The sequence below is a fragment of the Crinia signifera genome, chromosome 5 (assembly GCF_055691185.1).
Source record: "Crinia signifera chromosome 5, ASM5569118v1, whole genome shotgun sequence".
NCBI lineage: Eukaryota > Metazoa > Chordata > Amphibia > Anura > Myobatrachidae > Crinia > Crinia signifera.
In genome coordinates this window covers 124662280-124734368 of record NC_139221.1, presented here as the reverse complement: position 1 = coordinate 124734368, position 72089 = coordinate 124662280, and positions in this window count along the sequence as shown.

Genomic DNA, 72089 nt, shown 5'->3' with positions numbered 1-72089 from the left:
AATTAACCTTTGTGTAAGATGAGAATTAATTGCACAATTTTTTCTTTTCCCAGTCTCTTTTATTGTTTTGACATGAAATACAGCTGCAAGTATATAATGACATAGGTATTTGGATTATTATATATATCTATTTTTAAAGGACATATTATAAGGTGTAAAATTGGGTTTATTATGTAATTAAGTTTATTTGAAAATTAAATTTTCAGAAAAATTATGTAATTAATTACTATGTCACTGGCAAATGTTTGTTTTTTAAGCAATATGCCATATATTGCAGTGTTAACATGTGCCATGCATTACCAGATATATGGCGGTATTCAATAATTTTTCACCAGCATTTCACTTGGTGGGTGGTACAGATGGAGCCGCTCTCTTTGTTGCTGTTGCGGGTGTTCCGATCGCTATTGCCCGCCGGCATCTCTGGTGCATGCATGGTTCAGACGCTCACGCACCCTATTGCTGGCAATGGACGTGTGAGTGTGTGAGAAGCTAGCAAATCAACATTCACCAGCACGGCAGCCGCCAGATACTGATATATGGTGATGCTTGCGGCAACAAGGTGCTGCTCTATCTGTATGGGCAAAACATTTGAATATCATCCCACAATATGACATCACTTTATATGAGAGTTTGGGCACCATATAAAAATGGAATACCACCCACAGAATCTTAGTATTTCCCAAGGAGAAACTGGTAAAGACTGCAACTTGTGCTGAGTAGTGATGTGTGATAATAAGATAAAACCTTTATCTGCTGTTTATCTACAGAACAAAACCAAACGCATAAAATAGCATGTAAAGGTCTTGTATCTGTAAACAACAATGCAATGTGAACCGAAGATGAAAAGCGCTTTAGCTGTCTTCTTCTAAATTTAACCTCATGGTTTTTTCTTTATTTCCCAGAGAGAATATTACCTTACTTACTCTGTATTATTGTTTTTGTAAGTTTTTTGTTATATCCTTTTCTTTAAATGAGGTAGAAAAGCCCAACAGACCAGAACAATGAAGCATAATGAAACAACAGTGTTACTGGAATTATCAAGTCAGAAAAATATGAAGACAGCAAAATAAGAGGGGGAAATGAAAGTTACTGCAATGCCAGGGTTACATGGATTTAGCAATTGGAAGATTAGGCTGAGGGTGTGATGAAAGACAGCAGCCTATGGTAATGAAATATTTATGAATGGGGAATGATACTACATTCTGCAGTGCAGCACAGCAAAGTGAAGTTTCAACCTACTGTAATAGCAAAACCGTCCATTAATTATTGGAAGCAAGCTGTAATGCCAGTTTCCATGGAAACATTGTCCCATAAGTATTATATGTTTTTTTTTTGTTTTTGCTCCAGTTTACAGTGCTTTTGTATTTGCTATTAGGTTTTTGTTTCTTAATCATCTTCAGACTTAATAGCAGTGTTGCTGAAAGCCAGGAGCAGTTTTGTTTAAATTATAGTTGCAAACCCAATTAACTGTTTACCTTATCTGAATATGCACTAATTGTATTTAAGATAGCACATAACCTTTTTAAAATGTAGAATGCTAAGTTTCCTTTGCGGCATGCTTTTATTCACAGCACGGTTTTCCATGACTAAAGGTTTGAGATGCATTTTTAGCTTCTAGTCCAAGTGTCCTAGAAACTGAACACAGCGGATGCACCTGCGCTTTGCACAACTCTAGTAAATCAAGACATGATAAATAAGATCATCTGTCTGGGTTTCTTAAAATGAGCTAAAATAGACATTCATGGAGCCAGAATACATTTATTTCTCTATTTAGATTAAGCCCAACTAAAAACATTGGGGGGGATGCTCTAAAATCCGCGCCCCCTTACCGCCGCCCATCGCCGGCTACTGCAAACATAATTATCGCATACGCTGTAACATATGCGATAATTATGGCAAAGGACAGCTCTTGTGTTAAGAGCTGTCCTTTGCGGTGGGAGACAGCGGGTCCCATCGGGACCCAGCAGCTCCCCCCTCCCTCCCTTACCCGGCGCTGCTGCTGCTGCTGCGCCGGGCTCTCCTCCTCCCTGCACCCGGAAGAGGATCATAGTGCAGGGAGGAGGAGGTCACAGGTCCGGGCAGCACAGCACTGTGCTGCCCGGACACAGATGAGGGGGGGTCGGTGCGGGGCGGCGGTGGGTCAGTGTGGGCCGGTGGGGGGGTCGCGTTAGAGGCCCATAGGCTTCTATGGGGCAATAACCCGGCGGGGGATGCTCAGAGCATCCCAAAATGCGGTAAAAACCTCCATAACGGGGTTTTTACCGCATTTTTAGTTTAGAGAATCTCCCCCATTAACATTTACCCAGGTGCACATCAGTCATAACGTTTTGTCAGAAGAATTGTTGTGGCTTGAGATTGTTATTAGTAATGGAATGGATTATTAGCCAGTAAATTAATGTAATAAAGTGTCATGTACAAAACAAAGAACATTGTTTTTATACATATATAAATGTAATAAATGAAATTCAAACCTCAACCTTAAATCTGAAATGGCCTAACTTAACCTTTCTATAGTAGTACATAGAGCAGTGGTAGCCAACTCCAGTCCTTGAGAGCTACCAACAGTTAACGTTTTCCATGTCTCCTCACAGAATCGCAAGTGAAGTAATTAGCTCCACCTGTGGATCTTTTAAAATGTGTCAGTCAGTAATGAGTGCACCTGTGAGGTGAGCTGGAAAACGTGAACTGTTGGTAGTTCTCAAGGACTGGAGTTGGCTACCCCTGACATAGAGAAATGTCAATGAAGAAATGACATCTCTTAAGGTGCGTACACACGGGGCAATATGATCACTGGCAATATATTGCTAGCAATATATTGCTCAGCAATCATATTGCCCCGTGTCCCGTTTTCATCTGCGACCAGAGATGGTCGCAGATGAAAATTTAAACACTGCTGGGTGAAGAGGCAGGGGATGTCGCTGGTCGGAGGAGCATGCTCCTCCGACCAGCGACCATTCAGGGGCTGAAAACGGGAGCGCGCACCCGGCGATTTATCGCTGGTGCACACTCCAATCACTGGCAATATGGTCACTCAGCGACCATATTCCCAGCGATTTCAGCCCCTATCGCCCCCGTGTGTACACAGCATTACATTTGTCATCTGTGTGTTTTGCCTGTTTGCCGGTATGCATTCGGGGTTGTTTATTAATAGATCTACAGGGTGAAATTTAATAGGATGAGAGATTTAGAAAGTGAGAGATTTGGTAAGAAATCTCCAGATTTTTTAAAGCGGCAATCAATTACACAGTAAAACTAGTTTGATTTTGCAATGTAAATGATTGCTGCTTTTAAAAAAACCTGGAGATTTCTTACCAAATCTCTCACTTTCTGAATCTCTCATCCTATTAAATTTCACCCACAGTGTCTAGATAGACAGTTAGTAGGTCAACAGTAAAAAGTCTACATGCAGACATTTCTATTCCTAACATGTATCTTTTTTGATACTTTAAGGTTCGCCATGCCCTCACTAAGCAATTTGTGGGGCCGCACTAACCTTAAAGGGCTCTCTTACCAAGAACCTGCTCCTTAGGTTTGGACTGACACACTTTGTTTCCATAATATATACAGTCCTACTTGCAGCTTTTCACAATATGGTCTTGCTGGGTCTACGTACATTGTGGGTAACAAACCTGGGCAACATTTCGGAGGAGGATTGTCAGGAGGCACTGGGGAACATTCGTTATTTCAGCAACTCAGTAAGATTTCAGCAAATTCTACTTTTTCTACTACATAGAATACATTAGATTTAGAGAAAGGGATGACTCGAATTGTCCTAAGTGTGCCTTGGAGGGGGGGGGGGGGGGGGGGCAGAGCTGGCCCTAGGCATAGGCAAGCTAGGCAAATGCCTAGGGCGTTTGGAATGTCTAGGGGCACCAGCAGCTTCTGCTGATTAAAGTGATATGCAGCATGCCTATATTCTGTGTGTGTGTGAGGCTGTATCTGCATATGAAATAGTGTATTCATGGAAATCACTGTAACATAGCATATGCAGGTACAGCCACAGTCGCACACAGAATATATCATCATCATCAGAAGCTCCTTGTGTGTCCTGGTCACATAACAATTCAAATACGACAAATTTTCAGCAAAAAAGGCACCCAACGTTAGCAGAACTGGCCAAAAGCTGCATGGCCTATTGAGAAAAGATGTATGAGGAAACATCTGTATCCAAGCAGAGGCAGAGGTCACAGTGTTAGCGGCTGTGCGAGTGCTGTCTGCGGGTGGGTTGGTTGTGCAATAGTGTCCGGCATATGTGTAAGGGGCATTATGTGTGTCATGTATAAATACATTAATAATGATTGAAATATGTGTAACAGGCATTATGTGTTGTGGTGTCATGTGTTTAAAGGCATTAATAATGTGCAACATATGTTTAATGGGCATTATGTGTGTCATGTATAAGGGCATTAATAATGTGCAACATATGTGTAAGGGGCATTATGTGTGTGTGTTTAAATATTTTTATTTTGCAATTGACAAATTATACAAAGTTAAGAAGTACAGGAACATTAAGAAGAATAATTGCATTGTACAATGTACCATCAACAAAATATTTTTTAATACAAAACAAGTAAACATAAAAGGGAAAGAATGGGGAAGGGAGTGTTAGGTAGGGGTGAAGACAAGACATCCTTTGTATTTAGGGTCTAAGTATAATTATTAAATATTTATTATTTAAAATACATTCTAATTGAAATCTTAGGTTCTTGACAGTTGACGAATCGAAAACCATGCAGTAGACTCAAAAAGTTTATATATATATCTTTATGTTTCTTCATTTAGACTATCAATGTATTTTCCCCATTTTTTTGCAAATTTCTGAATCCCCTGTTCCACATCTGGTAATGTAGCTCTACGTTCAAAATACAAAATCTTAAGTACCATATTTTTAACTGCAGATAGTGAAGGCGCACTCTTTTTTATCCAATGTAAGAGGATACGTTTTTTGGCTATAACTAATATAATAATTATTACTGAACTGAACTTCTTAGACTCTGGACCAAGATTCCAATTTTGGAAGTCAAGAAATAAACATGCATTCGGTTGCTTGTTTATTTTTATATTAAAAGTTTTATTAATATAATCAATCACCTTATACCAAAATTTAGAAATTTTATTACAGGTCCAAAAATTGTGAAATAGGTCGGCTTTTTTAATGTTACATTTAATACAGCAACCCGAGTCATCTGCCACCATATGAGCTCTCTGATTAGGAGCTATGTATACCCTATGAAGAAATTTGAAATGAGTTTCTTGTAAGGATGCACAATGAAGGAATCTAAAACAATTAGATATGTTATTAAGGAAGTTATCACATGGACCTAAAGAGGGTATATCTTTTTACCAAGTGGCTGTTACCTTTGTCCATTGTTTATCTCTTTCACAAGTTCTAAATGTTGAGATATAATGTCCAGGGGCGGATTGGCCCACCGGGAAACCGGGTGATTTCCCGGTGGGCCGGCTCATTTAACCTAGTGTGCGGCTGCTCACCCACCCTGGCTGGGCCGCTAACCGCACGAACCGCCATCTACGCGGTTAGCGGCCGCGGCCGCAGCACTATGCCCATATTAAAGATGGCCGCGACCAGCCCCGGCTCAATCAAACTTAAAATGGCTGCGGGAGGGCTGCTGCGCATGCGCGGCCACAAGCAGCTCCGTCCTCCCGCGGTACTTTACTTGGTATGGCAGCAGCGCTGCGCAGTTTAACTAGCCTCAAGGCTGAAAGAAGAGTCCCCTCTGCACTGCTTTTAACTTCCAGCTGCAGCGTCTGCAAAGTGTCCATGACATTGTGGGAGCTGGAAGAGGACGGAGGAGCACTGTGCAGAACGCAGCAGCAGTGCTTCCTCCAAGACTGAGAGCCCCCCCCCCAAAGGAGTGAGATGACTTGCCTGGCTGCTACTGTGCATGGACGTCGTCTACCTGCGGAATGTGCTGCCTGTCAGCTGAGTCTGCCATCTGCCCTGCTGAGACCACGGTGATGTCAGGTTTTAGTGCAGAGGAGGGGTTTTGTGTATGTGGGTTGTAGGCTGTGCGTGGGGTGATATAATTGATGTTACATGTGAGAGATTTAAGGGGGAAATGGGGGGGCTGTAAAGATGTTATTAGTGTCAGGGGGAGGGTAGGAGGATGCATAAGGTGTCTGTCTGAAGGAGGTCTCAGAGGGATATTTAGGGTCTTTGTTTTGCAGGGCACTATGCAAACTTTTAACTTGAAAATCTGCCCTGCTTGTTAAATTGATTACTGTGTGATTTTGGAGTTCTATCTATGGATCCACTATCATAGATGTCAGTGACCAAAGACTCTTCCTGGATAACTGTATGGTTACGACTGTTCATGAACTATATTATCTGAACAGTAGCGGTCCTGTGCCCACAAGAATTGGTCCCTTAATGGCTATACAGGAGTTGAGGATGCTAGTGTTTTGACGTAACGCTCTCTGTTATCTATGAATTAGTTACCTCAAATATCAGTCCTTTCTGGGTACTCTCATTGTATAAGGGGTACTCGGTAGTATCTTTATTATTTTATATATTGCTCTGTGATGTTCCTTGTGGAGATAATGGCAGGTATTCAATGCCGTGGGCGAGCGACAACAGCGAGCAGAGCTTCCTGCTCGCTGTCACCACTCACCCTGTCAGTATTCAACGCAGCCCCCTCATACGCCAATTCCCCCTCGCTCCATTTTTTGAGCGAGCGGGAATCGGCGTATGTGGCTCCAGAAGCAGCGAATACCCCCCAATGTATCATTGAATTAACTCTTTACTGAACTTCTGTGCATGGTTTTGTGTACAATTAACAAAGCAATAGCCCTCAGTCCGTTATTGCTGACGGCAGCTGTTGGGAGTAGTAGTACTTAGTTGTCAGATTGTCTACAAAGTCATCCCCTCGGTAGCTATATGCGCTTCTGAGGGCGTTGCATCTCTCCCCAATATATATTATATGATCAGTAGTGATCCCAGTGAACTGTTAATGATGACTGCTCCCCTTGCTCCTCTATTGGTGTGGTATACAGGAGCTGGATTCACCACCTCCTCCCTCTATCCAATCTCACTCTCCGGGGCAGACAAGTAATGACGCTGCCTTCCCTGATGACGCCTGCTGTCACTCACCGGATCCAAACAAGGACAGAAGACTACAGAGCCTGCTGTTACTGCAGTAACCTCTGGGAAACCGCTGTCAACCGTATCTCAGCTTCTCCGGTAAGCGCCTCTCTCCCCCAGCTCCGCTGTTTTGCTGCGTCACTCTCGTCCGTTATTCTCTCGTGAGGGGAACTGTCCTCTCGAGCTCTAAGTCTCCCCTTTATATATACTCCCATTGAGCGGGCTAATCCAACATCTCTGTCCCTCGCGCACCCCAACTTTATTTATAGTCCAAGAGTTTATTTGATTGGGTTTACTGACAAGTCTCTTCCCCAATTTCCATAATAATGGAACTATGCTGGGCACAGGGGTATGCGTGAGACTATATGAGCGATTCCATTTCTATTGCTTGAAGGGGTGTTTTATTATATCAGCATTTTATCATGTCTCCACAGTATTAGAGTCTTTTCAGTGAAGCGTTAACCTTATTGCAAAACATATTCCCTCTGTGAGGACTATACACCAAAGTTTATCTAAATTAGTCACTATAAATGCATATACCCAGTGCTAATAAAATTTGTACAAGTCTATTTTACATATACCAACCATGAAGGGGTATTACATACAGTCCTTGTACAGGATGTCCTTGTTTCTGACCCTACTGCTGCCAGCACTAATGACAGGCTGCCAATGGTGCTAATGATGTGACCCGCTGCTGCAAAGCTGATGACAGGATCCACTGCTACCGGCATTAATGTCAGGACCCACTGCTGTTGACACTTGTGACAGCCAGGTACCTGCCGGTGCGTATTACAGGTACCCTACTGGCTTCTGCTGCGTTGATGATGGGACCCACTGCCGCCATTGCTAATTACAGGTACCCCTGCTGCCAAAGGCACTAATACAAAGTGTGCACCTACTATATTGTGAGGGCAGGTAGAGAGATTTGGTGCAGCACATGAATTCCTCTCCTGGGGGTGGAGAGAGTTACACAGTTATGTCTGTTACAGCCCTTTCCTTTCTCGCTCTCTTTCTCCTCCTCCATCTCTCTCCCTTCCTCCACTCTCCTCCTTATTTCCACTCTACTTCTCTTTCTCTCCTTCCGCTCTCCCTGGTTGAGATGTACTAAGCCTGAAAAGTGATAAAATGGAGAGTGATAACCCACCAACCAATCAGCTCCTACCTACACAGCCTGTGACATGACAGTTACGAGCTGATTGGCTAGTGACTTATCACTCTCCTTTTAATCACTTTTACAACTTAGTACATCTGGCCCCATTTCTCTTTCTCTGGGGCCCATTTATTATTGGATCGCATATGAAATGCGATCTGGGCGGCATTTGCAATGCAATCCTTTCGGATGAATATATCATCCTGCAGACGCAGGGACAGGGGCTCCGAAAGGATTGTGCTAACCCCCAGCTGACCACATTGCCCCACCGGCAGTGTGGTCTGTAGTCCATGGGTTACCGCCATCTCAGAATGGTGGTGGTGGCCCAGGGACCCACTGCGATGCTGCCGATGTTGATACAGTGTGTGGTATATTATGTAATGGGCACTACGGTATGTGGCATAATGTAGTGGCGGGTATAGAGGGGTCACTAATGCAGTGGCGGGTATAGAGGGGTCAGTAATGCAGTGGCGGGTATAGAGGGGTCAGTAATGTAGTGGCGGGTATAGAGGGGTCAGTGATGTAGTGTAGGGTATAGAGGGGTCAGTAATATAGTGTATGGTATAGAGGGGTCAGTAATGTAGTTGCGGGGATAGAGATGTGAGTGTTGTAGTGTAGGGTATAGAGGGGTCAGTAGTGTAGTGTAGGGTATAGAGGGGTCAGAGATGTAGTGGTGAGTATAGAGGGGTCAGTAATGTAGTGTAGTGTAGGGTATAGAGGGGTCAGTGATGTAGTGGTGGGTATAGAGGGGTCAGTAATGTAGTTGCAGGGATAGAGATGTGAGTGTTTTAGTGTAGGGTATAGAGGGGTCAGTAGTGTAGTGTAGGGTATAGAGGGGTCAGAGATGTAGTGGCGTGTATAGAGGGGTCAGTAATGTAGTGTAGTGTAGGGTATAGAGGGGTCAGTGATGTAGTGGTGGGTATAGAGGGGTCAGTAATGTAGTGTAGGGTATAGCGGGGTCAGTAATGTAGTGGCGGGTATAGAGGGGTTAGTGATGTAGTGTAGGGTATAGAGGGGTCAGTAATGTAGTGGCGGGTATAGAGATGTGAGTAGTGTAGGGTATAGAGGGGGTGTGTGGTATGGGGCTCTGACAGCCGGGATCCCGACTGCCCATACTCAGACAGCATGGCGAGCGCAAACAAGCCATGCTGCGGGCACGGTGGCTCGCTATGTGAGCCACCTATTCTATTCTCCCTCTATGGCTGGGCACCCGGCTGTCTGCGTTTTGACAGTTGGGATCCCAACGTCGGGTAAATGACTAGAGGAGATAATCTGCACAGTCTATTGGTACTGTATGCAATGGTATATTATCAGCTATTCCCTATATATATAGTGTATTGCCTCTTATGGGCTAGATATACGTGGGAAGGTGCTGCCCAGGAATTGGTATAATCAATGACAGAAAAAAGAATTCCTACAAGGGGCACTCAAAGCACTCATACATAACACAGTAATGATATGGTACATCTAATTGGTGCCAATCAAGAAATCTTATATAACTGCATGGACTCGTAATCCATAGCGGTGACTGCCTGATTACAGTATTACAATTGCCAATGACATGGGACCCTACAGAGGTTAAATAATTGTTCCCATGCAGAGCATATTTGTATAACAACCCTACCGAGTGTATCAATCTCCACCAGCACCAATTTATATCAACTGTTAGTGTGATCACGCATGTAACAGTTTTTGGCATTAATGTGTAGCTCACTCAAGCAACACAGTTGCAGGTCAATTTGATACAGATTAACCACAGAGCTACCACACACTGGGAATTTTCTCAGTCAGATACTGCCATTCATTAGCTTGGTGGAGATAGCCAAATAGCACACATGGGGCCTTATTCTGGTTGGAGCGGCCGGGCCGTACGCGTACGTCCCGGGGTTTTTCACGATCTGCGCATGTGCAAATACGCTAATGCGCCGGCGCGAGCACTCCACAACGCTTACGGCCGGTGTCTCAACGTGCGAAAAAACCTGTACGCGAGCGTACGGGTAATGGGGCGGCATAGGGGCGTGTTGATGGGAGCGGCCGAAATAATGAGGGAAAATGGGCGTAAATATGGGCGTACACGGGGGTGTGCACCCAAAATGAGCGGTGCTACTACCGCACGATCGACTAAGGCACCGTTCGTTTCGGACACCAAACAGGCGGCCGCCAACCGCCAGCTAAAACCACCCCTACAGATACCGCTTGCCAGCGTGCGCCTGAGTTGGCTAATTAACGCTGATTAGTACTCAAACACATACACCTGAATGTAATAAGCAATGCTGCAGTCTATTAACTCCAAACCATGATTTCACTGCCTGCAAGCCACACATGCAGCACGCAAACACATTGGAAGCTTATGTTTCTATACTTCTCCACATTTAAAGGTTTGTTTAATTTAAGGTAAGAATCTTTTTATACGCTAAGGTAGGTATTTGATAAACAGACACATTCACTACCTGCTTTCATAGACTTTACGCAGTAGCACACTCAATCTACACAAGTCGACATGTGTCAACGTGTTCACTCTAATACTAACATAGGTTTTGTATTTAGGATACAATAACATAAACCACATCTAACACCTACAAAGGATGTTTCTGCAATGTTTGAAGCCCATGACCACTATTTTCCACACAATCTTTGTATAGTACCCAAAATTATGACCTGTACCACTATCTCATCTGCTATGATTTGGATTTCACTACACTCTGGATGTAAGATGCCACCAATCACATTATTGCACTCTCATCTCTCTAACAAAGGATTCCTACATCTGCTTATGACACTGTCAAATCATATATATTTTAAAAGTTATGCATGTTTGTTCACAAGCTAATTTATCATGTTTGGCCCATTCACACATCTTTTTTTAGGGAGGACACATATGCATTCCTACACAAATGTACCTTTTCACCCTTGTTTGTCTGCCTCACCCACTCCATGAGGAAAACATTGTTCTGGACCTGCTTTTACCTACTACTGTAGGAGCTACCTCACCTGCACACAAACTGCTTTCTCACCTATTAAGTTGCTCTGCACATGTGCTGACACAAACTAATTAGCAGGGAAAAGTTGGATAGGAACATGGGAATGGCCATGGAGAGGGTTACACATGGGAAACTTCCACCACACTTCCACAAATGTTCAAAAATACCCTGGTCAGTAAGTACACATAAATCTAGTATTTGTTTCACACAAGAAATTACACATACCACAATTTTGTTTTAATTTGTAAAATAAATTTATTTGCTGTTCAGCATCACAGCTTGACACTTTAATGTGACAAATCAAATAAACAAATAAAATAGACACACAAATAATAAAACAGCCAGAACAAGAGGTTGCATATCTCCAAACATGTGTTACCCTGCAAATGCAATGGTGAAAGAAATGGGGACACCAGAATACGTACTGCAACAACCAGGGTGAATACTAAGCAAGATACACACCACCAAAAAAAAAAATCCTGCATTTGTAGAGGTCAAAATACGAACTTTCATGCCCATGGCACGCAAATGGATCGATGGGCAACTCAGGAAGCGGATGTCCAGTGCAATTTAAACCTTTGGCCTCCAATCACAGAGGAAGTGAACCAGGTCTCATTTGGGCCCTTTTTTGCCCCTTTTAGATGGGGCCTTGGGGACAGGGGCCTTTGGCTCAGCTGGCTTTCGGCGTCTTCCCCTAGTCGACACAGGAGGGTCAGCCGAGGTGGAAGGTTGGGGAGCAGCTTGGGGTGGGGCAGCAGATGGGGGATTGTCCCTTAGGGACCTGGCGGTGGACAGCTGCTCCGCAATAAGTTCATTCTGGCGGCTGAGGTGTTGGGCAATGCTTAGCATGCCAGCCGCCAGAGTGTCATTAATGCGGTTCAACGCATCAACCTGCAGCTGGTTTGTGGCCTTCCACTCTGCCAGAAAATCCTCCACCTGCTGCTGACGGATCGCAGCATCCACCCCTTGCTGCTCGATCCTGTCCAGCGTCACCAACAGGCTCTCACTCCATGTCTCCTGTGGCTGGGGCTGGGGGCGACGTCTTGGTGGAGGCTGGACCACCTGCTCCACCTGTGGCTCTGCAGAGGAAGATGCTGCCGGTACATCCTGACTTTCTGCTTCTGCTAGGATAAGAATTGAAAACAATGTCACCATCACATACGCAATAAAAAATATCTTTCTAAATACAATGCATTACTGTGACTTACCATCAAAAGCAGCAGCAAAGACCTCCGCCGGGAGCTCACTGTCCATATTGGAGATCCCCCTGATCTCCCCCACATCGATGACATCACAGGAGTCCAGCTCCAGGGGGGTAAACTCCAAATGGTCAGGCATAGGACCGCTCCCGGTGGACATGCTGTGGTTGTACCGGTCAGTCATCTTCCTCTTCAGGGCACTTTTGAAGTCAGTCCACCTACAAGTTTAAAAATACAAATATCACCATGAGATATGTGCACCACTGTGCTACGTGTAGGGTTACCACCTAGTCCCTTTAATTCCGGACACATGTTACTTACACAGGTTCTGTGGCAGTTTAAAATTAGGTGAAGTGGAGTCTTGAAGTCAGCCAGCCACAGAACCTGTGTAATTAATATGTGTCCGGAATTAAAGGGACTAGGTGGTACCCCTAGCTACGTGACATTTCCTAGTGTGGGTGATCTTATGTTTTTTTGCCATGTGTGGCCAAATAATTCTTTGATGGACAAAACCATGTGCACTGCAGGTGAGGCAGGTGTAAAACCCCACCCAAATCGGATTATCTCTGCACAAGTAACACCTGCCTCACCTGCAGTGCACATGGTTTTGTCCATCTAAGAAATATTTGGCCAGAAAGAGTGAACTAGAATAAGGGCCTCAGTTCCTGCTGGAGACTGCTGAAAAATTGCCCTGACAAACACACTAACCTTTTCTTCACCGCGTCCCAAGTTCTGACCACTGGTGACACCTGGTTCACTTCCTCTGTGATCTTGTCCCAAAGGTTTCTCCTTGCACTGGCACCTGGCTTCCTGGTTGCCAATTCAATCCATTCGCGTGCCCTGGGCACGAGAATTCGCATTTCGGCCTCTACAAATGCAGGGTTTCTCCTTCTGGTGGTGGTATCCTGCTCAGTCATCACCCTAGATGTTGCAGCACGTTTTCTGGTGGCCCCAGCTCTCTCACCATGCACCTGCTGGGTCACACCTGTTTGGAGAGATGCAACCTCTTGTTCTGGCTGGTTGCTTGGCCCTTGTGGAGCTGGTGGAGGTTCACCAGGGCCTGTTACTGAGGGGCCCGCTTGATCTTGCAGGCGACTCCTCTCTTGGGCCCTCCTTCTCCGCTCCTCTTCCCTCTTCTGTAATGCTTGAAGCAGGGATTCGGCTTGTGCTCTCTGCAGAGCGTCCTCTGCTGCTGAATCGTCAGAGTCAGACATGTTTGCAGCAATTGTGGGCTGCATCTGACTGAATATTTATATGTTAATCTCCCGCCACGAACAAGGGGGCGTATATTTTTCCCCGCAAGGTAGATGCAAATTTACGCCGATATTTCCTGCCGATAATTGCCGCTTAAATTACGCAGGTCTCAATGCACCTGATCAATCACCCGTATATGTATATACACAGGTTGTGGAGCATTGTGGGCTACATCGTGAAATGTGTGCACCTGTCATTCCAATGATGAGTGTTGTCAGCTGGTATCTGTTGGAGTTCGTGTATGCTTTGTGAGTCACATTTCAAAACATCACGTTATAATGCTTTCCTTACATATGTAATGTGTATGAAATTGTCATACAGCAACATGTTGCATTGTGGCCCTTTAGGCAGCGTAGTTATAAGTAGAGGGTTGCGTGTATTATTTTCCGCCTACTGTATATACAGTACTCCTCCCCATGCATATCGGTGTATCGTGCCCCCTTTAAGCAGCGTAGTTATAAGTAGACGGTTGCGTGTATTAATTTCCGCATACTATATATACAGTACTTCTCTTCATGGCAATCGGTGTATTGAGCCCCCTTTAAGCAGCGTAGTTAGGAGTAGACGGGGTGCGTGTATTATTTTCCGCACACTGTAAATACAGTACTTCTCTCTTCATTGAATGCATGCTGTTGGTTGTGGTGTGTGTATATCGGAACGGTCCGCGTAAGTTTCTATTCGCATCCAGTTTGTTAATGTAAGAAGGATTAATAAAGTTAATACCAAACAAACAATTTTTTACACCAATCAGCAAGCACCAAAAGTGATATATGTACCTGCAATTAATAACTGCGCCATTGCCACCATGACTTCAACCAGGGCTAGGGCGTTTTCTACCCAGGAGCTATTGGCCTTGGTTGAGGTCATGGACCGCCGCCTGGGGCCCAGGGGCCCTTATGTATCCAATCGGGAAAAGCGGCGGGCATACAATGCTGCCCGCCGGCTAATTTTCGCCAGGACCGGCGTGGATAGGAGCCTGGCTCAACTGGAGCGGCGCTGGTCGGACCTGCGCCGGCGGCAGCCAGTGTTGCTCAGCACACTTCGCCGCCATATTGCCCGATGTAAGTTTTTATTTACTAGTATGCCTGCGTTATTTTGCAAATGTTTTCTGTACTTTTTATAAATGTGTCCCTGAGTATGTGGGTGTATATGGGGGTGTATATGGGTGTATAGGGGGTGTATATGGGTGTATATGGGGGTGTATATGGGTGTATAGGGGGTGTATATGGGTGTATATGGGGGTGTATAGGGGTGTATAGGGGGTGTATATGGGTGTATATGGGGGTGTATATGGGTGTATAGGGGGTGTATATGGGTGTATATGGGGGTGTATAGGGGTGTATAGGGGGTGTATATGGGTGTATATGGGGGTGTATATGGGTGTATAGGGGGTGTATATGGGTGTATATGGGGGTGTATAGGGGGTGTATATGGGTGTATATGGGGGTGTATATGGGTGTATAGGGGGTGTATATGGGTGTATATGGGGGTGTATATGGGGGTGTATATGGGTGTATATGGGTGTATATGGGGGTGTATATGGGTGTATAGGGGGTGTATATGGGTGTATAGGGGGTGTATATGGGGGTGTATAGGGGTGTATAGGGGGTGTATATGGGTGTATATGGGGGTGTATATGGGTGTATAGGGGGTGTATATGGGTGTATATGGGGGTGTATATGGGGGTGTATAGGGGGTGTATATGGGTGTATATGGGTGTATATGGGGGTGTATAGGGGGTGTATATGGGTGTATAGGGGGTGTATATGGGGGTGTATAGGGGGTGTATAGGGGGTGTATATGGGGGTGTATATGGGTGTATATGGGGGTGTATATGGGGGTGTATAGGGGGTGTATATGGGTGTATATGGGGGTGTATATGGGTGTATAGGGGGTGTATATGGGTGTATAGGGGGTGTATATGGGGGTGTATAGGGGGGGGTTTAAGTAGTTGATCAGTTTTTGGGTGTAGGATATCAAATAGTTTGCATGATAAATGTCTGAAATTTCACAGCAATGATAATTTTGAAGGTTATGAGCATGACTAATGTGAATTTTTCTTTCCCCCTTTTTTATGAAACCCAATCTTCGATTTCTATGCCATCAACATGAACATTTCAGCACGGGCAAGGGCACGCATTGAAGCCCGGGAGCAGGCAGCCCGGGACCAGGCAGCCGAGGAGGAGGAGGAAGAGGAGGAGGAGGAAGAGGAGGAGGAGGAAGAGGAGGAGGAAGAAGAGGAGGAGGAAGAAGAGGAGACCCAGGGTGCAGTTTTCACCCACACAATTTCCCCATCCCCCACCCCCTCCACAACCCCCACCCCCTCCACAACCCCCCCCCTCCACAACCCCCACCCCCTCCACAACCCCCACCCCCTCCACAACCCCCACCCCCCCCCTCCCCACCCCATTTCCAACCCCCCTACACCTCTCCACCACCCACCCCCAAACCTCTCCACTCCCCAGTAACACCCACTACCTCGGTCCAAACACCAGGACCATCCTCCTTGCTCCTGCCTCCCCCAACCACTCCACAGCCAACCAGCGGCGCCCAGGATGGCTCAAGTAGCCATAAGTAAATAATGTGTCTAATGTTGACCTACACATTTCTACACATAAACAATCACAACAACCACATATGTGTATCCAACATCAACATTAGTTGCAACATATCACAGCAGGGCGACCATGAGGTGTGTCCTGTCCTTCTCCAGGAACAAGGGTCCCCTTGGTGGTTTTTTTGAGTGTGGCCATGCCTCACCCCTTGAATAATTGACATAACAGTACATCCAATGAGATATCCGACATTAGTTTTGTGGTAGTTATGTGGCTCCAGGTGTTGGGTAACTCCAGTTCCCAGCATGATGTGCAACACAGGGCCAGATTATAATGGAGGCGCAAGGGGTCAGGCCCCTGGGACCCCCTCTAGCTAGGGGCCCCCTGTGGTTGTCATTTTTTTTTTTAAAAAGAAAATGTTTAAGTTATGTTTTTTTTTTTTAGCTAAATGTTTTGTGCATGGGTGGGGTAGTGCTGCAGCTTCACCTATCTGCCAATGTGACAATGATTTATGGTGCTGAGCATCGGGAGGCAAGGCACACTGATTGCACAAGTGTGCAGTGCATTTCTGGGAGTTGACTAAGTCCCATGACACTTTGCACCAGAGGACAGAGGCTGAGAAGTTTGTGCTGAGCTCTGATTGGTGGAGCTCATTACATACTTCTCAGGTCCATGGAGAACAGCAGCAGCAGCTTAGTCATAGGAGGGTTTTTAATCAGAGGCAGCACTAGGACTGTGAGGTCTCCTCCAGAGTAAGGGGCAGAGGGACAAACACAGGCTTTTCATGTGGTGTGTGTATATATATATATATATATGGTGTCTATTATTATTCCGAGTGCCGCCAACCCCCTGTCTATATATATATATATATATATATATATATATATATATATATCCCCTGCAGGTAACCATTGACCAAGTTTATTCTGCCTTTACTCTATGTTTTGACAGTATAATATTCGCCCATGCAGTGTGCGGCCAGTAATGACAAGTGCAAGGGGGCCCCCGCTCTAAAGTACCCCGGGCCCCCCAAAGGCTTAATCTGCCACTGGTGCAACTTAAATGTAGAGATTGTTTTGGTAATAGTGTGTGAGGCCATGCGGATGCATGCTTTACAAACATAGCTGTAGGCCTATAATTTGTACAGCAATGTCCTAAATTTAAAATAGTAAGGAGTGCTTAAGCCACAACAATGTCATAACCCTTAAATAGCACAGGCTAATTGTGAGGTTAGAGGACAGTCCCCCAAAAACAAAGTACCAATTAGGATACAGCATACATTCATTGATGAAGGAGTAATTGAATTAATGTTATTTACTATGTACAGTATGTGCGTGTTAACATATTATTTTGTAGTACTGTGTTTACAGCAGACCCATCTTCAATGTAGTTTCTAAATGTATGTGGCCTTCACACATAACTCTGAACTTTTTATTATGTACAAATACAACAAACATTTGTGTATATTAATTTTGTGTTTTATCCCTTCATTACAGACACTGAACAGCAGCAGGAGGAGGTGGCCGCAATAATGCGGGAAATCATGGTCACCCTCATCTACCTGCAGCTACTTTTTGGCCTTCTGGAGGCCCGCCTTTAATTTTTTATTTATCCCCCACCCCTTTTTATTTTTGTAGCCAATAAAAGTTTTATTACAGTTCGAAATTGCCTGTGTTTTTAATAATAAATATGTTAGAGGGCGTGTAAGGGTAGGTACATACAGATGTGTACTGTAAGTTATACTTGTAATTTGAGGTGAGGGGTAATGATTGATGTGTGAATGTGTGTGTTTTTGAGTAAAATAACACATAGTGAAAATGCATGAATGTTTAATGTTGTTCGATTAAAACATCACACATAACATCAGGGTAGGTATACATGTTACACATTTTGGACAAAGTAATTACGTACATAATTTAGTACATATACAGAAACACCAACATAACTTGATTTAAAAGTAACAGCAATATGGGGACACATAGATAGTGATTAAAATGCCACATTAGAACATAACAAATATACATGTAATGTGGGTTCAAATGTAGTTTTATTAGGTCTTTATTAAGGTAGACAATTGAGTTAATAGAAAACAATAATTGAATAACAAATAGATTAATTAATCAATTGTCAGATTAGTAGTTGAGAGGCAAGATTTGCAGGTCCATATATGTGAAGGGTATGCCAGCGTGCACGGACGTACGCTCACTCTCACGAGCGGTGACATAAGCTGAGTTTTCCATTGAAAACAATAGGGACCCGTCCGTGCAAACTGGCGTACGCTCAGATCGCCGCAAGAAGGCGGTGGGGAGACGGAGGAAAGACGGCCGTAGACGGCGCCGTATGCTCAGTTGTACGCCTGTTGTCGGAGTGCAAGGGCTGGCCCGTCCGCGTACGTTGCCGTACGCTCATTTGTACGCCACTCCCCTTCTACGGTATTTCTGGCCGTACGTAAGCGGCTGATTTGTGGGTGGACTTAACCCTAACGGCCGCGTACGGCTAGCGTGCGGTAACTGTGAACGTACGCACGTTTGGCCGCTCCGATCAGAATAACCTCCATACTGTATTTATAACAACACACAGATGCATAATAGTCATTGCACTATAACAAGAATATACACACTACGGTCTGCTCTATTTTAAATTTATTGTCACATGTCATGCACTTTTTTTCCACTAATGTTCACAATGTTCTTAATATATTTTGCAGCTTTTTTTAAACTTGCATAATAAAAGTTACATTTTATCAATATTTTTCTTGGGACACTAAACCAATATATTGATTGCTAAATAAGCCAAAACTATCAGCTTTGAGTGCCCCTTGTAGGAATTATTTTTTCTTTTTTTCTGTTGGGTAAATGACTGTCGGGATCCCGACCGGCACCCTAGAGGGGTCAGTAGTGTAGTGTAGGGTACAAAGGGGTCAGTAATGTAGTGGCAGGTATAGAGGGGTCAGTAATGTGGTGTAGGGTATAGAGGGGTCAGTAATGTAGTGGTGGGTATAGAGGGGTCAGAAATGTAGTGTAGGGTATAAAGGGGTCAGTAATGTAGTGGTGGATATAGGGGGGTCAGTAATGTAGTGGCGAGTATAGGGGTCAGTAATGTAGCGGCTGGTATAGATTGGTCATTAGTGGTGGGTATATAAACCACCCCTACAGGGTTTTTTTTATGACACCAATTTTTATATTGCAGAGTACCAGGGCATATTTCGTTTGATTCTGGCAACCCTGGCATAAAGTTGCATATGCAACTGTATCAAAAAATACAAGGAGAGTCGCAACTGCATGCAACTCTGAATCAAATTATATAAGTCGGGATCCGCCCCCTTTTGACAGACTCCACCCCCATCAGACCCCGCCCCCAGGGCTGCTTCCATAAATTTCCCGGGCTGGTTTTACATCCCAATCCACCCCTGTTAATGTCTAATATGAAATGGACAATTTTTGGTGAGTGACATCAGGACATACAGTAGAGTGGATCAGTGTCAGTCATATCTAGCATTGGTGGTTTTTGGGATTGGATGAAATGTCTAGTTTGTAAATATATAAAGAATTCACGGTTTGGAATACAATATTTCTGCTGAAAGTCTGCGAAGGACATTATATTTTTTACACCAGGGTCGAAAACATCTCTTATTGCTGCAATGCCACGATCTCTCCAGACAAGAAAACATTTATTTTCCATTCCAGGAATGAAGTTTGGATTACCCCATAATGTATTATGTATGGATGATACATGACATCTGTTTTTTTTTTTTATGGGAATGACACCATGCCAAATATGAATGCCAAAATAAAATATTCTCTTTTACTTCTGATGGAATTTTGCTTTTTGGTGTGTGTAAAAGTGCAGCAGGTGAATAAGGTTGTAATGTGGCCAGTTCCAGTTTATAATTTACAAATACAGATCTGCCCCAGAGCCAGTCAGTAATATATCTGAACATCGCTGCTCTACTAACTTGGATTGGGTCGGGAATACTTAGTCCTCCTTCTTCCCTAAAAAGTCGCAATCTTGAGTATGGAATTCTTGGTCTCTTATTTGCCCATAAGAATTTTTAAAAAATTCTATCTATACGTTGGGCATCTTTTTTAAGAAGAGGTATAGGTAGGGTTAATAGTAAATACGAAAGTTTAGGGAAGGCGACACCTTTGATCACTTCTGTTCTGCCCATAAGGGAAAGAGGAAGTGAAGTCCAGTCTTCAAGTAACCTATCTATTTTCGAAATTATTGGTCCATAATTTATAGAATACAAGTTTGAAAGTTTTGATGGGATATGAATGCCTAAATATTTTATGCTGGATTTTGCTATTGGAAATTTTGTTAAGACTGGGTGTTTTGAGAAAAAAGTGGATTCACTTTTATGTGTGTTGGTTTGTGTATTGTGTATTGTAAACTGTCTGCAGTATGGGGGCAGCCATTTTCTAAGTGTCCGTTTTCATTATAGAAGCAGGAGCCAGCGCTGTGAGAGACGGGACTGTGACGGCACAGCAGGCAGGTACTGGCAGACAGCAGCAGGTAACTATAACCCCGCAGACCCCCGGCGGCCAACTTTCTCTGCACCTCCCCGCCACCGTGGGTGCTGCGGAGCTATAGTTACGCCGCTGATTTAATCGCATAAGCATAGGCATAAGACTTATATAGCAATCAAGCTCCGGTTGTGTCAGAGATTGATTTACAAACAGTTGAAGATTAAATAGTACACTTGCTGTTTGTGATGAGCACATTTTTTGTGATGAAATTTATTGTTCAGGCCACTGACTTGTGTAAGCCTCTGACCGCGTAATCAGATGCTGGGCATGTAGAGAAACGTGAGCATATGTGCGTACGCACACATGTGTAACTATCATAGTTACTTGTGTAAGGGAATATTGATACATATAATTAGATACTTATGTAGTAGCCGGGCGCCCAATTTGCATTTCACCGTAGTGAAATTGCATCACATTGCATCGCATGCGATTTTTTTGCATGTGATCCGATGCGATTTTCCTGTAATTTATTCACTGCTCTCTGGCCTTGGGTGGTGCGATGAGATCACATCACATGCGATCGCATCGCACCTCCCGCAAAATCGTATGCGAACGCAGTAAAAAATTTTTTTTGTGACTACCTATCTACTGTTGAGAGGCACCGGGGCGGCTGATTCCAAGGGCTGAGTGCTGGTCTGCCTTCCACTATATATATACATATATATATATATATATATATATATGCAGATCCTGGGATGGCACTCCAAATTTCAAAGGAATAGAGAAGAAATGAGCCGGTGCCGCCGTCACCTCTCCCCATTTATATATATATATATATATAGAAATCCAGAGTCTGCCGGCACTCAATAGAAGTAATAGCAGCTTGCCCCGGTGCCAGAAATAGAGAATAGGTAGCAGTCCAACATACCCCAGCGGGTAAATAAACGGCACTCCGGAGACGGTTATAAGATGCAAGTAAAAGTGTATTAGTTTGGGGACGTTTCGAGGTGTTAGCCCCGTCCTCAGCCCAAATCCTACAGCACCACATACATAAACACAAAACATTTTTATACTCACAACCTCCCAGCACGCTGTCCCGCGCCACGGTCCCGGAATCGCTGACAGGAAGTCGTCACTGTGTGCTTCCGGTCACGGACGCCAGGGGAATGTTGCTAGGCAACTACCAGCTTGCGTCTCAGATCCCGGAAGCTAACTCCGGTGATCTCTCCACGATAGCGTCCGCACAGAGGACATCCAATAGCGGGGGAGTAAAAAGACTGGGGGCTGTCTAGGGAAACAGACAAAAAACAAAACTATAAATACATGAAGGAAATACATAAAAAAATACATGAAAAATACATAGAATTCTATTGTATTTGTATGTATTTTTCATGTATTTTTTTATGTATTTCCTTCATGTATTTATAGTTTTGTTTTTTGTCTGTTTCCCTAGACAGCCCCCAGTCTTTTTACTCCCCCGCTATTGGATGTCCTCTGTGCGGACGCTATCGTGGAGAGATCACCGGAGTTAGCTTCCGGGATCTGAGACGCAAGCTGGTAGTTGCCTAGCAACATTCCCCTGGCGTCCGTGACCGGAAGCACACAGTGACGACTTCCTGTCAGCGATTCCGGGACCGTGGCGCGGGACAGCGTGCTGGGAGGTTGTGAGTATAAAAATGTTTTGTGTTTATGTATGTGGTGCTGTAGGATTTGGGCTGAGGACGGGGCTAACACCTCGAAACGTCCCCAAACTAATACACTTTTACTTGCATCTTATAACCGTCTCCGGAGTGCCGTTTATTTACCCGCTGGGGTATGTTGGACTGCTATATATATATATATATATATATATATATATAATATATATATATATATATATATATATATGTCAAAATAGAACAAAGGAGGAGCGCTCCATAGTGTAAAACCACAATATTTTAATGGGCAGTAAAAAGCTCCAAGGTAACAGCCAATATAATGCTCGTACCAAAAGACACACTGCTGTGGGCTGGCTACCACACGATATTATATATACAATCCAGGCAATCACTCCTACTGCCTCCGGAGCTCTGGGGGAAACCACAGCAAGGAACGCTGGTCACTCCACGTGGACTCGGCATCTCGGGTACCCAACGCAGGAACAGCGGGTAGTAGGGGGATTCCTGGTAAGGAGAGCGATCGTCACCTGGCTCCGCCCTAACGCGTTTCGTATTAAAACTTCTTCAGAGGGCGTTGCCGGTGAACGATCGCTCAAGGTCTATAACAGAACAAGTGACCAATCATATCATAGAAGGGGTTTAGCCACAACGTGGCACTTAGAACCCACCTGTGATGATTTACGCTGTATAGCTGTTGTTTTGAACAGTGTGCTCTTTTTTACAGGCGACACTATATTAAAGGAGCATTATAAAAACAGTATAGTAGTCACAATCATAATAGAAAACATATTTGCAGCAAATACTATGTTATACAAAAACATAAACAATATAAATAAAAAAGTCGACACAAAGAAAAAGCCGACATGCGAAAAATGATCGACTTTGGTGGAAAAAATGACATAGAGATAACCTGCATTAGGCACATAACAATATAAACACCCTTAGAGGTGTAAAATTTATACATATATAAAGTTTAGGCATGTTATTACCATCAAACATTAATATTGGCATAAATGGCGTAGACACTTAATATTTAGTCATTCAGACATAGGCATTATCAAATGGAAGGTAAGCAGGTCTGTAAGTAAGATAGGAGTGGTGGTATATTAACAAGAATGAAAAAGAGGTAAAAAGAAAAATTATATATTAATTCAACGATTTATGAATGGGGTAATTTCATACCCCTCGTTTAGACCTATGGGGGTAATTGTATTTAGAGACAATATCCAATATGTTTCACGTCTAAGGAGGGCTCGGTACCGGTCGCCACCCCTCTTATTAGCTGCCACCAATTCCAATCCCCTGACCTCTAGACCTGCTGGCTTACAATTGTGCACATTTTTAAAATGTCGAGAGACACTGTGATTAATGATCCCGTGTTTTATGTTTCTTAGGTGCTCTAAGATACGGATCTTTAATGGGCGTTTAGTTTTGCCCACGTATTTAGAGCCGCAGGGACAAATTAACAAATAGACAATATATGTTGAATTACAATTAATAAAATGGTTGATATTACACATAGTTTTATCTGGCATTTCAAAGGACGTACACTTCTTAACCCCTTCCCGACATATGACGTACATGTACGTCATATGACGGTTGCGGGGGAATCAAGCCAGCTCACGGAGTGAGCTGGCTTGAAAGAGAGCAGGTAATGGCTGTATATTACAGCCAGGTACCTGCTCTCACGGCCACGAGCGGCGAGTTCGCCGATCGTGGCCGTTTAACCCTTTAAGCACCGCGGGCAAAGCGCCCGCAGTGCTTAAATAGCTGATCGGAGGGGGGGCGCCCCCCTCCGGCGCCGATCGGGGCCCCCCGCGGCGAGATCGGAGGGTGTCGATCGGTTGCCATGGCAGCCAGGGGTCTAATGTAGACCCCTGTGCTGGCCATGTCAGCATTCCTATTCCTGTAATAGGAAGTGCTGAAAATCACTATGTTAGAGCTCTATGGCTGAACCTAGTACAGGCGATCGCGCCCCCTAGTGGTCAAGTACACTAGGGGGCCTTGTAGTAAAAGTAAAAAAAAAAAAAAAAAAAAAAAAAAAAATATTAAAAGTTCAAATCACCCCCCTTTCCCCATTTCACAAATAAAAAAAAATAAAAAATAAAAAAAATAAACATATTTGGTATCGCCGCGTTCCTAAAAGTCCGATCTATTAAAATATAACATTAGTTATCCCGCACGGTTAAAGGCGTAAACGGAAAAAAATTCCCAACGCCAAAACTACGTTTTTTGGTCGCATCGTCTACCCAAAAAAATGTAACTAAAAGAGATCAGAAAGTCGCACATATCCCATAATGGTATTAATTAAAAAGTACACTTCAGCCCGCAAAAAATGAGCCCTCACCCAGGTCCGTAGGTGGAAAAATAAAAATAGTTATAAGCCGCAGAACATGGCGACGCGACGCAAATTAGAAAAACCGTAAAATTTTCTATTTTTTTTTTAGTGGTAAAACGTAACGAAAACTATATAAGTTTGGTATCACCGGAATCGTAACGACCCATAGAATAAAGATAACCCATCATTTTAAACGAACTATGAACTCCAAAAAAACCGTAACCAGCGCAAAATTGTGGAATTGCGTTTTTTTTCCTTTTTACCCCACATTGAATTATTTCCTGATTCCCCAGAATATTATATGGTATAGTAAATAGTACCATTAAAAAGGACAACTTGTCCCGCAAAAAAAAAGCCCTCATGTGTCTATATAGCCGGAAAATTAAAAAAGTTACGCTTATTTGAACGCGAGGAGGAAAAAAAAAAGAAAAGTTAACAAAAAACGCTCGGTCGGGAAGGGGTTCATGTAGGGGCAGATTTTGCATCTACTGCACGGAAAGCAACCCTTCAACGTAAGAAAGGAAGAAGTATTGGGCACAGAAGTAACCATTTGAAGTTGGCTTTTGGATACCCAGGCACTGATGGTTTTTGCTCTGGTGTATGCTAGTCTAGGGGCATTTTCCAGATGGGGACCTAGGATAGGGTCACCCTTAAGGACATGCCAATATTTTTTCAAGATGTTCGATATTTTTTTCTCGCCATCATTATATTTTGTGATGAATAGGCACTCTGATCCTTGTTCATCATTACTTCTGTCTTTATACTGAATAATCTCATCCCGGACTGAGTTTTTTGCTTTATTGCAAGCATGCTCCACAACTTTTTCGGGATACCCTCGTTCCCTAAATCTTTGTTTATAAACCATTGCCTGGTCTTCAAAAGTATCCATGCTGGTGCAATTCCTGCGAAGCCGCAGGAATTGGGAAAAGGGAATGTTGTTCTTCCACGGTTTGTAGTGGCAGCTCTCATACTCAAGATAGCTGTTGCTATCAACACTTTTAAAGTACGTGGATGTCTCAATGTATTTAATTTCAGGGAAATCTCAGTGCTAATAGCTAAATCCAGGAATTCAATTTTGTTCTTTTGTAGGTTTGAAGTAAATTTCAGGTTATACCGGTTAGCATTTATTTCCTGCATAAACTGTTCAAACTCAACTTCATTACCATGCCAGATAATTATAATATCGTCTATGAAACGACGGAAGAAATGAATTTTAGAGGCCCATGTCCCTTTAAGGACCTCGGACTCCCAAACCCCCATATATATATTAGCTAAGCTGGGGGCACAGATCGTCCCCATCGCTGTGCCCCACAGCTGTAAGAACCAATCATCAAGAAACTCGAAATAGTTGTGCGTAAGCACAAATTTTAAACAAGAGCAGACAAAATCCACAACATTAGGCGAAATAGACACATCATGATTCATAATACATCTTACAGCGGCTATACCTCCATCATGAGGGATCGCCGTATAAAGGGATTGCACATTGATGGTTGCCCATAAAAAATCGGTTTCCCAGTTTATATCTTTCAAAAGCTGTAACATTTGCGTAGAATCCCTTATATAGGTACTGAGTAGAGGTACATATTTTTTGATGAATGAATCTACATATTCAGAAACCCTTGAGGTCAACGATCCAACACCTGCCACAATTGGGCGGCCTGGGGGATTTTCCAGGCCCTTGTGGATTTTCGGCAGGTGGTAGAACGTTGCCGATGCAGGAACAGGATTGAATAAATACCTAAATTCCTCGAGAGTGAGGATTTTCTGAGATAAGCCCTCTTTTAATAGGGCGTCTAGGTCATTTATGTACAAGGAGGTGGGGTCACAATCTAATTTGCAATAGGAATTTGTATCCCCCAGCAATCTGTAGGCTTCACCCACATAATAATCCCGGTCCATAATTACTACCCCACCCCCTTTGTCTGCACTTTTGATGACTATGTCAGTATTAGTGGATAAATCACGCAAGGCTTCAAACTCTTTTTTTGTGAGATTTTTCTTTGAGTTTTTACTTTAATTTTGTCAAAGTCTTTTTTGACTTAATCAGCAAATAGTTCTACATGTGAGCCTCATGACTCTACAGGGTAATAAGTAGACTTTAATTTTAAGTTTGTCAGGGGTTCTATTCTTTGGAATCCTGTACTTTCTTCCCAGTTTTTTATTATTGCGTCAGATTTTTTTAGGAAATGACGTTTTAAAGTCAATTTTCTCGTGAAGAGGTTCAGATCTATATAAAGATCAAATTTAGTTGGGCCTTTAGACGGTGCAAAGGATAAACCTTTTTGCAGCACGCTAGTTTCTAGAGTAGATAAGGTTTTTTTTGAAAGGTTAAAAATACCTCCAGATTTTTTATCTATTACATTGTTCTTATTTTTGATTCCCTTTCTATTTGATCCGGCTCCTCTCTTTCCCCTCTTCGTCTTTTTATACTGATGGGGGTATTCGATTGTTTGTACTGGGGTACATGGCCGCGGTGCTGGGGTCCGTGGTCTAAAAAAGTGGTCTGATTTCCTGCATCATCAGTTACTGATCTTAGTCTTTCAAAACGATTATTTTGTACAAAACCTCTCGGTTCTCTTGTTTCATATCTATTTTGTCGTCTGTCTCTAGATTGGTTGCGATTATTTCTATTTCTAAATGACACAAACCTCCAGTTATTTTCATTATTATATTGGTTCTGTCGTCTAGGTGTATTTGTATTTCTCCGATTCCGTTCAATATTTTGTTGTCCCACATAAGGTCTATTTTCAGATTTTTTGTGATCAATATGCCATGATCTAACTCTATTTAACTCGTAATCAAGTTTGTTTCTTTGATATTTTTTATGTTTAGTATCAATAACCTTTGTTTCAATATTAAACACCCGTTTATCTATTTCATCTTTTTTGCGTTTAAAACTGTCATTCTCTTTAATTTTCTCTAATTCAGGTTTAAGTTCATCTAATTGTTTCTCAATGTCTTTTAGATCCTTCTTTTTTTCATTCACCAAAAGTCTAATAAGTGCAAATGAGCACGAATCAAGGGTGTGATTCCACTCCTTTAGGAATGCTTCCCTATCCAAACCAATAGTTGGAGATTTATTAAGCCTTAATCCACGTGGAATCCTTCCACATGTGAGGTAATTGTCCAGACTTTTTATATCCCACCATGTTTTGGTCTCACGTATTAGTAATTTTTCAAGCAGGTGTGGGATGTCTGGATTCTCCAAAGTACCTTTGAACAGAACAAGTGACCAATCATATCATAGAAGGGGTTTGGCCACAACGTGGCACTTAGAACCCAGCTGTGATGATTTACGCTGTATAGCTGTTGTTTTGAACAGTGTGCTCTTTTTTACAGGCGACACCAAATTAAAGGAACATTATAAAAACAGTATAGTAGTCACAATCATAATAGAAAACATATTTGCAGCAAATACTATGTTATACAAAAACATAAACAATATAAATAAAAAAGTCGACATAAAGAAAAAGCCGACATGAGAAAAATGATCGACTTTGGTGGAAAAAATGACATAGAGATAACCTGCATTAGGCACATAACAATATAAACACCCTTAGAGGTGTAAAATTTATACATATATAAAGTTTAGGCATGTTATTACCATCAAACATTAATATTGGCATAAATGGCGTAGACCAGTGGTTCCCAAACTGTGTGCCGTGGCTCCCTGGGGTGCCTCGGGACACATGCAGGGGTGCCGCGGCTTGGTGGTCCAGGACCAACTCAAACTATTAATGGTTAATTATTTAGGAGCAAAACTAGTGCTGGTGGCTGCCAATCATAGAATGTGTGCAAACAGAAGCAAATCCTGCCCTTTACCACATAACTGCCTCTAAGAATCGCATATAAACCCAATCTAATTAATTTTTTTTGCACCTAGGGGTGCCGTGAAAAAAATTCTGATTCTCTAGGGTGCCGTGAATCAAAAAAAATTGGGAACCTCTGGCGTAGACACTTAATATTTAGTCACAGGATCCCAAAGAATAGAACCCCTGACAAACTTAAAATTAAAGTCTACTTATTACCCTGTAGAGTCACGAGGCTCACATGTAGAACTATTTGCTGATTTAGTCAAAAAAGACTTTGACAAAATTAAAGTAAAAACTCAAAGAAAAATCTCACAAAAAAAGAGTTTGAAGCCTTGCGTGATTTATCCACTAATACTGACATAGTCATCAAAAGTGCAGACAGAGGGGGTGGGGTAGTAATTATGGACCGGGATTATTATGTGGGTGAAGCCTACAGATTGCTGGGAGATACAAATTCCTATTGCAAATTAGATTGTGACCCCACCTCCTTGTACATAAATGACCTAGAGGCCCTATTAAAAGAGGATTTATCTCAGAAAATCCTCACTCTCGAGGAATTTAGGTATTTATTCAATCCTGTTCCTGCATTAGCAACGTTCTACCACCTGCCGAAAATCCACAAGGGCCTGGAAAATCCCCCAGGCCGCCCAATTGTGGCAGGTGTTGGATCGTTGACCTCAAGGGTTTCTGAATATGTAGATTCATTCATCAAAAAATATGTACCTCTACTCAGTACCTATATAAGGGATTCTGCGCACGTTACAGCTTTTGAAAGATATAAACTGGGAAACCGTTTTTTTATAGGCAACCATCGATGTGCAATCCCTTTATACGGCGATCCCTCATGATGGAGGTATAGCCGCTTTAAGATATATTATGAATCATGATGTGTCTATTTCGCCTAATGTTGTGGATTTTGTCTGCTCTTGTTTAAAATTTGTGCTTACGCACAACTATTTTGAGTTTCTTGATGATTGGTTCTTACAGCTGTGGGGCACAGCGATGGGGACGATCTGTGCCCCCAGCTTAGCTAATATATATATGGGGGTTTGGGAGTCCGAGGTCCTTAAAGGGACATGGGCCCCTAAAATCCATTTCTTCCGTCGTTTCATAGACGATATTATAATTATCTGGCATGGTAATGAAGTTGAGTTTGAACAGTTTATGCAGGAAATAAATGCTAACCGGTATAACCTGAAATTTACTTCAAACCTACAAAAGAACAAAATTGAATTCCTGGATTTAGCTATTAGCACTGAGATTTCCCTGAAATTAAATACATTGAGACATCCACGTACTTTAAAAGTGTTGATAGCAACAGCTATCTTGAGTATGAGAGCTGCCACTACAAACCGTGGAAGAACAACATTCCCTTTTCCCAATTCCTGCGGCTTCGCAGGAATTGCACCAGCATGGATACTTTTGAAGACCAGGCAATGGTTTATAAACAAAGATTTAGGGAACGAGGGTATCCCGAAAAAGTTGTGGAGGATGCTTGCAATAAAGCAAAAAACTCAGTCCGGGATGAGATTATTCAGTATAAAGACAGAAGTAATGATGAACAAGGATCAGAGTGCCTATTCATCACAAAATATAATGATGGCGAGAAAAAAATATCGAACATCTTGAAAAAATATTGGCATGTCCTTAAGGGTGACCCTATCCTAGGTCCCCATCTGGAAAATGCCCCTAGACTAGTATACACCAGAGAAAAAACCATCAGTGCCTGGGTATCCAAAAGCCAACTTCAAATGGTTACTTCTGTGCCCAATACTTCTTCCTTTCTTACGTCGAAGGGTTGCTTTCCATGCAGTAGATGCAAAATCTGCCCCTACATTAAGAAGTGCATGTCCTTTGAAATGCCAGATAAAACTATGTGTAATATCAACCATTTTATTAATTGTAATTCAACATATATTGTCTATTTGTTAATTTGTCCCTGCGGCTCTAAATACGTGGGCAAAACTAAACGCCCATTAAAGATCCGTATCTTAGAGCACCTAAGAAACATAAAACGCGGGGATCCTTAATCACAGTGTCTCTCGACATTTTAAAAATGTGCACAATTGTAACCCAGCAGGTCTAGAGGTCAGGGGATTGGAATTGGTGGCAGCTAATAAGAGGGGTGGCGACCGGGACCGAGCCCTCCTTAGACGTGAAACATATTGGATATTGGGCCTTATTCAGATCTGAGCTCAGTACAAATTTGTTTTGAAAATGAGCAAAACCATGTGCACTGAAGGTGGGGCAAATGTAACATTTATAGAGAGAGTTAAATTTAGGTGGGGTGTGCTGAAACTGAAATTTAAACTGCAGTGTAAAAATAATGCAGCCAGTATTTACCCTGCGCAGTAACAAAATAACTCACACTAATCTAACTCTCTCTATACATGTTTCATCTACCCCACCTGCAGTGCACATGGTTTTGCCCATTTTCCAAACAAATGTGTACTGAGCTCAGATCTGAATAAGGCCCATTGTCTCTAAATACACTTACCCCCATAGGTCTAAACGAGGGGTATGAAATTACCCCATTTATAAATCGTTGAATTAATATATAATTTTTCTTTTTACCTCTTTTTCATTCTTGTTAATATACCACCGCACCTAATTCCACTCCTATCTGACTTACAGACCTGCTTACCTTCCATTTGATACTGCCTATGTCTGAATGACTAAATATTAAGTGTCTACGCCATTTATGCCAATATTAATGTTTGATGGTAATAACATGCCTAAACTTTATATATGTATAAATTTTACACCTCTAAGGGTGTTTATATTGTTATGTGCCTAATGCAGGTTATCTCTATGTCATTTTTTCCACCAAAGTCGATCATTTTTCTCATGTCGGCTTTTTCTTTATGTCGACTTTTTTATTTATATTGTTTATGTTTTTGTATAACATAGTATTTGCTGCAAATATGTTTTCTATTATGATTGTGACTACTATACTGTTTTTATAATGCTCCTTTAATATAGTGTCGCCTGTAAAAAAGAGCACACTGTTCAAAACAACAGCTATACAGCGTAAATCATCACAGCTGGGTTCTAAGTGCCACGTTGTGGCCAAACCCCTTCTATGATATGATTGGTCACTTGTTCTGTTATAGACCTTGAGCGATCGTTCACCGGCAACGCCCTCTGACAAAGTTTTAATACGAAACGCGTTAGGGCGGAGCCAGGTGACGATCGCTCTCCTTACCAGGCATCCCCCTACTACCCGCTGTTCCTGTGTTGGGTACCCGAGACGCCGAGTCCATGTGGAGTGACCAGCGTTCCTTGCTGTGGTTTCCCCCAGAGCTCTGGAGGCGTTAGGAGTGATTGCCTGGATTGTATATATAATATTGTGTGGTAACCAGCCCACAGCAGTGTGTCTTTTGGTACGAGCATTATATTGGCTGTTACCTTGGAGCTTTTTACTGCCCATTAAAATATTGTGGTTTTACACTATGGAGCGCTCCTCCTTTGTTCTATTTTGACAGATCTTCCCCCGTTCCTTAAATCCTGGGAACTAATTTGGAGTGAGCAGCAGTCTGGAAAGAGGACTTGGTGTTTTTTTCCTTCATAGAGTCTGAAACTCTTGAAGTGTGTACCAGCTGGTTGCTGGTTGGACTCAATTCAGCGCTAATTTTACCAGTGTTCTTTTGCAATATATATATATATATATATATATATATATATATACAGTGGCGGATTTAGGGGGGGGGCACCCGGGCACGTAGCTGAGGACCAGGGCTTTCCAACGAGCCCAGCCCCGTGTCTCTAGCCCCCCGGGAACCGGAGATATCGCCTGGCAAAGCTGTAACGTTTTTCCCCAGAGGATAATATGGGACCCGTCAATTCCAACCCCCACCCGGTTCCGACGGCTGTTAGTTCCCGCCCTGGCATCATAGAAGCTTGTAGTTGATCTCATTCAATTTCAAATCGCTGGGTCTTCAATTTGATACCAGGCTGGTCCATATCGGTCAATTGGTTCCAGAGATATTGCATGTAAAACATTTTTTTTTTTAAATGTAATTTCATGGCTGTTCATGTTATTTGAGGGCAGATTACTCTGGAACCAAACGTTCCAGTTTCACTGGACCAAAATCATTCAAAGCCCACTCAAAAGTTCTTCAATATGATACTTGTCTCATGTAAATGGGTCACTTGGTTCCGAAGATATAGCAGGTTAAATGAGATAACTGGTTAAAGGGGGGGAGGGGTGGTTTTCTCTCCCCCTCACACCAGAAAATGCAGGGACTAGGCAGGTGTAAAAGGGGCCAACCTGGGAATGCATTTTCTGGTGTGAAAGGGGTATTATTTCAAATAGCCGGCTATCACTTCTGCCTGGCGGCTGTCCTCCATTTACCGCAAGCATGTATTCCCCCTTGGCAATGAGCATGTAATCCCACATGGCAACGATCATGGAACCTCTGGCAATGAGCATGGAACCCTTGGCAATGAGCATGTAGATAAGCAGCACTTACTGTATGTAGCATCATTTTTTATAGGCATTATGGTGTTTGGCATAATACATAATGGACATAATGGCGTGTAACTTAACGTGTAATGGACATTATGGTGTAAATGTTTAATGCGTGCCTTTGGTGGACAATGTCCCTGTTTATGAAGCTTATTGTGAATTTTGGCTTAATCTGTGTGGCATTATGTGAATTCTGGCTCAATCCGTGTGGCATGATGTGAATTTTGGCTCAATCCGTGTGGCATAATGTGAATTTTGTCTCAATCCATGTGGCATTATGTGAATTTTGTCTCAATCCGTGTGGCATTATGTGATTTTTGTCTCAATCCGTGTGGCATTATGTGAATTTTGGCTCAATCCGTATGGCATTTTATGAAATTGGCTCAATCCATGTGGCATTATGTGAATTTAATCCATTTGGCATTATGTGAATTTTGTCTTAATCCTTGTGTTATTATGTAAATTTTGGCTCAATCTGTGTGGCATTATTTGAATTTTGACACAATCCGTGTGGCATTATGTGAATTTTGGCTCATTCCATTTGGCATCATGTGTAAGGGACAAGCATAATGGGGTCTAGTATTTTGTTGCATAATGTGTAGAAGTTATATATGGTGTTGTACACTACACTTAAGGACACGCCCCCTGTTGAGTGGCCACAGCCCCTTTTCCGGAGCGCGCCTTCAGCGCACAACTACATCCTTCACTTTTGTCGCCATGGTGGGCCTGCGTACTTTAAATGCCAGGGCCTATTTTTAATAGCATTCCCACCCTCTCTCTGCCGCTCTCTTAGCATGTACACTAGCACCACTAACACCGCCCCTCCCCCACCTAAACCCTCTTTTGTCATGGTGCCCCCCCTGACATTTTATCCTGAATCCGCCCCTGTATATATATATATATATATATATATAGCAATGGGTCTACGGGCGGCACTCACGGATCAAGAAAAACGCAGACACAACAGTGTAGCTTAACGTTTCAATTCACAGCGGAATTTTTATCAGAAGCAACTTTTCAGCATAACAAACAACATTTAAATACCCTTACCTACACCTCGTGGTGTGGCCCATACTCCCGCCTCCGTACATCCCGGCGTCGCCCTCCTGATGACGTCACGGGCGTCATCCCGTAACCTAGGTGCCGCCAGCAACACTTCCGTGCACTGCGCCCGCTTCCTGGTTGTCACGACAACACGCCGCTTGGTCAGGTGGCTCCTGATTATGCCGGCTACGTCACCTGGATTGGATCGGTTGCCTAGGACACGGTGCCTGAAAAAATATACAGTGACATTAAAAATCAATCCCAGGTCATGAAAACCAACAAAAAAACAATATAATGATGCAGCAAGAAAGTAGTATTAGAGAAAAGAATTTAAACTCAATTGTTCATTTAGGCCGGACGGATTCACAGTGTCCAACATAAATATCCGACGCGCCTCTTTTTGAAGCAGCGCTTTAGCACGGTCTCCGCCTCGAACATCTGGCGGCACACTGTCAATGATTTTATATCTAACAATGGATTCTCCATGTTTCATGGTCTTAAAATGACGGGCCACTGGTTGGTCCGTCTCTCGGCCCATTAATTCTAAGTGGATGGCGCTTCTGTGTTGCGCCATCCTCTCCTTAAATTTACAAGTGGTCTTGCCCACATATGCAAGACCACACGGGCATTTGATTAAATAGACAACATATGTGGAATTGCAAGTGTATATATGCTTGATTTTAAACACCTTGCCCGATCTGGGGTGGGAGAGCGTGTCACCCACTTCCAGAAAGTTGCATTTAGTGCAACCAAGGCACCGATAGTTGCCTGGTCTCTTGCTGAGGAAATGGGTTCCTACTTCAGGTGTCTTTTTCCTTGGATTAGTCTTAACAACCCAGTCCCTGATACTATGACTGCGTTTGAAGCAGGGTATTAATGTGTTGTCCTTTAATAAAGGTAATTCTGGGTCTGAGCTGATGACTGGCCATAAACATAAAGCAATTTGCGTACGTGGGTGCGACACAAGCACCCATTGCACACCCACGTACCTTGATGTACAGGTCTTCTTGAAAGATAAAATAGTTTCTCGTCAATATTAGCTCAAGTAATGTCAGCAGCAGGTTAACATCAGGACCTTTATAAAGGGGGTTATTTGTCAATATTCTTTCAGTAGCCTGTACACCTCGGTCGTGTGGTATACTGGTGTACAGGCTAACAACAGCAATGGTACATAGAAAGTGTTTGCCCCCCGTAAGGTCAACTTTCTCAAGCTCATTAAGGAACATTGTAGTGTCCTGTAAATAAGTTTGCTCTGCTTGGATCACCGGTTGCAGAAATGTGTCCAGGTATTTTGCCACATCATACAAGTATTATCCCCTACCCGACACTATCGGCCTGCCGGGTGGCTTCTCAAGATTTTTATGTATCTTGGGAATTAGATACAGCACTGGGACCCTGGGGGTTCTATTAAATAAAGAAATGTATTCTTTTTTTGAGATTTTCTTCTCCTCCAGCGCTTTTTTTAAAATGTTATCTAATTCCATCAGAAATTGTTGAGTGGGGTCTCCTTGCAACTTGCGATACACTTACGTATCATTGAGCTGAACGTAAGCCTCTGCCAAATAATCACTTGAATTCAAAACCACTATCCCGCCCCCCTTATCAGCGGGCGGATAGTGATTTCTTCCTTGGTGGACAATGATTTTAAAGCCTCCCTCTCAGCAAAGCTCAAATTATAATGTCCAGTGTACTTCATCTTTGCTGTCTCATCGATGGTAGCTGCCAAAGAGGTGGTGAATGCTCTAATCGATGCACTATTCGATGGGGGGTCAAATAAATGTTTGGATTTTAATATTGGTTTAGAGGCATCTCTCTCTGTAATATCAATGTTTTCCTGCTTGTCATAAAATTCCTTGAGCCTTAATTGTCTGTTAAAGCGACATAGGTCAATCTTGCTTTGGAATGGATCATGTTTGTTTGTAGGTACAAAACCCAAGCCTCGCTTCAGTACTGCCAGTTCATTGTCATTTACTGCATAGTCAGATAAATTGTAGATTATTTTTTCTCTTTGTTTGCTGCTTTCTGCTTTTGTAATGTGGATATTTTGTCCCGCTCGTCTTGTATAGGGTCTACTAGAGGGCCTGCTTTTACCCTGGTAGATACACCTAAAGGGAGTCTCGAGCTGGTACTGGCTCCATGTCGGTTTTCTCCCTCACTATTTGTCGTATCAGACGTGTCCGTGTCCAATGGGAACCTCCTGTTTGTTCTCTGACGGAATTTGTTCTGTCTATAATTGCGTGTCACCCCGCTTGTCCACTGGTAAACTTTTTTGTCCTCATAGTCTTTATTGACTAGAGATAATTTATTTTTCTTAAACGTGATCAGTTCCTGCCGGTACTTTTTGATCTGTGTGTCAAATTTTTCCATAAAGTTCTCAGTCTTGTCTTGCTGAAGGGTATTCAGATGCGTTCGCTCATATGCAGAGATTTTATCTTTGACCACTTTACATTCACGTGTAGACTCTTCAACCACTAAGAGTATTAAATCAAACGATGCACGATTCAGTATTGCAGCCCACTTCCTGCAAAATTCGGCATTATTACGGCCAATCGTGGGTACGTTCTTGATCCTAAACCCCCTTGGGATTAACTTTTCAATGTAATACTCTGAGAGTGTAATGCTGTGTAAGTCAAAGTCGACCTCCCGTTTCCACAAACGCAACAGATTTTGATAAATATGTTGGGCTGATATGTCAGCTGCCATTAGGCACTTGTCTCTCCTCAGGATACCCTCCACCTCCGTTTCAGAGAACGTAAACAAATCTCCCACTGGCAAGTCCATTTACAATAGCCCTATGGGTGCATTAGCCCCCTGAGACATCCCGGTTTCCATAATGATGGGAAATTACCTGCACCCGTGAATTTTCGCACAACAAATGTGCTCCACCACCAAGGCTTCAGACGATGGTAATCTTCAGAACAGGGGTGCCATAATAGTGTGTAAACACCAATAAATACAGTCCCAGGTATTCGGCACTCAACCTTCTATTGATAATACGGCTCCAGGTGCCCTCCTTACTTTTCTTGTATGTAGCAATGGGTCTACGGGCGGCACTCACGGATCAAGAAAAACGCAGACACAACAGTGTAGCTTAACGTTTCAATTCACAGCGGAATTTTCATCAGAAGCAACTTGTCAGCATAACAAACAACATTTAAATACCCTTACCTACACCTCGTGGTGTGAGCAGCCGTTCCTGGCCCGTACTCCCGCCTCCATACGTCCCGGTGTCGCCCTCCTGATGACGTCACGGGCGTCATCCCGTAACCTAGGTGCCGCCAGCAACACTTCCGTGCGTTGCGCCCGCTTCCTGGTTGTCATGACAACCCGCCGCTTGGTCAGGTGGCTCCTGATTATGCCGGCTACGTCACCTGGATTGGATCGGTTGCCTAGGACACGGTGCCTGAAAAAATATACAGTGACATTACATGCAACTTTCTGGAAGTGGGTGACACGTTCTCCCACCCCAGATCGGGCAAGGTGTTTAAAATCAAGCATATATACACTTGCAATTCCACCTATGTTCTCTATTTATTCAAATGCCCGTGTGGTCTTGCATATGTGGGCAAGACCACTTGTAAATTTAAGGAGAGGATTGTGCAACACAGAAGCGCCATCCACTTAGCATTAATGGGCCGAGAGACGGACCAACCAGTGGCCCGTCATTTTAAGACCATGAAACACGGAGAATCCACTGTTAGATATAAAATCATTCACAGTGTGCCGCCAGATGTTCGAGGCGGAGACCGTGCTAAAGCGCTGCTGCGAAAAGAGGCGCGTTGGATATTTATGTTGGACACTGTGAATCCGTCCGGCCTAAATGAACAATTGAATTTAATTGTTTTCTCTAATTCTACTTTCTTGCTGCATCATTATATTGTTTTTTGTTGGTTTTTATGACCTGGGATTGATTTTTAATGTCACTGTATATTTTTTCAGACACCGTGTCCTAGGCAACCGATCCAATCCAGGTGACGTAGCCGGCATAATCAGGAGCCACCTGACCAAGCGGCTGGTTGTCATGACAACCAGGAAGCGGGCACAGTGCACGAAAGTGTTGCTGGCGGCACCTAGGTTACGGGATGACGCCCGTGACGTCATCAGGAGAGCAACGCCGGGACATACGGAGGCGGGAGTACGGGCCAGGAACGGCTGCTCACACCACGAGGTGTAGGTAAGGGTATTTAAATGTTGTTTGTTATGCTGACAAGTTGCCTCTGATGAAAATTCCGCTGTGAATTGAAACGTTAAGCTACACTGTTGTGTCTACGTTTTTCTTGATCCGTGAGTGCCGCCCGTAGACCCATTGCTACATACAAGAAAAGTAAGGAGGGCACCTGGAGCCGTATTATCAATAGAAGGTCGAGTGCCGAATACCTGGGACTGTATTTATTGGTGTTTTCACACTATTATGGCACCCCTGTTCTGAAGATTACCATCATCTGAAGCCTTGGTGGTGGAGCACATTTGTTGTGCGAAAATTCACGGGTGCAGGTAATTTCCCATCATTATGGAAACCGGGATGTCTCAGGGGGCTAATGCACCCACAGGGCTATTGTAAGTGGACTTGCCAGTGGGAGATTTGTTTACGTTCTCTGAAACGGAGGTGGAGGGTAGGGTGCAGGAAGTGGGCTGCAATACTGAATCGTGCATCGTTTGATTTAATACTCTTAGTGGTTGAAGAGTCTACACGTGAATGTAAAGTGGTCAAAGATAATATACAATATAGACAAACAGATCAAAAAGTACCGGCAGGAACTGATCACGTTTAAGAAAAATAAAATATCGGTACTTATGTAGTATCTGGGCTGCCGATTTTTTGATTGTATGCCTTAAGTTAAGGCATACAATCAGATGCGATGCGATGCGATATCGCATCGCATCGCATGCGACCATCGGATGCGATGACCCGATTTTTCCATCGGAATCAATGTTAAAATGGACTGAGTCCATTTTAACATGGAATTCAATGGGAAAAAGGGGTCCTTTTCATACCCCTACTATCCAAGTGGGCATGGAGTTGGATATAAACCTGTGGCGAGCGTAGCGAGCCACCGAGCCCGAAGCGTGGCGAGCGAAGCGAGCCCCGCGAGGGGACGGTATTCTGTGTCCCCTCGCGGGGCTCGCTACGCTCGCCACGCTTCGGGCTCGGTGGCTCGCTACGCTCGCCACAGGTTTATATCCAACTCCATGCCCACTTGGATAGTAGGGGTATGAAAAGGACCCCTTTTTACCATTGAATTCCATGTTAAAATGGACTCAGTCCATTTTAACATTGATTCCTATGGAAAAATCGGGTCATCGCATCGCATCGCATCGCATCCGATGGTCGCATGCGATGCGATGTACCCGATTTAGAAATCGGCAGCCCAGATACTACATAAGTACCAAAATATCTCTAGTCAATAAAGACTATGAGGACAAAAAAGTTTACCAGTGGACAAGCGGGGTGACATGCAATTATAGACAGAACAAATTCCCTCAGAGAACAAACAGGAGGTTCCCATTGGACACGGACACGTCTGATACGACAAATAGTGAGGGAGAAAACCGACATGGAGCCAGTACCAGCTCGAGACTCCCTTTAGGTGTATCTACCAGGGCAAAAGGAGGCCCTCTAGTAGACCCTATACAAGACGAGCGGGACAAAATATCTGCATTACAAAAGCAGAAAGCAGCAAACAAAGAGAAAAAATAATCTACAATTTATCTGACTATGCATTAAATGACAATGAACTGGCAGTACTGAAGTGAGGCTTGGGTTTTGTACCTACAAACAAACATGATCCATTCCAAAGCAAGATTGACCTATGTCGCTTTAACAGACAATTAAGGCTCAAGGAATTTTATGGCAAGCAGGAAAACATCGATATTACAGAGAGAGATGCCTCTAAACCAATATTAAAATCCAAACATTTATTTAACCCCCATCGAATAGTGCATCGATTAGAGCATTCACCACCTCTTTGGCTGCTACCATTGATGAGACAGCAAAGATGAAGTACACTGGACATTATAATTTGAGCTTTGCTGAGAGGGAGGCTTTAAAATCATTGTCCACCAAGGAAGAAATCACTATCCGCCCCGCTGATAAGGGGGGCGGGATAGTGGTTTTGAATTCAAGTGATTATTTGGCAGAGGCTTACGCTCAGCTCAATGATACGCAAGTGTATCGCAAGTTGCAAGGAGACCCCACTCAACAATTTCTGATGGAATTAGATAACATTTTAAAAAAAGCACTGGAGGAGAAGAAAATCTCAAAAAAAGAATACATTTCTTTATTTAATAGAACCCCCAGGGTCCCGGTGCTGTATCTAATTCCCAAGATACATAAAAATCTTGAGAAGCCACCCGGCAGGCCGATAGTGTCGGGTAGGGGATCATACCTGTATGATGTGATGTGTAGTGCCGAATACCTGGGACTGTGTATATATATATATATACACAGTATATATAAAAAAAGGAAAAATATATGTACACATATAACTAATTTGTCTTGTGAAAGTGTGGTGTATTGAATTGTAAAATATTTACTTACAGAATATTCACCATAACAAATCTCCTCTAATAATACTGCAGGGGTCCTGGCTGAGAGGCATGTAGGAATGGCACTTATTATTTCACATTGGGAGGTGTTGCCTGTCTTGCCAGTGATTGTATCTTCACGGAAATTTATGCACAGTGGGTGCAGGGACACAGGGGATTGAATGTTTATTATTTTATTTACATTTTTCTATTAAATTGAAATTTTTTGGTAAATGCAATATTTTATATTTTAATGGATTTATGTGCCCATCTCATGTCGAACAAGATACTGTACTCTTATATTTTGACCTCTATTTCAAGTTAGCAACACACTAATCATGAATAGTACATTAGTAAATACTCCATTAAAGGCAAAAACTGGTCTTCGAGAGCTGTCAGGTGAGAGCCTGCATTTACAATGCCTTGGAATTTTGAGTGGATAGTGCTCACTGATCACCCTGTAAGGTTATTATTCGCTATTTTGGCCGAGTGTTCCGGGGGCTGCCGGACGGCTCCCCGACAGTCGGGATTCCAACAGTCATTCCTCCGACGTCGGAATCCCGACTGCTCCCTCGTGGGGGTCCACGACCCCCATAGAGGGAGAATAAAATAGGTGGCGAGCACAGCTCGCCACCGTGCCCTCAAGGGGCTTCATTGCGCTCCCCACGCTGTGCAGTTGGGATTCCGACGTCTGAGTAATGACTGTCGGAATCCCGACTGTTGGGGAAATATACCACAAGATGAATTTCACCAACTTTATTTCTTTGCAATAAACAAGGTAGTATTTAAAGACCTGATCCTTAGGTGGAATAGAACCTGATAGAACAAAGGAATTGCGTAAATAGCTCTTGCGTATTTCAGTTTGGGATGCATTCGCAGTTGTCACAGGTGCGCACTGTTTAACGTGACTAAAATAGCGGAAACCATTTCCTATGGTCGGCATTGGCAGTTTTGATTAGGTTGTCCTCAATAAATTAGGAATTGAAATATTAAAATTAAAAAATCTCATACATTATTGGAATATAAAAATATTCTGAAATACGGAATAATCCACTATCCAAAATTCTTCTGGTCCCGGGCATGTTGGATAAGGGATACTCAACCTGTATATTGTTTGTCTGACGAGCAATCGATAGGAAAGGTCCCTGATTTGCCTGTGGAATTCTCTTAAGCTTGTGTGAAAGGTTTTCTCCAGAGGCAAGTCCAGAGTTAGTCGCTGTGCCCAAAGGGGAGGACCTTTATTTCAAACACCAGGTTGTAGCTATCATGGGAAACAAACTTTCCCGATATGGGGACATCAAGGTTCAGTCTTCTGGGAGTGTGGCAGCGATGCCACACCGGGGACGAGTAACAGACGCAGAGTAAGTTATCTGCCTTATGTATGTATCATGAATAAAAGATGTGGTGATGTGGCAATGATCAAGTATTGCAATGAGTGGATGAGAAAAACTAACACTGGAATGATAGACCATTTCCTAAGGTTGGCATTGGCAGTTTTGATTAGGATGTCCTCAATAAATTAGGAATTTACATATTAAAAATAAAAAACCCTCATAAGAAATTAGTGAAATATATAAATTGTTTGGCATTGTCGCAACAGGAGAGGAAGGAATGAATTCACAGATACAGTATATGTGAAGCTTATAATCAGGCAAATGTATTGATAGACAAGTTGTGATTAGGTAGGCCATACAGCTGGTTTTACAATGAGTCCATATTGTATAATAATTGTAGTATATACTGTATATATGTAAACGTATGAGTAGTGTGTGTGGAATATACAGTATAGGAAAGTTATACTGTATGTATTGACAGTATTGTAATACTAACATTTCTTTCCATGTCTTGCAAGAACATTAAGAAATGTGTTAAAAACTGAGGGGCAGATTTATTAAGCTTGGTGAAGTGATAAAGTGTCTGGTTTTTATCACTGGCCAATCAGCTCCTAACGTTGCAGTTGCAGGCTTGGTTTGAAAAATGACAGGTAGGATCTGATTTGCCGGTGATAAAGGCCAGACACTTTATCACTTCACAGAGCTTAATAAATCTGCCCCTGATTGAGGCTCCCCAGACTTCACTTACCTTTCCAACTAATACATTGAAAGCCCTGGACTTGTAAGAACTGGGGTCCCTAACCACACATTCACGGGGACCAATTAAAACCTAACTTGCCCCTCCAGCAGTCTTGTGCCATCTTTCCACATGGTTTCATTAGGTGACCAGCTGTCAGCTTTTTTGGGGGGATAGCTGAAGCCATCCACCAATCAACATAGTGACAACTATTCACTTTCTGGCTCCGGCTGGAAGGCAGGTAAAGAATGTTGCCTTACCTCCTTGTTTGTGTGACCACATATATCTTTACACAGTTGTGAGTAAAACCAGGGTGCACTATATATACTCTATATATTTTTTCCAATATTTCATTGGGTACATACAGATGGAGCCACGCTCATCCATTGCGCCAGCATGCCTGTGCAAGGGTTTTGGTGCGCCACTTTTGTAGCGCAGTTAGATGCACTGTGATGTGTTGCGGCACACCATACAATGTGTATGCGATACACATCTCCACCTCAGGGTGAATTGATATACAGTACAGATGGAGCTGCACCAATAGTGCTGCGGCTCCATCTGTACAGTACAGTACAATACAAGCTCGCACATGGGCCATGCAATGCACAGTGCTCAGGTGGAGCAGCTGGGTGACAAGGCAAATCATTTCATAACAACAGTGTCCTGCGTTCCCGCAGCCGATGCAGCATACAGTAAGCATGACTGACGGGATGGCTCTTTACATTGTCTCAAGAGCACAGGTCGCTATCACTAGGTGTCATAGGCTAGTGGATAAGTGTACCACTCTTCAAGCTTAGAGACTCATTTTTTTGTTTTGGATTTTGTTGAAACATTTACGGAACTTATATTTAATATAGCTATGCACACACAAAAATACCTGTTTCCATTAATAACTTTCTGTGTATCTCATTCTCAATATGCACGATCCACAGCAGAACTCTTTAATGTACTTTGCAGTACTCATGCTTTCTCTGTAGTGCCTTCCCCCAGCCAGACCAACTGAGTGCTATATCAACCATTCCTTTACATTCACATCAACCTTCTTCTCTGTGGGCAGTCTCCCAGGGAAGGGTAGGAGGGGGATGGGGGAAGGAGTGGGCGTTTAACCAGCCAGCTTTACCCAGCTGAATTTCACAGATGCTGTTTTCAATATGGTTTACTGGACTGGCTAAGTCCCCTAGCAGTACAGTACACTGTGACAACTGTAATTTTTCTGCACTGTATACTGTACACACAAATTGAGAATGATACGCTATTGTGTATGAGACGCTCGCACATCTCATTCTTGGTAAATGGTGCTGTGGCTCCATCTGTACAGTAAAGTACAATACAAGCTCTGGCAAATGGACTGTATAATGTACAGTGCTCAGGTGGAGTGTCTGGGTCCCCAGAGCAAATCATTTCCTAAAAATAGCGTACTGCAGTTCCTGTAGCCGAGGCAGCTGAAAGGACTGGAGTCTCAATTGACACGAGATACCTGTAGATGTTGAGTGGAGCAGCCAGTACTGCGGACATGAGAGGTCTCACCAGGCATGCCAGGGGTTCAATAAAGGGGAATTGACTGCTACAGTGAAGTATCTGTGCAAAGTACTGTACTGTTCTTAATGTAGAATCATAGTCCACCCTGCGGTAGAGAACACATCCTGTGTACCAGCAAGCTTCTTAAGGAACCCATATATAAGCAATCCCCCTCCCCTAAGCCCCCTGGAAGGTGCGGGGCGGCAGGTTTGCGTGCCATACAGTATATCGCTTGCGTTACAGTACAATAAAGTACAGTATATCACATGTTATCCTTTTGCATGCGATATGTTGTAGGACAACCACATACTGTACTGCCACTGTAAGTTGTCCTACTGTACAGTACAGAACCTAAAATAAAAAATAATCCTTGTTAGTGGGTTTTTGTGATGTTTTATTAAATAGCTGTCATCAACTGAGGCCTCACATTAATAAAAGTAGTAAAAATAAGCAGACCTTACATTTCCCAGAGGAAATGTGTCAGAGGCATACTGTATTGTAGAAATGGCCTGATGCACAGTACTGTAAGTCATTCATTGCACTGTTGCAATTTTGTAAGTACTGTATTTACTGTACTGTACAATTCTTACAGTCAGTTGCGTAACTGCTGAGGGTGCAGGGGGTGCAGCTTCTACGGGCCCCAAACTGTTGGTAGGGTCCACTGCTCTGTATGAGACTGTGTGTAGGAAAAGGGCAGAGGCAACTCCCTAGCCGCCCTCCCCCCAAGCTGCTGGTAATGTGCGCCCTGCGCCGCTCTCTTCCTCCTCTGCTGCTGGAGATGTGCGCCCTGCGCTGCCCTCTCTCCGGCACTGCTCTGCTGCAACAGCTGATGTGAGTCAGTCAGTTAGGGATGCGGAGGAAGCGCCCGCATCCCTGACTCCTCTTCCTGCAGCCAGTGACTGATTTTTCCCCGGAGCCGCTCCATCCCTCCCTGGCCATTGTGGAGGGAGGGACCAGCTCCCACAACACGCATGGGTGCCCCACTCTCTGCCTTGCTCTCCCTGTGTGCCTGTCCGCTGAGAAGGAAAGGAGCGGCGCACAAGGCTTGCACGCCCTCTGTCCTTGCTTGCCTGGCTGCCACTGCTAGTAGAAGTCATGATCTACAACAAGCATAAGACAAGGGGTGCCCAATAGTGCAATATCATCCAGTAAAATGTAATTAATAAAACATATGAAGGTGTACGACATGCGTGCCATAAAATTCATCAGTAGTGGACTGAAAACCACTTGGTGTAAAACAAATTCCACACTGGCATTACACGAACAGGGAGGGTTGACTGTCTACAGCACTTACTGATCCACCCGGCTCAACAAGCACACTTGTACAGCATTTCCCTGCTCCGTCTGTGCTACAGCTCCTGCTCCTGATTGTGTCAGTTAGGCCACGCCCCTACGCATTTCGTCATGGACTTCATCACATTGATTATTTTTCTTTTATATTCACACTAACGGAGACGAGGAGGTCACCCTAAAAAAATCAATTTGTAAGAGAAAATAAATCACTACGTGCCTATACACTGCTACATTTACCGTGAGTGGGGAACGCCCATCTATCTATTCCCTCCAACCTCTTTTGTTAACCAAGAGTGTAATATAGATAGCAATATCTAACTATTGATTTCTTTAATTTTCTCCATATACAGTATCATTGAGAAATTTTTTTGAAGAGATTGGAGACACATGAAGATGCAAATACTCTGATCCTTTTCATTGACTGATTGCGCCCCAGATTTGGAAATCCCGATTTTGTGTATTGTATGGTATTTGAAGGGTTATTTTGGTGATAACCAGGGGATAGTACAGTTCAAAGGCAGCAGTTTGCCAATAAAGGTCATATCCTAAAAAACCTTTTGTAGCCATAGACAGGCTGGATGAGCTTGGCTCAATCTGTATTATTTGGAGTTATCCGGCAGTTATCATGACAGATAAAGAAGTGCCAGGACCACTTATCTACATTTTTGCCTTTAAGTCTGACTAAGGATTTTACAAGATGGTGCCTGTCAGCTACGCTAGCTCACTAATCTATCACAGTTAGCTTTAATCAGTCTGGCATTCACAGGGAAAGGAAAAGTTAAGGGTGGAAACAAAATGTATTAATCTAAACATCATGGAATCCTACAAGTTAACATCATAGCCAGCTGAAGATACAGTACGTTGATTTTTTTCAACATGACAAGGAGTGATTTGTGCACACAAAATATTACATAAAGTATTTGCAAGAATGAAAGATTAAAGTGTGGAATGACTTACACAGTACCTGGTTAAAAAATACTGTATGTAGGGATAGTATGCATGATAGTAGTAAAGAAAAATATAACATTTTATGCTGAAGTTGGCTACTGGACACATTTGGAACCTGTTACTGTAAAGGTGTTATGAGAGGTTGAACATGATATGTTGACAGCAATAATGTCAACAATCATCATGGTCACTATGTTGATGTTGAGACAGTAATGAAGTGCTGAGATATCATTTCTAGTAGCCCAATAGCGACTTAGTTGCGTCTTCTGGGTTGGTCATGTGACCATGATTCCAGGTCAGACTTCTGATCCTCTTGCATTTGGTCTAGTTTGTATGGGAATAAGGAAACTAGGCAGAGCATCTGAAACCAGATTGTCAATTTAACATTGAGACAAGAAGCAGCATTGTGCATAGTATGCACTTTAAGATGAAGCAACTGTGTACTTTAATGTGTTCAATTTGTTTATTCCAACTCTTTTACTTTGCTTTACATTGCTTTTCTGTTGCACTCTTTAGAAACTATTTTCTAGCAGTAAAACCATTTAATTTATATACAAAAGTTTATTTTTAATCACCCCCCCCCCCCCAAAAAAAAAAATATATATATATATATTTTTACATCCAATCTGATGAGTAAAAATGCATTATGATTGTGATACTGGTGTTTTGTCAGTAGCCTGGCCCTAGAGAATGTAGAAATACAGGAAGTATATGCTCTCCAAAGCCACTTTCAGAGTGCCCAAAAAGTTGGGCGTGTAAATTCAGGGAGATCAAACAAATATGATGAATATTATCTAGTTAAAATAACTTGGTAACTATTTTTAATTAGTCATAATAGTGCACCTTTTCAACTGGGAGAGAGGCTGGTCTACATCTGAGGTTTGGGGGAGAGGCTGCCCTACATCTGATGGTTGAGAGAGAGGCTGGCCTACATCTAATGGTTGGGAGAGAGGCTGGCCTACATCTGATGGTTGGGAGAGAGGCTGGCCTACATCTGATGGTTGGGAGAGAGGCTGGCCTACATCTGATGGTTAGGAGAGAGGCTGGCCTACATCTGATGGATTGGAGATAGGCTAGCCTAGATCTGATGTTTGGGGGGAGAGGCTAGCCTACATCTGATGTTTGGGGGAGAGGCTAGCCTACATCTGAGTGTTGGGAGAGAGGATGGCCTACATCTAATGGTTGGGAGAGAGGCTGTCCTACATCTAATGGTTGGGAGAGAGGCTGGCCTACATCTAATGGTTGGGATACATGCTGACCTACATCTAATGGTTGGGAGAGGCTGACCTATGTCTGATGTTTGGGAGAGAGGCTGGTCTACATCTGATGGTTGGTAGAGAGGCTATTCTACAACTGATGGTTGGAAGAGAGGCTATTTGAAATAAGAGCAGTTATGTTTGTATTCACAATTTTTTTTCTGCTGTAGTTGGTCTTAATTATCATGCCCATTTATTCCCTTTTTTTAATCTCATGCCCATTTCACCCCTTTTTAATATCACAGATTGCATATATTTTAATTGCATGCCATTTTATTCCCCTTTTTTATATTCCCTATTTTGTTCCACCCTGTTAAACTCCACCCACTGTGTTTAGCCCCGCCCTTCTAATCTATTTAGCTGCAGTACTGCATCTTGTGGGAGAGGACGTGCAGAGCAGCATCCTAAATGAATATGTTGCCATTGTTGAAGAGAGGCTTACGAGGTTTTCTGTGTGTAATTATTTTTACAATTTTTTATCTGCCTTTTCCCCATTGCTCCCCAAAGGCTGCCCCTAATTAGATGCCCACAAGTTTACCCTGCCCTCTGCCGGCCACACAAGTTTTTCTTGGGTGCTGTTATAACAGCACCCACCCCCTATTAAGCAGACGCCATTTAATTCACACAGGCCTCGTCGACTACACCCTGATGTGTCCTGCACCATGATTCTGAGAAACAGATGCGCAAGCAGGCGGGTGCCACATTTAGGGAGCCGCCACGGAAGACAAAGAGCGGAGGACGTGTGTTGCAGCCTACCACCCACAGGAGAGAAGATGAGCCGCTGCACTGTGCAGGGAGCCGGAGCTTGCCACAGCTGACACACTTGTGTGTGAAGGAGTTGGGGTGGGAGGTTTTGCCGGTATACGGTCATTAGGTTGACATGCATTGGGTCGACCACTGAAGGTCAACAGAGCTTAGATAGACACATGGAAAAGGTGGACACAAATATTACGTTGACAATGGGAAGGTCAACAATCAAATTGTCCACATGAGTTTTTCACATTTCTTTAGCCGACGTGCAGAAAGGTGGCATTTCATCCACTAGAGTGTGGAGGAAGAATAGAATAGTGTGCTGAGCCCAAAGCATGGCGGCAAAGCAAGAAATGCGAGCGGACGCAGTGCGCTTTTTCGTTGTCCATGTCGACTGTGTGGACATTTGGGACAAAAAAAATTGATAAACCAATGTTGACCTTTTGACTGTCGACCTTCCCATTGTTGACCAAATGCTTGTGTCGACCTTTTGACCCTGTCAACCTTAGCCATGTCGACATATTCCAAGTGTCAACCTAAGCCCTGTTGACATTCAGTGTTTGACCCAATGCATGTCAACCTTAATTTGGTTGACCCAATGACCCATACCCATTTTGCCGGTGTGCGTACACTCTATGTGGGTGTGTATGCGTATACTCTATGGGGGGGATGTGTACCTATACTCTATTGTAATTTATTTTTTAAAAGGTTTATCCTTTATCTCTTATAAAAAAAGAAACACACCTTAAATAAAACCTTCATTAAAAAAAAAAAAAAAACACTTTTATCACCACCTGACACCCAGGTGAATAAAATGACGTCCAATAAAAAGTGTGAAAATTATCACTAAACATTTGAATAGGAATACCATTGAAAATTACTGTGTAATAAAAGATGTTCAAAAAACTGTCAAATTTTAAAAGATGGGGAAGAATTGAATATCACACTGATATGACGACATATAAAAGTTGTGGATAAAAGGGAGAATACGAGTGAAAAGAAAAAAAAAGAAAACAATTGAATACCCCCAAAGTGTTTTTTCCTGTATGGACATATCATTTGAACTTGATATGGGATGTGTTTAAAATCCCAACAGTCAGAAGATCAACAGTGGAATCCAAATGGTTATAATCCATTCCAGACACATCCCAGTTTTAAGTAATGGGGTTGGGATTAATCACTATGGGGAGAGTTGGGATGGGCTGTAGATGTAGGGGGAAGTTGGAGTAGGCTGTGGGATGTTAGGGTTAATGCAAACACCAAACCTTAACAAAAAACACTGAAACATAACTTTTTACTTGCTTTACTTTTAACACAGTATTGGTAAAATATAAAATTGCCAAGTTCGTAACCGGGAGATGGCAAAACAAAACAAAAAACAATCACCAAGCTTAATAAAGTGGAGAATGATAAACAACCAGTCAATCAGTCTCAAACTGTCATTTTTCAAACCCAGACTGTAACATGGGAACTGATTGGCTGGTTGTTTATCCCTCTCTATTTGATCACTTTTTAAAGCTTGGGACATCTGGCTCAGTACCTATATAAACAGAAAGTAGTGTCCATTAGCTTTCCTGTAAGACCAGCGAAATTGGGAAAGTGCGAGGGAGCTGGTAATTTAGGCAGGGGGACCAACACAGCTTCCCTGAGAAGGAAGTGTGTTAGATTGCCTTCTGGAACAGCATCATTAGGGCTATCTGCAGCTTCAAGGCTGTGGAGTTGGTAGAGGGGAGGCAGAAGTTTGGACACACTGGATGATATCATCAGAGTGACATTAATGAAGGACAGAATGATCACTGCTCCATCCTGCATTAGCATACCTGATGTCACTAGCAATATCGTGCAGCAAAAAATCGGAGCTACACCCTAGACCAGTGGTTCCCAACCCTGGTCCTCAAGTACACCCAACAGTACATGTTTTCCAGGTCACCCAGCAGGTGCACAGATTATTCAGCCACATTTTAAAAGATCCACAAGTGGAGCTAATTATTTCACTTGTGATTCTGTGTGTGGACCTGGAAAACGTGCATAGAGCAGCATACGCAGCATACTGTAAATGGAAACAGCTATGAGTGGAGCAGGCAACTACATGAACTAAGCACTACCCTGTAATCAGAACTAGGGGCAGTGAGCTCAGCATTTCGAATACCAGGAGTCATGAAGTAAGAAATATACACATAGTATGTATTATTATTATGATTATGTGTCATAAGTATATTCTTTATATTATAATAATCATCTTTGCCCCTTTTTAAAAAAAAATATTGGTTCCGGAGGCACCAAGTCCGGAGCCTCCGGCTGCGGATATTAAAGTTTCTGAAATAGGGGGCCAGGTCAAGTAGCAGGCTGTGAATGCCCGTTAGAAAAAGCTAGAGAAGCGGACCTATAGAAGTGCCTCTGTAGTATTGTGACCCGGTGCTGGGACAGCTCCCCTGCTCCCAGCACCGAAGCAGTAGTGGCAGGGGGAGATGAAGCTGTTTCCCCAGTGGGATCAGAGAACCAATCCAAGCGCTGACGCTGCAGTGGAGGAAGCGGCGGCTTTTTGAAATTGACACTTTATTGGCCGCCAATAAGAAATGCCACCCCCCGTGTTTGAACATTGGCATCCCAAATTGGCAGCCAATAGGAAACGGCCGCAGCACGCCAATCAGAGCTCGCTGTGCCATACTCAACCCCGGCGTCTGACGTCAGATGCCGCCGAGAGGCGAAGGAGAGTATCACCCGGCAGAGGAGAGCAGAAGTGCTCTGGAAGAAGACGACGGAAGACGCGACTGAAAGAAGAGGACGGCGCAGATGGCAGAGAGGGAGCGCAGGAGTGTTCCTGACAATCCAGAGACCACGGCGACAGGGAGAAGAGTTCCGGAGGCCGCTGAAGAGGCCAGAAGACGCCGGAACCGACGGGCGGAGATCTCCGGCGCCTTCTGCTGGAAGAAAAGAAGCAGCGACACCACTGGCCAGGACGGGCCAGTGGCAAGAGAAAGAAGATACCGGCTTCTGAAGAAGCCAGCGAGGGAGATATGCAAAAGAGCTAATGAAGTTCCCCCCGTGGCCTCTTCCATTAGCAGGAAGTTGGCCCTTGGGTCACCAACCCCCCCTCCCTGGACCACCGGGTGATTGGGCTCCGGGTGATTGGGCTCTAGGCCCGTGGGTATAGTTAGGCCCTTCCGGACTGTGGGCATACCAGTTAGGCCCTATAAGCCCGTGGGCATCCTATTGTCGGGCCCTCCTCCTTATGTGCCACACTAGTAAGGGTTAGTCCCTGCACGGTGTTGTTTTTGTGTCATTGCTTCCTTACAGGGACCTGTAAGGAACGTTTTGGAAAAGGTACAAGATTGAAGACAGTGAGTGTCATCTTGTCTGTCCCTCTGTGTGTGTTTTTCTCTGCCTGTCTCCCTTCCTTGCTCGATTCAGGGCATATGTGAACCTCACACCCCTGTGCGAGGTCAAGTCCTCACCAAGATGTGCGAGTGCCAATAGGTGACACTCCTGGCTCTGAGGCCGTGTGCGATGATGATGTTTCCTGGAGCCCGAAGATTCCTGTTGTAGAGACGTCACAGGACAGAGGGCGCTTCGGTCTTCATCCAGGAGGAACAGCACTCAGCTATTCTCCTTCCTCCTAGGTCATCATCCGGAGGCACCACACCGCACCGCCCACTACACCCCTTCTCACACCTCAGTGCCAGTCAGGGACGTGCTTTCTGTGTCTGCCTATTTAAAATCACGCTCCTGTCACTGAGGATATGATTGGGCACAGTGGCGCTGCCTCAGTGACAGGAGCGTGCTTTCATATAGGCAGAAACTGCAAACACATCCCTGACCGGCACTCAAGCACTTATGTAGGTGCCCTCCTCTCCCAAAGCCAGCTCCAACGCTAATCAACAGACCAGCAGGGGAATGATTTTGTGGCTCCCCCTCTCCCCCGACAACAGCCCAGCTTCCGAGCTGAACATCAGACTAGTGGAGGGAATTACTTGGCGGCTCCCCCTCTCCCCGGCGTCGTACCCGGCTCCAGTGCTGAACGTCAGACCAGTGGGGGAATGACTTGGAAGCTGAGCCCCCTTCTTCCCCGGCGACGGCCCCAGTTTCAGCGCTGAATGTCAGATCAAAGGGGGAATGACTGCTGGCTCCCCCTCTTCCTTGGTGACAGCCCCAGCTCCAGTGCTGAACGAATGAATTGGCTCCCACCCGGTGCAAGCCCCGTGCTGAATGGGACACCAGCTGTAGAAAAAAATTGTTAGCTCTTGCCTGGCTTGAGGTGAGACCAGTCTGGGAAGCAACTTAGTGGCTCCCGTCTGGCCCCAGCCCCGGCTATATTACTGTTCAAGAGATCAGCGGGTAAAATACTTGATGGCTCCCCCCTTGCCTGACACCAGCACTGATCAGCAGCATCCAAAGCTGAGGAACTGCAGTCTTCAGGTCACTGCTGCCATCCCCCAACCCAGGCCCAGTGCCCCCCAATCTAACCAACCATCCTCCTAGCCTAGTGCAGTGCCTTCCTATCGTAACAGCCATCTCCATCCCTGAGCCCATTATCTATCCATCTCCATTCACAGCCCAGTGCCCCCCCCATCTAACCAACCATCCCCCACCCCACAGCCCAGTGCCACCCCATCAGAAGGGGTGGTGGAACAATGGGCAGACCCCGTGGCAGCTTGGCGTAGCCAGCGCTGACAGGGTCTGCAGGGAGCATTGAAACCACTGACAGGTAGGAGATGCTTTGCCGGCCTCTGCTGCTTATGCAGATGACAGTTCCCGCACCTGCCAGCGCAGAAGCAAAACAGACCCATTGCTCCCTGCAAACCCTGTAAGCACTGGCTCCACCAAGCTAGTGCCTCACCTTAGACGTGTGCAGCACATTTTATTAGGGGGTGCACTATCAAAGCGGTGTGCATAGAACCACCTATTGAGCATGTCTAACACCGCCATTGGGTCTGTCTAACACCTCCAATCAGGTGTGCACTCACTACAATATAAAACGTCTCTCAGCCAAACCATTATATCCTGCATATTTCAGTATTAATCTTCTAAGCACTCTGTGTAAGAGTACATGCAAATAAAGTCAAAATCATATCTGGATGACACAGATATGTAGTCATATGACAATGGTGTAATACAATTAAACACACATAATTGATTGATGGGCGCTTATTTTAATGGAATACAGGTCTAAAAAGCAAAAGTATTTGGTAAAAGGTATTGCTGGTATTACTTGCAGCAATAAGTGTGGGGGTGGGGGCACAGCATTAGGGGGTGCCTGTGCACCCTTAACACTCAATGTGCGCACGCCTATGTGCCTCACCAACGACTAATCTCACCGCACGTCACTGGCGCGCATTATACAATGCCTATAACTTTTTCAAGTTGAAATACTTAAACCTAACCACCCTAACATAATATACTGGATTTAGTTAGTTGACAAGAATGGACACAAATGCAAACAACTGGGTGAGCCTTAAGCAAAAATACTTCCCTGTGAAGATAAACTAGAAAGAGAATAAGGGAACTTGCCTCTTTGTTGTGGATAGAAACTAGCGGAATAAGTTCAGAGAAGAAAGTGAAAAAAATCAGAAAAACAATATCCTCTCAATCTACCTCGTTCCTGTGAATCTAACCTGTAAGTAGCCTCAATACCTCTGAGATACAGTATAGTACAGAGTAGCTTTCAAAATGGATAGCATGCAGCTACATCCAAAGTCACTTATATAGTGTACTGGGTGCTTAGGATTTGTGTGCTTGTTGCAATGATGTGGTATGATACTTGGTGTTGCTTACTCTAGGTCCTTGGTCTTTTTCTCAGGTTATCATTAGAGGTGGCTGACAATATATTGTAGTGCAGGGAAGGGCTGCTTAGCACATATAAACATACATGTGATCATGTACGTATGTAAAATATGTCCAGGATGGAGCACTGGGGCTGTTTATAGCAAGCAAGAATCAGCATGCTTCATAAACTTCTAAGGCCCTTTATTACTGATGTGAAATTAGCCAATGGAGTCAGGCGGCGGGCACCTGTCATCGGTTAGCATACATGTCATAATTACTGCTGCTTGCAAAACAGCAGGTTACTTGTACATTGTGCTAATTTCACAAATCCTTGCGCAAATAAGACGCACATTTAGCACACGATGTGTGGTGTGACATATGGTGTAGTGATATTTTCTATGGTGCAGCAAGTGGATCTAATTGACAAAATTTGAGGAAAGCTTAGTGAGGACACATCTGCATGCAGACTTGATCTTATCTTGTGTTTATGACTCCGTATGGTTAGAGAGGTGGAATGGAGAATGGCAGGTGTTCACAAGAAATGAGAAGTCTTAGGAAACCTACAACAACATGGGATTAAACTCGCCAAAAAGGGTGGAGGTGTACTGTTAATGGATTCAATTAAATATGAGATGCAGATATACAGGGGCACACATATTCAACATACATTCTAAACTCATAACCAATACAAAAAAGCAATATTAAAATAAAAAGTAGCTAAATACTGTAACTCTTCATTGAGAATCCATCCAGACCATTATTTACATAGTATCACTTGCAGTATGTAAATATCATTGAAACCCAGGGAGACCTATAATAATTGGGGAAATTCTGTAAAATAAAAAAATCAGTGTTGATTTCTATTGATAACCCCTTGTGATCTATTCTATGTCCTTTATAAAAGACACCACCAAAATTCAGATTGAATTTATAGGAAGATAATTATTGGTTGGTCACAGCCAATGTACATTTTCTGTAAAACATGATATGTATCCATTCCCAATCAATAAGGGTATAATCTAATATTAATACAGTTCCTATTGGTGATTATAGAACAAAGTTTGAGGAACAATTATTTCTGCTTCAATGATACATATAATCTACACAACAGTAGCACTGTCATGGGCACCAGATGCGCCCCCTTAACCCCCACTGTCCAAATAACGTCAAGATCTTCGAAACTGAGATCCAACTATCAGAGTCACCCAAAGATCTTCTAATATGGCACTATAAGTATCAGAATGTCCTCCAAATACTAATCCCATCAGTGCTTCTCAGAACAGTGATACACACAATCCATGATGTTTATAATCAATGTATTGGCCCATCGCATACAAAAAAAAAGAATCCCTCAGCACAATGCAATAGGTCAGCAAAATTGCCATGCATCCTAGTTAATAATAAAATGCAGAGGACTTAGTGATTTGCAAATTATATATACAGTATATATATATATATATATAAGATAAGTTACCTGCCATGCCAATATGCCTCTGCTTACAGTTGTCTACACTAAATAATAATAGTCCCACTTTGGGTAATATATTCTTGTTTTATATTGAATATTGTGTTTTATATACTCACCTGGAGACACCCCAGGACCCTCTAAAATGGCACTACAAGGATCAGCATTCCCTGCAGCACCTGATCCCGTACATTCTACTAAAAACTGATACAAAAAAATAGAAACTGTACGTAATCAAATAAAAAGGCCATCACAGGTGCAGGTAAGGTAGGGGTTAGTCTAGGCAAGAAAAAACAACCCAGAATCCCACAGCACCCTGCCAGGGGTCCACAAAAGAGACATGCATCCTGCATAATAATAAAATGCAGAGGATCTATTCACACAAATTGCAAGTACTGTATATGATAAACCAGTTTTGGAAAACCGTAAAAGTCATTAATTGGACAACAAATACATTTGTGCAGAAATCAAATCCTTCTCTAGAAGTACATTGTTTATCCCTAGAGAGCAGGGGAGACTGCACCAGTGCATCTGGACTGCAGCCTTGCCAGTCACCTAGGAGAAGTTAAGTGTTATTCATATTTTACAAAGTCCAGTGTGAGCGTGGCCGGGAAGTTGGTATTGAGGACTGACAGCTGACATGCTGCATCTCGCCTGGGGCAATGTGACATTTTTTACTGACATCTGGGCAGCATCATTTATTTACGGAGCCACACGGGTATCACTTATTTATTGAGGATTCTGGATACTATTATTGATATATTGAACAACTAGAGCTCGGCTGTTACCTACTGTAAATAAGCAACAGGGTCTTGGGACCCAGTACAAATGTCCCCCTAGTAACCTCATATCACTATCACTTGTTGCAAATGCTTTAAGTTTACATTAGTATATGCAGGGGTTAAAGTGAGGGGGAATGGGGAGGAACTGAGTTCCACCACCTCTAATGGTGAGGTGGAACATTTTAACCTCCACATTGGCCCTGCACAGTAATTCTCACAGAAAAGCATTTTAGTTTGCAGGGGGATGTGAAAACCCTACCACTGGCCCTTTCTCTGCATAATGGGGGAGGGGAGGGGGTTTAATTCGGTGGCATAGAGAAATTAGTTCCCCCACCTCTGCATGACCACTTTATGCCCTGAGTATATGTCATATACACTAACACCTATTAACTAGAGATGTGCAGGCTCTGATTTACTCTGATTTCAAAGCAGGATTTTATTGGCTATCAAGTGTCAACAACTGTCATGTGATTTGGGATAGCCAATAAGATCCTGCTTTGAAATCAGAGTAAATCAGAGCCTGCACATCTCTACTATTAACTATGTGTTTTAAATGTTTTGATAGCATGCTTTATTAGGCTTCAGTAGACCTTAGAAAACAACTTTTGTGTTAGTTGCAGCTTTCCATCTTGTATAAGAAATAACACATGTTAGAACACATACAGTTAAAGATAATATAGATAATATATTCATAAATGAGTAAGAAAACCACCTATCAGTATCAGCGGCAAACTGACAATCTCCAACAGTTGCTAGTGCTGGTAACTATCATCATCATCATCATCATTGTGCATTCAATACTGCCGGCAATCTACTGCAAGTAACACAACACAGACTGTACCACCCTTCTAGGTGCCAGAAGTCATGCTGGTTCCACATGTATCTTCCTGTTGCATTTAATATAAGTAGGCAGGTTGAGAAAAAAAAAAGTCATAGGTAGATTGAAAGCTAGCAAATAGCATAAGTTTCTAAAAACCTAGTCTAATTGTTCAATCATTTTTTGTGCATCAGGAAACTTTTTATTGAGAGGAAACCTGTTTTCCAGCAGAGGTGACAAGAATAGAGATATCATTTTCAACAAGGTCATTCTCATCAAAGCAGAGATGTGCAGTAAAGAATAAAATGTAGATTTAATGTTGGGATCAATGGAGCATAAACGCAAGGGCGAGACACTGGCTAAAATTTATGGACAAGTCAATAACTACTTTTATTATGAAAGAGGTGAATTAGGACATTTAGCCCCAAAATCTTAAAGGCTTTATTACTGTTGAAGTTATATTATTTTCTTACTGTGTGCTTTCTTTAATTTCTCACAAAATAATACAGTAAGCAAATGACAACATCAGCAAAATACAACATCAGCGGCACTCAGTAAATAAATACAAAGAAACGGCCTTTAACGTTTCAATGTTATTCACATTTTCGTCAGGGCAGAAAAAAACATACTTACACTCATCAATCTTGTAGTGGTCGCCATGAGCAGACCTTCCTCAAGGGCAGAAGCCGGCCAGTGCTGTGGTTGCGCCCGGAAGTTGTCACCCCGTGCTAACATCACCACCATCTTGATTACTGGAAACTCTGCATTCAACAAATACAATTAAGTACAGGTTGAGTATCCCGTATCCGAGTATCTGTTATCCGAATTATTCCGAAAACCACACATTCGAGAAAGTGAAAAAAACATTTTTTTTTTGCTAAAAACTCACTGGGGACATTTGTAACAGCACTACTGAGGGAATGATATGTAACTGGCACTATATATGTGCAAGACAATGATTGCTTGGCATTCAAATTCAATATCTGAGATAGTACACACATTTTGTTTCATGTTTTGAAACCTTGTTTTTTGAACAAATAAAATATATTTGTGTGTATTTTATGTGGTAATAAAATATATTTGTGTGTATTTTATGTGTTTATACAGCATACATGCAAGATAATTTAAAATACATAATTGAAATATTAAAATATTCCGAAATACGGAATAATCCGTTATCCAAAATTCTCCTGGTCCCGCGCATTTTGGATACGGGATACTCAACCTGTACTGGCAGATAATATACAGAACAGATTCAAACATAAACTGCTTATAAATTAAAGAAAACAATGCAACCCCATTGCTTCATTTAAGCCCTTAGGGCTAAGCGTGTGAAGCAGAAAAATCCATTTGGCCTCCTTTTTTAGCAACAATTTTGACTTATTACCACCACGCTGGAGAGGAGCGTGCAGTGCAGTGGGGGAGTGACCCACCTCGGCATAATGCCTAGTAACAGGTTGTGTACTGGTGCCAGAAAGGACTGCAGCTTGAATTGCTTGTCTATGCTGCACCATCCTTATCTTAAACTGGCAATCCGTCGTACCAATGTAGTACTTGCCGCATGGGCATATGAGAAAATAGACTACAAAGGTAGACATAGATCCTAAAATATGAACCGAGCTGTGGCTGTGAACTGAGGGGCTATGCAACTTCTGGCTGGCATCTTAGCTTGCAGCACCCATCAGTTGAAAATGGTCAAAAAGCAGAAATCCAGTGATGAGATGAGTGAAGACACATACAGTAGGAGCACGGGAGTTGGGAAGGTTGCTGGGAGAGGGTAGTAGACGCCAATGTATGTGCAGGCACTGTTTCAGCCTTTCTTGGATAAAATACCCTGAGATGTACAGTACAAGGAGAGGAGTCACAGGGACAGATATTTCTTACAAGCTTTGTCCCTGCATGCAATATTTGATACATTCTTGCAATGTATACTTGGGTGAATTTATTACATATCATCAGCTGTGTGATCCTACATTGCATGGTCTCAAAGAAACCTTTATGGGAGCATCATACCACATTTACCAGTGAGTTGGGGTATGCCCTTAATATTCTCCTTGGTGACACTTCCTTGGTGGTCCTAAAAAGATACCTTTATATGAAAGAACAATTTTTGCACACTGTGAGTATGGGTACAATCAGATTAAAGATAGCTTGATAGGCTTCAGTACATCAATGTTGATGTGAGTCGGGTAGGCATTCTGTTTCCTGAACACATCCGGTGGAAGTAATAGCCACACAGACCCTAATTATCTGCACGGGTGTAGATGAAGATTTTATGTGGACGTACTTCAGTATATATTGTATATATTTTCTTTTTTGCATGGACAAATACATATGAAAATTTGCTTGTGAGGAAACATTTATTGATGAATAATCTGAACATCATATATGATAAGGGAAGTATTTCTCATTCTTTATAAGCGCTGGATTTCTGTTTTAGTGTCTGGTTTTCCGGGGAGTGGTGTCTCTCCATCAGTTGTTGAGACAAAACTAGATGCTGCGCCTGAGGGTGATCCATTTGTCCTTTCTTTTGTATCTATATCAGCCATACATTCTGCTATGGGATTGGTGCACATAGGACCTTATTCTGGTCCATTTGTGTTCATGCAGGGGAGCTATGGTATGTGACTTGGCATGCGCATGTACTGGCCACAGTAAATTGATTATTTGCTGGCCGCTCGCGCACAGCACTGTGAGCGTCGAGTGGAGGCGATCGGTCGTGCCCATGGGAACGCCCAGTGTTTCATGGGCTGTTTACAGCTGATCTAGTTTGTACACATTCGTATTAGGATTGGCGGTTTACGGCTGACCTTAGTAAATTTACCCCTCTGAATGTGTCAGAATTGTATGTGTATCCGACTGATTGTACAGGTTAACATAAGTAGTATACTTTTGTCTATTGTAGATGATTATTGCGGGTGCTACTGGGGGCTGAACGAGGGTGCCACCAAGGTGATAGTGGGTGCTGTGCAGGGATCGTGGATGCCAGAAGGTGAAGTAGTCTGATCTGAGGAGTGGTTGTTTGCTATATGATGGGTTGATTGTAGGTGCCCGGGGGGTGGGGGTGTCTCCTTGTGGGTGCAGCCAGGGGGCTGATTATGGGTGCCAGGAACTGGCTCTTGGAGGATATTGCCTGGATTTAAGGGACGTGCTGTCACCGTTTGTCAATATTAGGTGGACACTAGCAGCCAGTGTCTGCCTACTTATCGCTTGGTTAAGGACCTGCAAAGTGATCGTTGAGGGCCAACGGCCGGGACTGAGGTTCTCCTCTTGCTCACCGCTGCTGACCAAAAGTAGACTACTCTTGCACCACAGTTATGCCCATTAATTTACCATTGTGCTCCCTTAATTGCACCCTTATTTTCTGTGCAATGGAGTCCTGTAAATGTAAATGTGTGGGGACAGTTAGGATCAGGGCTTAATTATGGATTGTGGTGTCCACAGGCAACTAAATTTTGGGTTGCCTCAACCAACTAAGCTCAGTTTATTGGGGATTTTGTTTTGTCTGCCTTAGCAAAATCCCTAAAAGTTGCCCCCTTTTCATCTAAATTAGGGCTGCATTGGCCACTGAACCTATGTGTTTTCAGACCTAAACTTGTCTTTATTGGGCAATATAATAAGATACAAAAAACTTTAGCATAACATCAGGAAAAAAAGCAAAAAAATATATATATGTTTTTCACTCCTGATGTTTTATGAGGGATAAATGGATACCCCGATAGTATTTAAAATATGGTCATTCAAGCATACATTTCTATAAAACACAAGCTCTCGAATATATTGTTCCTTAACTGAGATCAATCAAAATAGGAAAACAGATAGTTCTCTAAAAATCACCTCTATACACCGAGTTAATCAGCTACTACGTTTATCAATTACTCACAGTGAATATAGCTCTGTTGCCGCTGCTGCTGTCTGCAGGGTATAGCAGACAGCAGCGCAGGCTGTCTGTGCCCCCCCCCCCCTGTCCAACCTGCGGACACTGCGGTCTGCAGCTTGCATGTCCCCCATTGATCTAAGTCCGATGACCCGGCGTACCCATTTACACCGCCCTCTACCCGGGTCCTAGCCGTTTTTCTACCCAGGTCAGGACCTGGGTAGAAGTCCTGTATAAAGGGAAACTTTACACTGCCGCTGACCTGGGTCTGACCCGCCGAAGACCCGGGGTTTTGCGGCGGTGTAAAAGGGGTATAAATATACAGGTAGGCTAGAGGAAAGAAAGGCACTATCTCCTTGTGGGGGTACTCTTATTTAAAATGTAACTTTTAATTACATTTGTTAACATTTTTAATTTAAGGAGATCCACATATAAAGACACACACATACATATACACAAAACAATACAATTTACACTAAAACATTAGATATGTGCAAAAATTTAAAATGACAAAATGCACAAAAAGTGTGTACTGTGTATGGGCACCTTAAGATCTGAGAGTCTGAAAGAAGTATTTATTTAAATGTGGTAATTGATCCCCCTATTCAATTAGCCCAACACCAGTACCTATCAGGGATTTTATTCATGATCTCAAAAAAATCCACGATAAATGCCCTGTTTTTTGTAAAAACACGTACCTGTAGTTAAGGATAAGTTGTCGAATCCTATGTTTTTGCAGTTTTTTCAGATGGAATTGAATTCCCCCTTAGGGGCAAATCTCACAAGAATCCTGTTGGTCCATGTTGCATTCTTAGTTGCATTTGCTGATATTTTCTCAACATGGAAATACTGTATACTAAATGTAAACGGGTGTAATGAACAGCAAAACACAGAAGGAACACAAAAAACTCACAGGTACTTTCAATACACAGAAATAGTATACAGGCATTTAATAAGAATCATATTTTAAAAACAGAACTAAAACCTGTTTCAGAGATCTAATGTGGCCCGAGTGCCAGTATGAATCTTCCAGCAGTTTCGAATTTGGATTTAAAATACGAATTTCAGTTTTGGATTGTAATATGTATATGATTTTAGCTGTTTTTATAGATTTTTATACATTTTTTTTAAATCTAGGATTATTATTATTATTTTTTATTGATTTTAGACTGAAACAAAATAGAAATTTGGACCAAAACACTTGAGGGTGACAAAACCCAATGATGAACTAGTACCAAGACCAAAACAGGCTTCCAGGTACATATCTAATTAAAATAAAAACAAAACGTACATGTCTACTAATAGCAACACTTATTATAATTATTTACCTCCCTTGCCTACCTCAAGATGCACCGCTTCCAGCCCTAGGTGGATCGGACACATCGCGTTTTGGTGTGTGGTGTGCTGGCAGCTGAAGTTGAAGCAGAATGCTCAGGAAGTCATGCAAACAATTGTGCATCTAAATTGAATATGTTAGCATTTAAGATCTGACCAACATTATTTAAAGATACTCTTCTTTGGATAGAAGTTTGGTGGCATTGGCTGCTTGCATCTCACATGTGCAGGTATGTTTCATGAAACTGATGTTAACTTCCAACAAGCGGAGAAAGGTGTCATGGAAGCAATTGTTTTCACTTCTGATGAGCTAAATTGTATTGGCAACTTGTGTGGGCTCTGTGCTAAAGGCAAGTAGATTTCTATATTGCCAAATGTTAGACTGGGACATAAAGGGTAGAGATGTGCACCGGCCACTTTTCGGGTTTTGGGTTTTATGTTCTGATTACCTTGAGGTTTTGGTTTATAATGGGTTTTGGCAAAACACCTCCTAAGTGTTTTGTGTTTGGATTTTTTGGGTTTTGGGTTCTGATTTGTTTGTTAAAAAAGCATTAAAAACTGCTAAAATCGCAGAATTTGGGTGTTTTTTTTGCTCCTACGCTATATTAACCTCAATAACATTCATTTCCACTCATTTCCAGTCTATTCTGAACACCTCACAATATTGTTTTTAGGGCAAAAGTTTGCACCGAGGTAGCTGGATAACTATGCTAAGCCACACAAGTGTGCGGCACAAACACGTGGCTCATGTAAGAGTGGCACTGCAGCGGCAGACAGGATGGCAGTTTAAAAAAATAGGCCCAAAAAAGACCCCTATCTGGCTTGATCATGCACTGTTTACCATGTGCAGCCAAGGAGCGGTGGGCATTTTGTGCAGCACAGAGTTTGTCTGCAAGTGTGTAACTGTTTTGATCACTTTAACATCCAACAAGACCCCTATCTGGCTTGATTGTGTGATTATGATTAATTAATGTAATCTGATTGTTTAATTTTGTGATTATTATTCATTTATTATCAGTCGTCTCTTAAATCATTGCCTAATGGGTGTAGGGGAGGGGGCTAATCAATTTTAAGATGGCAGATGGAAGATTTAATGTAATGTAAACCATCACTAGCAATGGGTGCAGCAGTGGCAGTAACTGATGGACCCGGCTGTGCAGATAAGGATGCTGACAGCGATGATGTCACAGGGAGAGCCAGCAAACTGTTGCTCCATGCAGCGCTGGAAAACTTCGCTGCCCGTGGTGATGCCATAGGGCATGCGTAGGAAGAAGTAGCACCCAATAGGGGTCATGAAGGCAGTAAGCATGGAAGAGGCTCTGTCCAGAGGGATCTGCCAAAACACACACTTGGCATTCAGGGTGCTAAAGACCGTTGCACCTGGCATGTCAGCGATCACCTGCTCGATGGTGCAGAGTGTGTATCTGTTTTGGTCAGTTTAATATTTCATAAGACCCCTATCTGTCTTGATTGTGATTGATTGATTATTAATTAATTTAATGATGTGATTGATTAATTTCATGATTATTAATTTGTGCCGCACTGATTTGTTCTGCGAGTGTGTATCTGTTTTGGTCAGTTTAATATTTCATAAGACCCCTATCTGTCTTGATTGTGATTATGATTATTTATAATTAATTAATTTCATCTGATTTTTAATTTTGTGATTATTAATTATTCATTTATTATTTATTACCATTCGTCCCGTCAATCATTGCCTAATGGGTGGAGGGGAGGGGGCTAATCAATGACTAGGTGGCAGCTGGAAGAGTTCTATCTGGCTGTGACTTCTGTAACTCTATTGATCGCTAGGGTGGATTCAGGTGATCTGGCTCGCTAGGCGGGTGTTCCCTTTGCTCACTGCTTCATATGCGTCCCTCGTGAAGCTGCACGCTCTGTCGAGGAGGATGTCCTTTGCCGGTAGAGAAGTACTGATCTTCGCTCAAGGTGTTACAAGTAGCTGCACTCCCCTGCTAAAACCTCTAAACAAGCACCAGGACCCCTATCTGGCTTGATTGTGCACTGTTTACACAGTGCAGCCGAGGAGCAGTGGGCGATTGGTGCAGCAATCAATTACACTCATTAGTGGAATGCAATCAGTTATATGCATTTAAAAGACAAGTCCCTCATACGAATGACTCTCAGCAGTGGGCACCAGACCAGACAGGTAGATGAGGCAGTACTAGTTGTGTGTGTATCTGTTTTGGTCAGTTTAATATTTAACAAGACCCCTATCTGGCTTGATTGTAATTATGATTGATTGATTATTTATTAATTTAATGATGTGATTGATTCATGGTCGAAACCCCGTTTAACAACTTGCCTGATCCTGACCCTGATGTGCAGTTTGTCACTGTGCTGAAAGATCCCAATCTCAAATGGCAGACTGAACAACCTGTGGATAGCCATATTTCTAAAAATGTGAATGGTCTTGTGTGGCAGCCCACTAAAGGATACCCCCTGTGCCCCTGGAGTGCCCCTGTGCCCCCCTAAGAAGTTTAATTGCAGCCAATGCTGCTCAGAGGAAAACTGCAGGGATGTGAGGGGTTAAACAGCCCCAGCTCAGTCCACGTGCAGGGAGCCTGACACCCCCCTGATTGGCTGCCCAGGGAGACGCTACCAGCCGGAGCTGGCAACAGCAGCAGAGTACAAGGGTGCCCTACCCCCACTCAGCCTGTACCCTTCCTGCCCCAGCCCTGACTCCCTCAGGGTACCATGCTACAGGGACATGGTGTGGTCCTATTGCTGGCTTGCACCACGGATGGATCCCTAAAGAAGACTTGCAAGGCACGTCCATCGCCCAGAGGCCCCTAGTACCCCTACCTGCAGTATCAGGGATAGTACTGGAGAGACTCCCTTTGTTGAAGGCCCTCTATATGGGCAGAGTGTTTCTGAGGCCTGTTGCTATATGGAGGTTGCCCCAGGAAAATTCCTAGTGTGCGCAAGCATACATGGCCAATAAAGTTAATTCTATTCTATTGAGGGTCAGGGAGATCACATTCTCACCCATGAAGATGGTGATGGTGACACAATTCTAAAAGAGGACAGAGAACAATCTCATGCACACAAGATCACTGTGCTTGATACAAGACAGACCAGAGTCCACCTAAAGGTGTCGGCTAGTACAGCATCCCTAAAAGTCTCAAGGCTCCAAAAAAAAAGGCTGCAGTGGCAGACTCCCAAATTAATGCAGGGTGAGAGCTGCAACCAGCAGTGGGCGATTGGTGCAGCAATCAATTCCTCTCGTTAGTGGAATGCAAACAGTTGTATGCATTGAAAAGACAAGTCCCACATATGAATGACTCTCAGCAGTAGGAATGGTGATGCAAGATGGAATTGTCCTTGGGCCCTCCCACCCACCCTTATGTTGTGAAAATAGGACATGCACACTTTAACAAACCAAACATTTCAGCGACAGGGCCTACAAAACTGTGGCTGAAATGATTGGTTTTTTTGGGCCCCCACACCAAAAAAAAATTCATAATATCTCCCTGTATAAACTGGCTCTACAGCAACAAGATGTCATCGTCACTCATCATCATCCTCCTCCTCCTCCTCCTCCTCTGATTCCTCGCCCCCTTCAGTGTGTACTTCCTCATTCTCAGAGATTATCAATTCGTCCCCGCTGGACTCCACAATCACAGGTCCCGTTATAATCTCTGGAGGCAATTCCTGGACTTCATTGAATAATTGATCATTAATTTTTATAAACATCATTTTCTCAACATTTTTTGGAAGCAACCTCCTTCGCCGCTCACTGACCAGGTTCCCCGCTGCACTGAATACTCTTTCGGAGTACACACTGGAGGGGGGACAACTCAGGTAAAATAGAGCCAGTTTGTACAGGGGTTTCCAAACTGCCTTTTTTCCCTGCCAGTAAAGGTAAGGACTGTCTGACATGTCTACTTGGATGCTCCCACCAAAGTAATCATCCACCATTTTTTCAATGTTGACAGCATCCAATGCACCAACAGTAGACATGTCTGCAATCGTTGGTAGGTCCTTGAGTCCGGACCAGATGTCCAAACTCCCTCCTGCCTGTCCTGCATCTCCACCAGCGGGTTGTGTGGGAAATCGCAACTGTTTCCTCACAGGCACAGGTGGGGGAGAAAATGAAGGAGGAGCTGGGGCCGTGTCACGGTCCCCTTCAGATGACAATCTCCTGACCAGCAGGTCTTTGCACCTTTGTAGACTTGTGTCCGCCGGAAACAGAGACACAACATACCCTTTAAACTGAGGATCGAGCACTGTGGCCAAAATGTATTCCTCTGACTTTAACAGACTGACCACCCTCGTATCCTGGCAAAGTGTATGGAGGGCTTCATCCACAATAGCGACATGCTTTGCGGAATCGCTACGCTTTAGCTCCTCTTTCACTTTCTCCAGCTGCTTTTGTGACAGCCTGATCAGGGGAATCACCTGACTAATGCAGGCAGTGTCGGAACTGACTTCACGTGTGACTAGTTCAAACGGCTGGAGAACCTTACACAACACGGAAATCAGCCTCCATTGCGCTTGAGTCAGGTGCAGCCCCGCTCCTCTGCCTATGTCGTAGGTGGCTGTGTAGGCTTGAATGTCCTTTTGCTGCTCCTCCATCCTCTGCAGCATATAGAGGGTGGAGTTCCAGCGCGTCACCACCTCTTGTTTAAGCTGATGGCAGGGCAGGTTGCGCAGTTTTTGCTCCCGCTCCAGCCTTCGGCAGGCAGTGGCAGAATGCCGAAAGTGTCCGCAAATTTTGCGTGCCACCACAAGCATCTCCTGCACACTCCTGTCATTTTTTTTGTATAACAATTTTTTATTGATAAAGACATAAATACAGACAATGTAAGTAATGTATAAAGTACACGCTTGTTACAATTGAAAAACAGTATTAAAGATTTGCGTTTTTACAGCAAAAAGTGTGTCTTTGATTCAATGCGTCAAATTATCAATAAATTTTCCTTTTTCAATTTTGGGGGTTAAACAAAGGTATAAAAATCAGGGATTGTAAGAAGTGGGAAAAAGGGGGGGGGGTGGTGTTAGGAAGGTGTGGTCGTCCAAGATTCAATATCCTTAGTCGTGCTTCAAAAATATATAATCTTTAGGAGTAATATTCATTTACAGCCATCATCAATATCTTAACAACTATTTAGAGAGATTTTTCGTAAGTGACCATGTTGTGTTTTCAAAAACTTTTATTATGGAGCTATCAATTTCCTTCGGCAAATATGTTAGATATATTTCCCATTTATCGTTAAAGGTTTTTACCCCCTTCTCAATATCGTAGCATGCAGTACGTCTATCACAGTGAAGGTATACCAGTAACTCAGACTTGAGCATTTCAATAGATGGGTTCGTTTTTTCCAACCAATGTCTTAACACCAATAGTCTGGCTAATGTAGTCAGTGTTGCTAAAAAGGGCAGTGACCTAGTCTGGACCATAACTGGATGCCATGGTGTGAAGTCGGCCAACAAGAATGGTTTCCACGAGAATTGAAGTTTGGTTTTTGTAATTGTTTCAATAAAATTGTGTACTTTGAACCAGAATCATTTTTTCTTAGAGCATTGCCAGATATTATGTATAAATGTAGCCATAGAGAAAGAACATTTCGGGCATGTCGATGAGGCTGAATTATGGCAATGGCTCCATTGAGCCTGGGAGATATAAGCTCTATTGAGGAACTTTTTATGTATTTCTTGTAATTTGGCTGACCTCAACCATTTCAACACATCAGGGAACTGGCCGACAACATCATCCAATGGTGAGACATCTGGGAAATCCTGTGACCACGACCTCCACAGTCTGCCCCAAATTTTTTCTATGTTTGATGGCAGTAGATCTGAGTAGATATATTGAATTTTAAATTTTGTTGTCTCTGCTAGTTGGAATAGGGAATTCAAAGGGGAGGGGGTTGTGCGGTGTAATATGTCCGCATATGCTCCTGGTCTGACCTTACTATGTATATAGTGTCGTATTTGAAGGTAAACAAAGAAATGGGAATTAGGTAAATCATATTTATCTCTTAATTGTTGAAACGAGTACATATTGCCACCGGGATCAAAGAATCGCTGAAAGTCCTTTTTGTTTCCAGTGTAGATAGAATGAAATGGTTAATGAAGGGGGGAGGTCAGGGTTTCCCCACAATGAGATAAATTTAGTCACACTGGGATCAGAACTGAATCGTTTGTGAATGACGGACCACGCTGTATATGTTCCTCGGAAAAATAGACTTCTGGCGATCCCCTGCGGCAGTTGGGAGCGTTTTAAGTGCAAAAGAGCCGCCGGGGCATATGGTGCAAATAGTGCGTCCTTCAGCGTTTTATTAGTAAATTGGTAGTGGCCCAAGCACCAGTCTAAAATATATCGGAATGCTGCTGCGCATGAGAAAGTAAAAATATCAGGTAAGCCCACTCCTCCCTTACACTTAGGTTGATGAAGTCTCTGCGTTGCAATTCGGGGTTTCTTGGACCGCCAAATGAATTTACGGAAAAGTGTGGTGCATTTCTCCGAGTCTGATTTATGTAGAAAAAATTGAATCATTTGTAGTGGATATGCTAATTTTGGGAGAAGAATACTTTTGACTATGGCAGTTCTGCTGAGAAGTGATAACGGGAGATTCATCCATTGTATAGTTTTTTGCTCAATTTTGGTTATTACGGAGGGGAAGTTTGCTTCATAAATCTTTGAGATTTTTGGGGTAATGTTAATGCCTAGGTATTTAATTTTGGATGAGATGATAGGGAAAGTATCCACCAAGGGTGTGCAGGAGGGGGCAAGATCTCCTGTCATTTTTTGAGAAATGCTGCACCACCAAATTTATTGTGTGGGCAAAACATGGCACGTGCTGGAAATTGCCCATGTTTAATGCCCGCACAATGTTACTGGCGTTGTCCGACACCACAAATCCCCAGGAGAGTCTAAGGGGGGTAAGCCACGGACAGATTATTTCCCTTAGTTTCTCTAAGAGGTTGTCGGCATTGTGCCTATTCTTGAAACCGGTGATACACAGTGCAGCCTGCCCTTCAAGGAGCTGGCGTGCAGGAGATGCTGCTGCTGCGGAAGGCGATGCATCTACCCAGTAGGCTGTCACAGCCATATAGTCCTTAGTTTGCCCTGATCCACTTGTCCACATGTCTGTAGTTAAGTGTACAGTGGGTACAGCCGCATTTTTCAGGGCACTGAGGACACTTTTTCTGACGTCCCTGTACATCGCGGGTATCGCCTGCCTAGTGAAGTGGAATCTAGATGGGATTTGGTACCGGGGACACAATACCTGCATCAACCGTTTAAATCCCACTCCATTGATGGCGGACACCGGACGCACATCTAACACCAACATAGCTGTCAAGGCCGCAGTTATCCGCTTTGCCATAGGATGACTGCTGTCATATTTCATCCTCATGGAAAACAACTGTTGGACGGTCAATTGCTTAGTGAAAGACGTAGCGGTCTTACGACTTCCCCTCTGGGATGATGACTGACTTCCAGGAGCAGCAGCAGCGGCAGTAGTAGTAGGCGTAGCACTGCAGGATCCTCCAGAGGAATCTATGGAGTCATTCATGCAGGTGAGATGGACTGCAGGACTCCCCCCTATCCGGATTGAGGAGGAATTTGTCGAGGAGGGAGTTGGTGGTGTGCTTTTCAGGCACTTGGCTCCAAAAGGAGGACCAAGTGATTTAGGTGTCGCTGGACTGCTAGCCGCACTTTCTGAACTAAACACTGAACCATGACGCTTCTTTAGGTGACGTTGAAGGGAGGTTGTCCCTAGGTGAGCAAGATCCTTACCCCTGCTTATTGAAGTTTTACATAAGCTACAAATGGCATTACTTTTGTTGTCTGGATGCGGATATAAAAAATTCCAGACTGCAGAGGTGGATTTATTGGTCCTTTGCTCAGGCATGACGATGGGCTTTTTCATCCCATGGACAACAACTTTTTCCCCCACAGGTGCCTCATTCCCCCCTGGTGCGTCATTTAAGCAAACCATCTCTCCATCCTCCTCAACAACTTCCTCCTCAGTGCCAGCTACATCAATATCCTGCTCCTGGTGTACAACATCACCTTCACTAATAAAATCTGGAACTAGACTGTGGGTGATCCTTCCAGCATATGCAGAGGGCGTACTGCAAAGGTGGAAGGAGCCACCTCTTCACGTACAGTGATGGGAAGGTCCGGCATCACAACCACCACCACCCTAGGACTCTCCGTGGGGATTTGGGATATGTCTTTAGAAGGCTGAGTTTTTTTCTGATTTATTTTCAGATTTTTTTTTCTGTTTTTTTTTCTGAATTTTTTTCTGACTTTTTTGAGTCTGTGTCAGCCTAACTCTCTTTAATTTCCTATTGGGCGGGGAGAGAGGAGGAGGAGGACTTTCCTCGTCATCTGAAGCTGCACCACTAGTCATGAAGTTAGGCCATGGCCTTAGCCGTTCCTTGCCACTCCTTGTCGTAAATGGCATATTGCCAAGTTTAAGTTTCTCTTCCAACGATTTACATTTCATATTTTTATTCCTTATACGGAAGTTTGGTTTCGATTGTACATGCCCTCTGCTTTCACACTGGGCATCGCCTGTGGCAGACGACGTTGTTGGCATTTCATCGTCTATGTCATGACTAGTGGCAGCAGCTTCAGAACTATGAGGAAGTGGATCTTCATCTTTCCTTTGTTTGTTAACCTCCATATTTTGGATCTCGTTTATTTTTGTGGAGTTATGTCACAGGACAGCGCCACTGGAGTGCAATAAATATGTCAGTGAGTATGCATCAGCAAGCAGTTATACAGATACAGCAGTATTAGGCAGTGAGCCCCAGACCACACAGGTACAGCAGTATTAGGCAGTGAGCCCCAGACCAGACGGTAGATACGGCAGTATTAGGCAGTGAGCCCCAGACCAGACAGGTAGATATGGCAGTATTAGGCAGTGAGCCCCAGACCACACAGGTACGGCAGTATTAGGCAGTGAGCCCCAGACCAGACGGTAGATACGGCAGTATTAGGCAGTGAGCCCCAGACCAGACGGTAGATACGGCAGTATTAGGCAGTGAGCCCCAGACCAGATGGTAGATATGGCAGTACTAGGCACCAGACAGGTAGATAAGACAGTAGTACTAGGCACAAGACAGGTAGATACGTCAGCAATACTAGTATTGTGCACCAGCAGAATTAATAATAATTAATTTTATTATTAGGTACTGCTTGGCAGTGGCACTCAGTGGCACACGTCAGTGCACAAGCAGCATGGAATTATTTTTTACAGTCCCACACAGCACAAGTATTATTTTTGTTTTTATTAAATTAGATATAGCAGCCTAGTATGTACTTGTACTACTAGGTAGGTACACTTAGGCAGTAACACTGCCAGTGGCAACAGTGGACTGAGTAAATAATACTGGCAACCTCTATTCACAGATTTCAGTGCAGGCAGGCAGCACCAGTGGACTATATATAATTCAATTCTATTAATTATTAATAATATAGCAGCCTAGTAGGTAGAGAAAATGGTACTCTTTACCTAGAAGGGCGCCCATCGCGGCCATCGCGGGCATCGCATGCACTAAAAAAATCGCATGCGATGCGACCGACGCGATGCCCGCGATTTCCCATAGGGAACAATGTTAAATGTCCCAATTGACCCGATTTTCCTGTTCAATGTCTCAATTGATTTTTCCGTAGGAAACAATGTT